The 72089-nt window shown below is 33.1% G+C and overlaps 1 protein-coding gene across 1 annotated transcript; it reads left to right on the top strand.

Moving 5' to 3' along the window:
• Window positions 1-33992: 33992 nt before the first annotated feature.
• Window positions 33993-70738, top strand: LOC121129093 (uncharacterized). The gene is made up of 3 exons (XM_040724766.2): window positions 33993-34386; window positions 51411-51816; window positions 69864-70738. Exons 1-3 carry the CDS (start codon window positions 34172-34174, stop codon window positions 70182-70184), a joined length of 942 nt encoding a protein of 313 aa, XP_040580700.1. The 5' UTR covers window positions 33993-34171; the 3' UTR covers window positions 70185-70738.
• Window positions 70739-72089: the final 1351 nt, after the last annotated feature.

The raw sequence follows: 72089 nt of genomic DNA, 5'->3' as shown, positions 1-72089 counted from the left end.
CTATAAACGAAATTCGAAAACAGATGAAAAACAATCCACCCTAATGTGCATCTATTATAAGCTGTACAAACATATTTTATGAAAAGGGTTTTGTGCAATTACAGATTTGCTATACAATGACATTATGATGGAGGTAATGGAAGGACTTAATAACAACTATTACAATTCCTTGCTGTATATGTTGTGACTAAAACAATCTTGAACAAAAATCAAAGAAGGAATACATATTTTTTTTATATCTTGCCAAGAATCATGGACGTAGCTAGTCCCTTACCCAAATTTGAATCTTCTGTACGTGTTGCAATATGTATTTACAAATTGTTTAAGCTGCGATTTCTTCGTTCAAAAATGCATTATTTATTTTTTTGTACCTCGGTAGAACTATAGTATTTCCCCGTATTACTTAAAACATTAGTTCTAATTTTTTCAGAACAATATTCTTCTATATTATCGTAAAATCCTTAGGCAATAGTGTTCTTGTGTATCTAAATTTATACAGAAGAACTTGATTCTTTTGTAGTTATGTAATTTTTTCCCGTTTGATATGGGTTGGTATAAAAATAAAAAAATCTTTATGCACAAGACTCAACTTAAAATGCCAAAAAAAAAAAAATAATAATAACTCAATCACTTTGTTCATTATTCTAATTATATGAGTATACTCATAAAAATAATGTTTGGATGTCCCCAGTGATTTTTACAAAAGAAACTTCCGATGTTTTACCATTTAAACTACCCAGAGTTAGTAAGTAAGTGACCACTCTGTACTTCATCAAAAATAATGAATAGTCAATCATCCTATTAAGCCCTCTGATTATCTCCCCGGCCGAGGCATTAAAGCCAAACCTATCTTTCTTCTTCTTTATTTGATTTAAAAATTGATTTCTTTTTGAGCCTATTTTTTCCAATTATTTTCATACAATTAAAAAAAAGAATTCCTTGGACCAATTTCTCTTCTTCTCTTAAAAACAACCCTCTTTAAAATTATTTATCTTTCAAAAATCTCATTTGCCGTAAATTCACCATTTTTATTAACAACCTCTCCTGAGAACCATATCTTTCTTTTGATTAAATGTATTAGATCAATGAATTCTACGAATTCATTGATCCGATCTGTATGCCGATCTGCTATTCTCTGTCATTCCATTCTTTCTAAAAACTTTTTTCCGCCAATTCACTTACAAAACATTAAGTAAATTTAATAGATCAAAATGAAAATTAGAATATTGTAATAGTTGTTAATACGGTATGAGCGTAGTTTACTTAAATTAGTTTGTAAAAAAATGGCTTATGGCAAAATAATATAACTTTCAGAATGACAAAATGATTTTATATAACATATAGGTGTATGTTATTCACATAGGGAGAGCTGTAAAAAATGTATGTTGACAACAAAGTATCAGACTGTTACATCACCTTTCGTTTGCTCATGTCCTCTAAGAATGGGCGTTTTTTAATTACATAATACATTTTTATAGTGAAGTACCTACTTCATTTTACAAATGTATTAATTAGTTTAATAATAATTTAAGTAGTATCTTTCATGAAGGAGAAGAGTTTGCCATTATTCTTAATTGAAATATTTACTATTCTTATAAAGATCGGTGAAGATGAATTGAGGATAACGTATTTGGCTGACATCTATGATGGCGTCATTAATGACAAATATTGGGAGTTTTTTTGCCTCCTATTCGTAGGGGATCGGTTGGGACCTAATTTTTTGGGACTAAGACAACTTATAGCTGGATTTTAGTAGTTTGTAATTAAAAAGCTACCTTTAAAAATAGAAAAAGAAAAAATGGTTGTTGCGTGTGCTCTTTCTTCTTTTTTGTTCACTGTTTAATAGGTCGTTGTGTTGTTAGCAACTCCCTCTGGAAGAAGAATTCTCACCTATCTATGGTGTAAATTGTTTTAAAAATGCATTATTCAAAATTTAAATATAATTACGGGGTTTGACTTATGGAGCAGGAATATGGGAACTGTGAATAATAAAATCAATAGTTCCAGATTGAGAGGTTGAAAAGAATAAATAGATCAGTATGTCTACTGTTTTGTAGTGTGAGGAGATCTACACCAACTAGAGCTTTGGAAATCTTGCTCAATGTAGAATCTTTTACATCTAAGCATAAAACGGCGAGTAATAACAGCCCGTAGGAGAATAGAAGAATACATTAGTATAATCTAGATCCCTGGAAATAAAAACAAAGGAGAGGTTTGTCTGATGCAACAAGAGTTGGAATCAATTTTAAATATCTTTGAAGCACGAATAGAGACTACTGAGGAAAAAGAACTTGGCATAATATTTCACTCGAAATAGAAAAGCAAGGAGGAATGATTTATTCGAAACTTTCCAACGTTTATAAAGATGGTTCAAAAATCAATGACAAAATTGGATATGGCTGGTGAACAACATATAAAGATACTTGTATCATGGAAGGCTGTGGTAACTTAAAATGGTACAACACGGTTTTTCAAACAGAACTGGAGGGTATTTTAAAGGCATTACGTGCTCTCAATCCATACAATTAAATTATTCAAATGTCAATCACTATTTCCCTGTATAGTTCAGCTGCTATAGTTATATGCCTAAAAATGAAGGCTTCTTCACGGATCAACAAGATAGGCAAATATAATAAATAAAGAGTTTGGAAAGGAATGTGACAATAACTTGGATAAAAGGTCATTGGGATTATACAGGAAATGAATATGCAAATGAGCTTGCCAAGAATGGCGGAACTATTCTTGAAGAATCTGAAGTGGATAAATAAGTACATAAGGAAAACATAGAAACGGGAATGGACAGAAGGCACAACGTGCCGATAAGCAAAATTCTTATGGAGAGGCCTAGTTCAGAACCGAAATCTATAAACATTATAATTGGCTTCATTACATGGCAAATTCCATTAAGGAAGCATCTAAAGGTCATGGGAATGGTGGAAGATGCATCATGCAGATTGTGTGGGAGACTCCAATTCATTTAGGGGTAGAGTGTGATGTCCTAGAGAGTATAAGGGGGAAAATATGGAAGAGACGGTCTATTAAGATAAATTTTGTACTCTACATTAACGCCGTTAAGACGACTGGGTATTTTATTGACGTTTTCTCTATCGGTGCTGTTATTTTTATAGACTGTTTTAGAGCCTTGTTTTGGGTTTATAAATTTTTGTTGTAAGAGGTGTGATTTTAGTTGATGAAAATATATCCCAGTCTTAGGGGTATATGTTACACGGATTTTTGCATTTCCGTGGGTTTAGAGGGAAGTGACTATCCCGTTAACGTAACCTTATAGTAAAAAAAAATATAGTTACAATATTTTCCCTGCATTAATGATATTTTAAATGTAAAAGGTTCTCCTTATTATAGAAGTAATTTATTTTCTCCCCCAAAATCATAAAACAGGCAGTTGATATTAACAAGAGTCTTGATTCAGGTGTCCCATATGTCTTGCTCTCACCTTCTCATCTCGCTCTTTTAAGAGGGCGTATTGTGATCAAATAATACAACTTCCGGAATGATAATTATCCTTATAACATGTACGAAATGTTTTGAGTGACGTAGCTCAGTGGAAATGTGCTCGGAGAAATCATTCTGTTCAACTCAATGTTCATAGGTTTTATTGACGGACACTCATAGAAAATAAATATTCATCAAGTATATTGACTTCAAAGACAATTCCTAGATCAGATCTTGAGTGGACACAAAGAAAAGCTAAAGCTATTTTCTCAGAAAGGGGACTGGATTACTTTTGTGTTCTTCAACTAATTATCGTCAGTTTCTATTATTAAGTTATGGTGGTATACCTTTTGAAGCTACCACAAATTGCACTTAAAGTAGCTAAAATTCCTTGTCACAACTAAAAAATTAGAAATTAATAGATTTAATTTCAAAGACGCCATCTGTAATCAAATTAAGCCTCATTTTGGGTATCTCATCTCATCCTAGAAATTTGAATACACAGCCTATGGAATATTTGGCTAGTTGTATTTATTATGTAAAAAATAAATTGGACATTTACTTTTTATTTTTGTTCAAGATTGTCTTTTTGCGTTTATAAAAAATGAAAGCTAGCAACCCCCCTGATCTTAGCTATCTCTATAATAATGTATTATAGTAACTTTTTTTGCTGTATTTAAGCCCATGTCTAGGTCTAAATTAAAACGCTTACAAATAATTAAACAGGATCCTATTTTTAAATTTACGTTTTAAAGTTTATATAAAGCTAACTCATGGGTTGCAAAGTCGGAGCTTAAGAAAGAAAACACGGGTTTCTTTCTTTCTATAAATTATTATTATTTGGTTTTTCTCCATGTGGAGCATGGATTATGGATTTTGTGAATTTTTTGATGTTGCTGTTGTTACGGCCTCATTTGGACGTACACTGCTTTTTCGCATCATTAGTGTTTCTATGAACACGTTGGAAGTCAGCCAAGCAACGTTTAGTTGTTCTTTCTGATGAAGTGAACTTATTAAGTCATTGCTTAGTTTAAACGGTATTATTTGCCATCAATACACTATGTAAAATTAAGATACTAAATTATTTTTGATCCATTGTTTTGGAAATAATAAAAGTGGCGTCACATTTAGGACAATCACTCACAAACTATAGAACAGATTGTCATAAAATTTTAAAGGTGGTTACTAACTAAAAAAGAGGTGAATTAAAAAAATAACCCCATCTATGCATGAAAACGGGGATTTTTCTTCCCGTGTACTACTTAATTAGAGTAAAATTTCAAAAGCATACGACGACCTTAATAGTATAAACACATAACTTTGAATAACTCTTACACTTAACTCTATTATCGGTCTTAACAATAAGTTAATTATAACCATTAAAATTGTAATGGTTGTGATCATTATTGTCCCCTATCTAACATCACCAATAATAAGTGAGCAGTAATTATATTAGTCATTAATCAATTCTAAGAATTACAAGACAAATTTACATGTTTAACTTTGTTCTTTCAAAGGATCTTCTCAGTTTGGTAGAATTCACCTTTATTCTACGTATTGTTTGTATTAAAAAAAAAAAAGCTCAGTAAATTTTGAGAAATTTAATAATTGTCTGGGCCGTCCGGAGGATTATAAATATTTTTAGAGAGGGGGGCTTTGTTTTGAGAATTTTTTTTTCCAAAAATCCATACCTATTAACAAAAAAATTGAATAATTAAAGTGAAAATATTCAATTTTTGAAAAAAAAATTGTAAAAATCAATAGCTATTCACAAAAAAATTTTAAGAATAAAATTTTTAATATTAATTTTTTGTAAAAATCCAAAAACCCATAGCTATTTACAAAAAAAAATAGACATTTTTTTGAAAGAAGTATCAAATATTAAATTTTTTGCTCTTCTGCATATTTTTCCCGAATGACAAAAAAATTTTTTTTATTAAAAAGCAAAAATTCCTTAATTTGGAGGGTGCTACATTCCCTCCAGTCCACCCCCTGTGGACACTCCTGATTGTAGTCATAAGTTTAAGAACTAATGACCACGTTATAATGTTCCTCAAATACAATTTGTTACAGGAGTTTATTGGATTGAGAGGGTGCGAGATTGAATATAAAAATATTGATTTTTAAAAGTACATCCACAAAACATAAGGCACACTCTATATTGCATACACGCGTCAAGGTTATGTACTTTGCTTTTGCAAGGTAAAACAAAATGTTGCTTAGTTATTCGAATCGATAAAAAGGTGATAATTAAAATTAATCTTATATGTATTTATATTTTTATCAACATCATTGTAATTTGATACCATCATTAACTAACATAGTAATTATGAAATTTGACTTTTATTACCATGTTGTATATTATATTTATTCTACCAATGCACTTTTTATGTCCTAAGTGTCTAAATAGTAGTTTAAAAGTAATTAGGGAATTTGATTAGAAAGTGATTCATGAAAATGTCATTTTTGGAGTTTATCTTTTCTAAAAAAAACCTCAGTAAATAAACATCAAATTTTAGCACACCTCCTCACTCCCAAGGCTTCAGGAATCCAGAGGGAGGAACTAACTGTGAATCAGATATTGGAGGGTCCCAAGACGGAGTTGGATGTACGGATAAGAATATATAGATTTGTGCTTCCAGTACCTAAACAACTCTCCCTGTCAAAAAAAAAAAAAAAGGTTCTATGATTTAAAATGTGTCTTGTTTGAAGGTGAAAAAATGATAAGTTCAGTAATTTTGGTGTTTCCTAAATTCAATTTATTATGATAATTTTACCCCTACAAACAAGATACATTTTAAATCACATAACCTCTTCATTTTGTGAGGAAGAGTTGCTGAGGCTTAAAGATTATAACATAAAAAGTTTTTTAAAATAAATTGTCTATACAGGGTGACCCATAAGTCTGAGGACAGCAACTTCAAGTTAATATTTCTCCTAGATGGATGTAATTTTTTTAATTCTATTTGTTGCAGCCTCCATATTTGTTTCCTGTTAAAAACTTTTTTCTAAAAGATTTTTTGGAACCTCCAACGATGATATCATGAACCGGAAGCACGCCATCACTTCGCTACAATTGTAAGGGAGGAGTTGTAGGTCCATTACCAAGGTCCTGAAATACCTCAATGTGTCCAAATCATCGGTCCACTACACGATCAAGTGGTACAAGGAGACCGGTAGTCCCGATGACAGGCCCAGGAGTGGTCGACTGAGGTCCATAAGGACACCCAGGTTGATGAAGGCAACGAGATCGAAGATCAACCCCAAAAAGAAGCGCTCCATTACAAAGATCACTCAAAAGGCTGGTGTGTCTCGTGAAACCATGCGTAGGATGGTCAAGGAGGACTAGAGGATGAACAGTAGCGTCTACAAAGCGGCAGCATCTCAGCGATGTCACAATGGTCAAGAGGCTAAGCCGGGAAAAGGTGTTTCTGAAATTCCTCAATTCTTGTTTGCTCGTTTCAATCATTTAGACTGACAAGAATATATATTCACCGTGGAGCTGGGTTACAACAGTCACAAAGACCGGGTGATCGGTCAAAGTATCCAGGACATCCACCATACAGGGTCCATCTGTATATGTTACAGTTCCAAGTACTTAATTCCATCCAGGAGCAGCACTGGTAAGGGTCTTACTGCTTCCAGTGGGACGGTGCACCTTTATATACTTCAAAGTATGTGCATGATTGGTATCAAAACACTTTCGATCACTTTTGGAGCAAGTAGATATGGTTCCCTTGTTGTAGGAGACCATCTGTACAGCGTGTAAAGCAGTTGCACAGCGTTTGACAGCTGTAATTGCCACAAATGGTGAATGAACTGGCTCTCATTTTGAAGGAAATTTCACACTAATTGTAATGGTGTAAAATGATGTTTCAAGAAATAATCATATGTATTTTCTTGCTTGTTGAAGTTGTCCTAAGATTTATGGGTTACCCTGTATACGTATTACATGAGTGATATTTTTCTTTCTAATTTCTTTAAGTGTTTTATAGTCAAATAAATAATTATTTAATATTGAATTCTACGACCTCTGACCCAACTTCTAAATAAAGAGACTTTTGTACGTAGTAATTCATTGTCTTCATTTGCACATAATAAATATCAATATAATATTATGTAAAACTTTTATTTTGTAACAGACTATCAATGAATAATGGGTCTAAAGAGAGAGACAAAGAATTAGGTTTATCTGCTAGCTTCCATAAAGTTCACACTATACAGGGCTCGAAGTTGAAATCCGATCTCTCTCGTATTTACAATAAAAATATAAATCTGTAATTTTTAATATTTTTATTTCAAATAAAAACAAAGTTATTGTAGATAATGTGTTTTGATGCTGACTCCATATAATTGCCATCAGCCTCGATACGGCCTCTGAAGCGGGAACATGCCTTGACAACGAGGCCCTGGGTATGGATGCGAAGTACTTCTTGATGGTAGCCACCAGACTTATCTTAGTTGTGTGGGGACGTCTATTAGAAATAATGTTCTCTATTTTGAGGTACTCCTCATATGAAGGAGACGTGACGGTAAGCCAATACATCTGGGGGAGTCTCACTCGGTAGTAGTGTCATACCATGTCTTTCACCACTCCCAGAATGGGTAAAACCATTCGGAAATAGTAAAAAATGTCACTGAAAGTTTTATTGATTATTTTATATAAAAAGTGTAAATTTAGGGAGGGGGGCGTAACAAAGAAAAATATGCTGCTACAAGGGTTAATAAAAAAACCATGTAAGTATACCTGGGGGGTAAAACTTATGTGGAAAAGAACAACGTGATTTATGAATAGCACGTTTAGTGTATAGTGTTTTGTCGTTCCTTAATGAGGACCGCAGTCCTGTCCAATCCACCTTGTCGGTTCTTTAAGATGGTAAAATCAATCCCTTGTGACGTCATTAATGGTGGTTTTCCTTTTTTTTTAAATTCCGTTATATAATAAATAAATTATATTACTAACTAAAAATATAATATGTTTTTAATCGAAATATTAATATTTTTTTTCCAAGATATGTGGAATAGGTTGGTTTGCTCTTCAACTTTTTTAGAATTTTGATTAGGGCTAGTTCAGAAAAGTTGCAATCTGGGAAGAAAATAACCTATGCAAAATATCCTTTTACTACGATGTCATCTTTACATAGCACATCTACTTGAAAGTTTGAAAGGAGACAACTGTTATCCATTTCGTCAATAAACATTAAAATACAATATTAATCATTACTTTTCAATTATTGATTATGATCTAGATATGCGACCTAAAAATGACCTTGTAGGACAATGTCATTTTGAATAGGTAATTTTCATATCATATGACAACTTTTCCGCACTAGATGTAATCGAAATTCGAAAAAAGTTTCATTATACATATATCATATATCTGATTAGGCTTAATATATCAATGACATTTTAAGGTCACACTTCAAGGACTGGTACCAAGGAACCACAGTCCTAAGGATCCACGTTCTTAGTAGTTAACGAGGACCAACGAAGGATCAATAGGTCCGGTCCGAAGGCTGGACTGGACTCGACCAAATAAATAAGGCCCGACATAGCACTACACTTATACAATTTTAGGATTGGCAATACAGATTTTCTTTGTTCATGCTCGTTGCATACATTCATAGGAGGAGGGCTCCTAATCTCCCTAATACATCCTCTTTTATAATGATTAAATGTTTTGTTTTTTTAATTTACAAAGGAATTAAAAGAGCTATGCACATTCAGTTCAAGATAATAATTTATCCCGAGTGCGTTGTCCATTGAGCTACGTCGTTATAATCATAGTAATAGATATATAATGAATTGAATCAAAATTTAATTTTAAAATGGAACAAATAAGTGCAATTGTCTTTACATAGAAATAGACACAGTAGAAAGAAGGAAAGAAACAAAATTTTCCATTCCATCATTAAAATGAAACATAAAATAGTCTATTTAAAAAACTTTTCTCTGTGATAAACTCTTTATTGATATACTATTTTAAGACAAAAACGTTGAGATTCTATTTTTATCTCTCAATTAAGACGCCGATGGCCTAGCCCTCCTTCGAAATAGTTAGATAAATTCCTTTACTTTTAAATAAGTTGACTATGAATGATTAATATGAGAGTGGTCTGAAAAGTTTCCGAACTCAGTGTGAAGTTACTCAGCAAAGAGTCAGCCATTTTTGACCTACAGTTGTTATCTCATAATAGTCCTTTGAGTGAGTTGATGCGAGGGTTTTTATGAAAATGGACAAAATCGAGGTTCGAGCTGCCATTAAATATCTGTTTTTGAAAGTGTGACATTTAAATAGATTCAAACAGTAGCATTATAAGTCATAATGCTTGTTATGTTAAAATTTTACGCGTCTAAGTCAATCCAACTCGGAGTAATTGAGCCTAAAACAAAAAGGGTTTCGTGAACAATTATTTTGCAGAGAAAAACACCGAATACTGTTTGGATGGGTTACAGCGATGGGAGCATTGCTGGTTAGAAGTTACAATGAGACTATGTTGAAAATGAAATACAAATGTGTTGTAACTTTGTTAGGCCGGAAACTTTCCCTCGTAATTCTAAATGAAACAATATTATTGACTATCCAAAATATATTTTTACTATGAACGAAAGTTACATGGTAGAAAAAATATTTTAAACGGTCTAGTGTAGGGTTTTGGTATTAAAATCCTAAAAGGGTCTGAGACCCTTATGATTTTTATTAACGGAAAAATTTATTCGATCTTGGACCGAGTTTAAACTCTAATATTTATACACGAGTATCTATGAAGTTATTTCACAACCAATAAAAAATTTAAAAAAATGATTGTCCGGAAAGGAGATTGAATTATAATTAATGACATGGAAATAAGTGGTCAAATAATATATTTATTATTCTATTGAATACTTGATTTTTGTGTAGGAGAGACCAAACGCCACTTATTCATTGATCGCAACCACAACAACAGAAAATTCCAAGATATAATGGATAATTTGCTACATATGTCACTCATAAGCTTAAAAAATGTAACTTGATAGTAAAATTAGGTTAAGTACAGCGTTCTGAGTGTTTTTTGCTAGATGTCTTTAGTGAGCTATATCTCACGATTAATACATTGCATTAAAAAAAGCTTTAAAGTATGCTTAAACGTTAAGTATACGCTTAAAAAAAGTTAATACACAGGTTTGAGTTTTGTGTAGCTAGTTGTGCGTTACAGCCTTCCAAAAGAGAAAAGTCGATACATTCTTCAGTATCACTACGACAAAGGTGAAAAGCTGATTATGGGCCCAATACAGTATCGAATGCCATATCAAAGGAGTGGTTCTGTTCAAGGAATATGGATGTCGAAAATGTTGATAAAATAATGGAAATGGTATCGAGTTGGACTGGTATGTGAGTACTTATTCAATTGTCCAGGAACTGAAGATTAGCCAAAAAAACATTTGGAAATATGTAACTTCTAAATATTTTAATTTTATTGTCAAAATAAAGCAAAAAACGCTCAGAACTTTTTACTTCACCTATTACTACAAATATACACATAAAGTTTTGATAATAGATTGACAAATACATCCTCTATGTACAAAGATAGTTATTTCTTTGGTTGTTTTATTAAGAAAAAGTAAAACTATATAAATTATTATGAAAAATAAAATGTTGAACTGTCAAACTTGTCGAAAATAAAAAAATTCTTCGTCATTTATTCTTGTAATCGTCACAATTAAGCAAAAATGTAAAATTATATACAGGGTCAGTAGAAAGTTCCATTAAATGTTTATTAAAGTACTAATGAAATAACTAATTACCGGACCGTGCAGAATTATTTACCGATTTTTGTTCAGAACATATTGCGAACAATAATGATATTTCGAATGACTTGAGAAACAATTTATTCATACATTTTTAGAATAATAAAATAGTTTGTGATCAAATTTAATCAATGTAGCCACCATTTGACTCAATGACACTGGTCAGGCGACGTCTGAAGCTGCCACAGACTTGCTGGATGTAATCGGCGTCGATGGACCTGTTGGGAGTCCTCTTGAACACTGCCTTTACTTGCCTTGTTGAGACAGTGGGCTTCCTGCCAGCCCCAGGGGAATGCTTGAGATCACCCCCAGCCTCCAAGCGCTTGGAAACGTTGCAAATTGTCTTCAACGAGGCACCAACCTGTTCCTTAATGTTGTTATGAGGCACTCCCGCTCGGAGGAGGGCTGCAATTTCGATCCTCTTTGTTTCCTGATTGGACATGGTATCACATGTGGAAGTTGTTACGCTCTCACAGGAAGGATTTTTGTTTATTTTAACAGTAAAAGTACGAAACAATCAGATTGGTTGCCACAAAACCTCTTAAAAAGTATATTTAAATCATCGGTAAATAATTTTGCACGGCCCGGTACATAGTTTACTCATAATTATTGACATAGGTGGACACAAGTTTCAAAAACATGTGACATAACTTTCATTCGGATTGTTCACCCTTAGCCTTTACCACAGACCAAAGTCTCTCTGTTTCCGGGGATGGAGTCCCAGGAAGCCACCAGTTTGATCTTCAGGTCGTCCAAATTCTTGCTGGTGGTCACACAGGCTCTGCTCTCAAGAATGGACGACATGGAGTAATCCATGACGTTTAGGTCCGGGATGGAAGGGGCCAGACTGTCTTTTCTTTTAAGCCACTCAAATTACCCTCACGCCACTGCTGCGTCTCTCTGGCTGTGTGGGAGGGGGCACCATCTTCTTGGAAGGTCTATGTCACATTCTGGAAATGCTGTTGGGCCCAAGGAACAAGACTTTCATCCAGGATGGTGCTGATGTACTCCTTGGTGTTGATCTTCACCCCAGCCGGCACCAACACAAAGAGGGACTTCCCTGTCTCAGTCACAGCCGCCGAAACCCTCACAGACTGTGGTTTTTGAACTCTATGGTCACCCGGCTTACCCTTTTGTTCAGAATCTGATCATTTTGGGGGTTAAAAGCCTGTTCCACAGTGAAAGTCTTCTCATCACTTAACAAAATGTTGGGAGCAGTGCCAGTCCTCATCTTCTGAAGAATGAGCATTGCTTCTCTCAAGTCTTTTAGCCTTGACCTTGCTTGACAAGTGCTGCTGTCTATTCAATATCTAGGGATACATAGATAAGGTTTATCATTGTTGTTGTACCCATGTTGAAATCTTTAGCCATCTAAGTGAGTTTCCTACTCGGATTTCTTGCAATCTTTGCCGTGACTGCTTTGACGATTTCGGGCGTCTTTTTTGACCATTTTGTGCCTAATCTGGGTATGTCCTTGATAGATTGAGTCTCCTTGTACCTCTCATTAGTTCTATTGATGTGCATGTGGTTGACCTCCATGCTCTTCTTGTTCCTCAAGATGGCTGGTCGAGATTTGCCTTTCAGGTACTCCTTGATTATAGCCTCTCTCTCTAGGCTTCCATTGTGATTATCAAAACTGTTATTTTATTCAAAACTGTTTGTTTTGATCTAGTCTCGACCTACTAGAACATTAAAAGTAAGGTCTGGTAACTTTACATGTAATTATATTATATAAAATTAATTTAACAGGACTTTCCGTGTACCCTGTAATATTTCATTCTATTCCTTTAAGATCTAATTTCAAAGCGCATATCTTCTTTATTAGTGGGTATGGAGGAATAAACTATTATTAATCATAATCCAAAGAAGGCATTTTTTGAGAGAGTATCCATGACATAGTTATTAGATTGTCATTTCTTTTGTAGTGCATCAGATTTCGAATCTTTTATTTCTATAGATTACTTTACATTAAATAATTCATGTTTCAGTTAAATTGTAGAATAAAATAATTCAAAAAATTATTACAGTAGTGGTTATAATAGAAAGATTGTTTGATTTTAAAAGTGAATAGCTTATCCAGTTTGATCGCCATCACATCCCTCAATACCCACATACGCTTGGTGTGAAATGAATTTGAATGTAATTCTAAATGCAAAATGCTGTCCTACCTCAAGCCTCTATATAAATCCCATGGAGTTTTCACTTTGGTCATTCTTGAACAAAAAGTTTGTCGCATGGACTAACCAAATATTAAGACAAGTGAGAACGCATTGTTGAAGAAATGGAATGATATTCCACTGAATACTGTTCTTGCAGTGTAAAAATAGTTATAAAAAGATTGAGGAAGATTATTGCTGCAAAAGGAATATTTTTTTTACATACCAAAAAATGCTAACTATTTATAACCCTAGGCATATTCTTCCCGTTCTCAGTCCCAACTATGATCTGATGAACTCGAGTTAAGCATATTTAGGTATAAATACATCAACAAAGGTGTGATAATGACGGCTGTTCTAGGACAATTGGTCGAAAATATTTTTGCCAAAGGACAATTAGTGAATGACATTTCACCAGAGGACAATTTGCCAAATGTATATTTTGCCGAAGGAAAGTTTGCTGGGGTTATTTCCCCGAATGCCCATTTGGCCGAAAAAGGATATTTAATATATTAATATATAAGATGGTATATTTATTTAATACATATAGCTACGATTGAAAAGGCTTCTCAGAAGGAGTGAAATATTTGTTTGTATACTGAAAAAAAAATTATTTTTTTCTTCTAAGTCTAACTAGAAAAACATTAAGTTGCCTTACTCCAAAATTAATCTTCAATTGCATGTTTTAATTCAATTTGAAATGTTAATATGATAAATAAGCATTGTTCATATACAGTTGAGCCCAAAACTTTTCGTACCCTCACAAAAATGCCAATAAAACATAATTAAATGTTTTTACAAACTCATTTAGAATATCCTTAGTCAATAAAAAATTAGTCTTAACTACAAAAATTATAATAACTTATTCATTTTTCGGAGTAAATTAACAAAATATCATTTTTGCCGTTTGATAAGTATTCATACCTAAAGAGCCAAATGACTGAATACTTTGTGACATGGCCTCTGGCTTTCTTCAAACATTGAATACGCTTGGGATAAGTCCTTGTTAAATTGAGGCAAACACTGGGATGGATTTTGGCCCCCCCTACTAGAAAGAATCTCCAAAGGTCTTCAAGATTTGTTTGATGTCATTTCCACACTGTTTTTTTCAATGTAGTCCATAGATTATCAATAGGGTTAATGTAAGGATTTTGCGCTGGCTAGTCTATGCCCCTAACCTTATGCCTATTGAACCATTTGTGAGCTTTTTTGGATTTTTTCTTAGGTTCATTGTCTTTCTGGAAACACCTATGTCTTCCAAGCTTAAGCATCTTTGATGATTGATGAAGATGCATTTCAAGAATCTCGATGTAGTCTTCCTTTTTTATGGTTCCATCAATTTTGTGAAGTTCTCCAGTTTCATTGGCAGCAATACAAAATCATGATACTTTCCACCACCGTGTTTCACTGTTAGATTAGTTTTTTTTTTCGAGGTTGAAGTCTTGGCCCTTCTGTCGCAAAATGTGCTGATGCTGCTTGTGGCCAAACAACTCCACCTTTGTCACATCTGACCACAGCGAAGTTGAGCTCATCATCTTTGTGGTCATTTACATACTTCAGCTGTGCCTTTATGTGCCTACTCTTGAGGAGTGGAGTCTTTCTTGGCACATAACCCCGGAACCCATTCTTATGCAAAACTCTTTTCACAGTTGATTGTCGAAGCAAAGTCCTTGATGCTTTTAACCCCTGCTGGATGGATTTGAAAGTTGTCTTTGGACTCTTGGCAACCTCTCGGACTACATATATATCAAGCTCAACTTGGACTTTTTAGCATGTCTAGGAAGACTCTTGACATGGGCAGTTATTTTGAATTTGGCAATGATGCTATGGACAGATGATTTTGGGTTGGAAAATTTGATAGAAATGTCTTTGTGGCTGTCTCCTTGATTATGGCAATTGACTACAAGCTGATGGATGTCCTCACAGTACGCCTTGCTCTCGGTCATGTTGAGTGTTGAATAAGACTGAAGCAAGAAATTGGCTCATCATACTTTTATATCCCAGAAGATAGTTCAAGGAAATTATTGATCTCTCAAGAACTTTATAGAAGTATCTTGATCTTTTCAGACTTCAATATGAAAAAAAACAGGAAATGTGTTGTTTTTTGTTACCTTTTGAAGGTATATGAATACTTTTGAAACAAGGAATTTTTTTTTTCGAGGCATAAAAAAATATTTTTATATAAGAAGTTGATATTTTTAGGCAATAAATAGTAAATATATTAATGATAGTATGATTAATAAGTATGATTCATACGCTATATATGTCATATAGGTAAATTAATTAGAGTTATTTTTTAGAAAAATATTTTTTTAATTAATTAATGATCATTATATAAAACAACACAGTCGTATGTGGGTCGAATTTATTTCATATATTTACCATTGTAGTACTTTAAATAACAAATAAACGCAACAACGAGTGTATTGTAAGAAGTGCTAATCACTTCTCCGTTATCACTTAATTAATTATCATACGAATTGATAGATTATTTATATTGGAAAATAATCATGGATAGGCGAACAAGCATTATATAATTATTGTACTATATAATGATAATTAATAAAAAAATATTTTTCTTGCAAATAAAACTAATTAATTGACCTTATATGACATATAATATAGCTTATTAACAATAATTATTTACCATACTATCATTTTAAATTAAAATAAAATATCAAATAAATTGTATATATCAATATATTAAATATCATTGTTCCAAATTGTTCTTCGGCAAAATGTCCATTCAAAAAATTTTCCTTCGCAAAATTTCCGTTCAGAAAGTTGTCTTTCTGGAAAAATGTTTTTGGGCCAATAGTCCGCTCACGGATAATGACTACCCCTTTTATTAGATATAACAATGATTCAACATTGGGCCTAATTGAATAACTGCCTTCTAATGTTGTGCCTTTTTTTTTCCTTTTTGGAGGAAAGGCTTCGGAAATCAATGAATATCTCCTTGTGATTAGCGTACAAAAATCCAAACCAAATCTTGATATACATAAAATATCTCTATTAACTTGTCAAATAAAATTAAAAGATAGCCCAACAGTTAGAAAAAATTAACACACTGCTCAGTGCTGGTTATAGAAGGGACATTTCAGGAATTTTTTTAAGGCCCATTAGTTTAATGTTATGCAATATGGACTCCGTATATTACACATGCAGACATTGCCAAATTTTAAAAAAGTAGTAAAATGTTTACCATAATAAAATGTCAAAAAGTGTAATTACTCTTGTCAAATTGTCATTTTTTTTTGGGGTCAAAATAAAAAAAATAAACATGATATTGAAAAAAAAGTCGCCAATAATTCTGCAAATCATTCTGTCAAACATGTTAAAGCTTGTATTAAAGAAACAAAAGTAATTTTTCAACTTCTCCTAAAAAAATTTAAAAAAATGTCATTTCAATAAATAAAAACTTCTAAACTAGTGTAAGAGGCCCATAGAAAAATTCAGGACACAACCCTTAAAGTGCATCTTTGGTGCGTCAACATAGAACCAATATTGAAAAATATCAAGTTAAGGAAGAAATATGAATATTTCATGGACATATTTGATTCAGTTGTAGGCTCTGTATTCAAATTTCTGGAAAGAGTTAAAATACAAAAAAATTAGCTACGGTTTAAAATCGTTTTATTTTTTAAGGAACTTGTATTGACCCCGATATGACCTTTCAAATGAAATCAATTAATTTCTCTTTTTTTTTTTTTGATGATCAGTTTTGTCTACTTAAAGAGTTGCAACAGACCCAAAATGTTTATTTAATCTACACTCAATTTAGACAAAAGCCATTTTAGCATTTTAGAAGAAAAGGCTGTGTGATACAATTAAAATCTTATGATAGATAGTACCTGTTGTGATCAAAACAACTTGTTTTGATCACTCTTAAGAAAAGAGACGTCATGATATCATTTTATGCCACTGTATGCATAATAGAGCGGTTTGATTTTTAACTTTTTTCGAATTTCGATTACGGGTATTGCAGAAAAGTTGTCAGAGTACGAAAATCACCAATGCAGAATTGCATTATTCTACGAGGTCAACTTTAAGTCGCACATCTCGATCAATTTAAAAAAAAAGGCAAAACCTCTGTCATCAAGTAGTTTTGATAGACCCTTTTCTTATCTATAAAAATTATTAAAACAGTTTTGTTTTTTTTAATTGTCTTTTTAATAAAAAAAAGAGTAAAAAGTAAAACAAATTTGATAATCCCCGTATAGGGCGCATCATTTTTTTACATTTTCACAAAGGAAAGATCCAAATTACCGATTGCTATTCTCTCTAGGTAGGTTTAGAAAAAAACTTTATCAATGTTTTTATAGATTAGAATTTTGTCTATCATAATTAATTATTACAAAATTGTGACCAATGCTGTATTTTAATCTTTATTATATAAATGACTTTTGTCTCATTTCAAACATTAAACTAGATGTGCTACCTAAAGATGACATCGAAGGAAAATGAAATTTGATATAGGTGAATTCATTACCAAGTCCAGACTTTTTCAAATCAGCCGTACTCGAAATTAGAAAAAAGTTAAAAAAACAAACCGCCCTAATGCATAAGTCAGATTCCACATTCAACAAACATGTGTTGTTGTGAACCTAGAAGGAAGCATATGTGCGACTCTACCACTGATTGAAATCTTTATCCGTTATGTTGAGTTATAATATACAATATAAACATGTCTTTAATCATAGGTGCATGATCCTTTACTGTGCCTATGTATGTAGATATACGCGCAGTTGAATGTACACACATACATATATAATGTAATAACCAATGTCTAACTGGATTTAAATCAATCAAAAATTATTTATTTAAGGTAGCAATGACTAATATGTATACATTGAATAGAAAATGTTAATTTGTTAGTAAGGAATTTTTTTCAAGAATACAGCTGTTCATATTATACTGGCAGTTTCTTATAAAGAAAGTGAAAATATAAGTTGTCAAACAAGTGAAATCCCATGTATAATTTTTACAAAAAATAACTGTTCTTTATAAGAGGAATGAATACAGGGTGTGCAAGCTATCTGTGCCGCCAAAAAGGATTTTTTTTCTTCAAATACAATTACCTCTCCAACCAGTTATCAGATTAAAAAAAACAAAAAAAAAAAAAACAGATTCTGAAAGCTTGATAGATTCTAATTGATTTCGTTCAATAAAATCATCTCCTGCATCAATTACAGTCTGTATACGAGGCTGAAAGCGCCAACAGGTCTTCGCCACTTGATCCTTTAGCAAATTCTGGAATTCCTTCGTGGTCTGACTGATATGTTCGTCTATTGGGGTGTAGTGGGGTTCGGTTGGTGGCGTTCGATTGCATCAAAAAAAAAATACCATCGGAGTCAGATACGCCGAGTTTGGAGGCCAAAAGTCCGGTGAGATAAAGTCGTCAAAATTGTCTTGGAGCCATTTGAGACATCTCTTTTTTTAATGTTCCTCTAATTGGTCAGAAAGAGTTACAATGTTTAAGAATTAGTAAATATCATAGTACTACAGTTACTCAATCTGACCAAGGAATCTTCTTTGAAGTCCATATACATTCACGTTATGTACATTTACTTCTCTAGGAACGACCAGCGTGTGAAACTACGCCCATTAAGTTCAAGAGAAAAAAATATCCTGAGCGTATTGTCTATTGAGCTGTCGTTCCATGACTTTTTTTCGGTGTGACAGGGAACAGGATCCTGCTGCCACATGTTAGGCCTCCCATTGCCAACCATGTCAATTTAGGGCTACATCTTAGTCTTTATCTCGTCTATGTAGGCATAATTGTTGACCATGAGGCCTAGGGGGACACGTGAGGAGGCATGACGTGGCCTTCCGAGCTAACCAACCAAAAGACCATGACGTGGGCAGGGAACTTCGTCTGCATGATGACACCTTCAAACTCCCTCCTAACCAGAGTTGGAGTAATTATTATGTTCTCGCTCCCAGGGCGGATTTCAAGGATGGCTCAGTGTCTTTTCCGAATAATTGGGATAATGAATTCGTCAATTAGTTCCATTTTTTTTTTGTCAACAAGTGCAAGTTTAAATAAGCTATCTAACAAAAAAAGGTCAGCTACCTAAGTCACCGTGTTTGCCCAAGATAACACGCCAAAGTGGCGGTATATATAGCTTGCACACCCTCTATATGTTATAAATATATAAGCAAATGACTCTTTGGAGAAACTAAAAATCTAATGAAGTAGGTATTAGGTACATTAAAATCCTTTTTTATAATTAAATTATATCGATCATGAAATTATAAACCTTAAGTTATGCATTTAAAAATAGTATTGGATTAGGAACAGGAGTTAATCAAAAATATAACCGTTAAAATATATTTTTACAGGAGGGAAATTTTATTCTTTTCTTCAAAAATGTAATAAAGTGATAAATCACATCTCATATAAATCATACCTACTATCTAAGGTAATTTATCACTTATATTTTCTACAGATAATCTTAGATCGACTGATGTTTTTCAAAATGATACTAGGAGTTTAACAAAATAAAAGGAATAAAAAAGTTTCCTGTATAAGATATCATGTAATATTAGTAAGTACGTAAACATGTTTGATGTTGTACAGCAAAATTATATATAATATAATTAATTCGAGTAATAGAAAAAAACTTGTTTTTAACATTTTTTAAAAATCATTAAATATATTTAAATATTCTCTCATACCTATTAAATAACAGGTTGAAGCGAATGAAAGAACTCAAGGGATTGATGTAAAAGATACTGACTCCGTTTATTTTACAAAAAGAGATAGCTGTTGTTGTCAAACTTTTTAAAAATTATACAAAATTTAAAATAAAAATGTGTAGCATAATAAAATATCAATAAGAAAGAAGAAATTTTTTTTTATAAAAATATGAAATTTTTTAATAGGAAAAAAGTTTTTTTTTTTGTACAGGTTCAAGAGCCAACATTAGTATCGGTGTTTCGATAATTTTTTGACTAAAAAGATAGAAACAAAAATGTCGTTAAGTGTAATTAAATAGACTATTTACCCCCAATAAGTCAGTAGGGTTTTGATTTGGGGCGTTTTGTGGGGAAAGGCTTTTTGATTAAGTTATCAAATACAATTTTGTATCTCTTTTTTTCTGTAGATTCTATATAAAAGACCATTTCTACCTTGATAGTTCAGAAATTTGAAAGGTTACGTTATCTGATTGATATTTTTTTATAACATAATGGGTCTCCAAGTATCGGTTCCAATATCAATTCATTGTTACTATTAGTAGCCTCGTACCTCACGTTGGTGTTAGGAGAGCCTTTACCCCGTGCCCACTATTCATTTGGACCCCACACTGGATCGTTTTTTTGTAAAAAAAATAATTATATACACTGAGAAGAAAATTGTTTACAAAAAGGTCATACATGGTTCTGAAAGTGAAGTTGTGTTCAAAGTGGATTCCGGGAGATCTCATAATCGATAAAAAGCATAAAGTCTTCTTGTTTTGAAGCAATTTTTTACGAAATTTAACCTTAATAAATATTAGTTCTTTAGACAATATACTACTATAGATAAAGCTACAAGAGGGTTCTAAGGGGGTGGGATGGAGGGGCTATAATCCCCTCCTCCCTCCAAATGCAGGAATTTTTGAAAAATTATGGCTCTATAATAAAAAAACTAATAACAAAACAAGGGATATAAATTTTCTCAGGATTCTTTCAAAAGAAAAAAAAAATGACATTCGAACAAACAATGTGAAGGAAAAAATAATTTTAATATTTGAAATTTTTTCAAAAATCATAAAAAAAACGCCAAAAAAACCCTGCACATAATAAAAATTTAATTCTGCAGACACCCGAACTACCCACTTCAATAATTATGTAACATTATTGGAACGTTTGAAGGATTTAATAAGGAAAAAACGCCCATTTAAAGAAGAAAAAAGTTCATCAAAACAATCCACTGCGTCACAAATTATTGAAAAAGATGTCAAATTTGAATAGATTAGCCCACAAATTGCTTCAATTGATGTACTGTATTCTTTAAATCTGGCCCAGATACATTTTTCTATTGCAAGACCCTTAAAAATGTTCACTGAAAAAATATTTAGAGGTTATCGCCGAAACTGGGGCCTATTTTCGAGGCTAAAGAGAAATCATTCCATTTTATGGTATTGAATTTTTTTAGTGCTATAATCATGGTATCGCCCTCGAAGATAATTGAATGAGTAAAATATGTCAAATTTTGCCAAAGAAATGTGTTTACTATGTTAGCCTATGCACTTTTCAGCCGACCTGTTATAAGTCGCACCTAAGTATAAGTCACATCAAACAAAGAATATACAGAGAGGCCTTATATTCCTCAACAAATATATGTTCATATAAAGAAAGAACATTAAATTATTCAAAATCATTGAATTCTTCATCTTCAAAGCCACTAATGAATAACTGCGCAGGCTTAGGAATGTGATTCTTCTCCAGTCTCTCACATGCTTTTTGCATATTGCAAATCTTCTTCCAGCTGGTCAATTACCATTTGATAAGGCACTTTATCCCATCAAGTTCTTTTATTTGAAGGCATGGTGGTGTCAAGATTATAATGCGCAATTACCTATTCAAAAATAGGAGACGCAACAATGTGTTTTCCATTGTGAGTTGATGATGTTTAATATGGGTTAAAGAGTTACCATAAATAATTAAACGGATATAAAACTTTCTGGGAATGATGTACAGTGTACATTGTACATACACGATAACTTTATACCAGGTAGAGACTTGAAACTTGCATCTTTGTATTATATTAATTTGAGAGGTTATGTGTGAGGAAATTAAACTGTCTGTTATTGCACAGGTAGCCATGAATCTCAAGCACCTGGTGCTTTTTTAATGGGATGCGAAATGTTATCGAAGCGAAATTCAAGGCTTAGGGCATTAACTCTTCTTCGTGCGTGTCAAACTCCAACAGAGGTGTCTAAGCTGAAAGGAATGGATTGTAATACCTTCTAAAATGTTAAGAAGAGGCTAGACTACAACAATACCATAGAGAGGAAGGAGGGCTCTGGAAAAAGAACCCATCATTGATGTGGATACCCTCGAAATCGCCTCTAATCTGGTTCCCAGATGGTTACAGGCTTACGGCAGCCATGCCCATCAACGTTTGTACATGGCCGATCTTACTCCCTGGTCCAGGTAAAATTCTACGACGGCAACATCGTCTTTCAGCAAGATGGGGTACCTGATCACAGCCTGAACATTACTCAGACCTTCTTAGTTAACAACATTCCTTTTTGGAACTAGAGAATGTGGCCACCATACAGTTCGGATATCAATCCCTTCGAATTTTCTTTTTGGTCATAGATAAAGAGGATAACTTGTATCATCCATCGTCAGATCGTCGAAGCTATGAAGGCCTCAGTCTATGAGGAGTGGATAATTTTCGCAAAACTTGCATCTGGCCATCTGTGAAGCCAATGGTGGCAGAATAGAATAAATCAATTTGGCATTGCCTAAGTATCAGAAAAAGATTAAAAAAGATTTTTGTTATATTTATAAATAAAGAATGGGAGGCATTTTTCTTTCCAAGTGTGTAAGTTTCGAGTTTCCACCTGGTATAAATTCAAATAAATGCGACTGATAGTTCGTAAATGTATGTATGTACATATGTAATACCAATCATCATAAATAAATATATATTGTATGCGTCAAGCATAATAGTCTCAATATCATGTGTAGTCTATACTATATATACTTTTGATTGATAAGAGAAAATCCAAAAAATATAAACATTTAAGTTGATCGTTTCGTAATATTGATAATTTAGTAGTAGTCTAATCTTCCATTATTTAATGTGTATTATATTCTAATGATCTTTGTCCGACGGAACATAAATATATGCGACTGGGTTCGTAAGCAAAGCTTTGGATAAATACAAACAAATTTTTTTTCAACAATAATTACTTTTTTCTAAATATGGCCACAATCAGCTCTAATCACAGACTCCACACGGTGCAAGAAAGCCTTGCATAAGTTCATTACAAAATCATTGGACATGTTGTCCCACGCAACCACGATGGAGGCCTTCAGTGAGTCCATACTTGAGTGGGGATTGTTGTTGGTCTTCCTCTCCAAGGTTCCCCACACAGCAAAGTCAAGTGGATTCAAATCTGAGGAGGATGAAGGCTACATGTCCTTCGACCAAAATCCAGCCATATTGGTGGCACATAACTTCTGAATTTGGCTGATGTGTGAACAGTGTGCCATCCTGTTTTCAAACATAATTTTTCTCCAGGCAGTTTGCCTCCAACCAGTACACCTTGTAGTAGGCGTCCCAGTGATTTTCTCCCCGGTCTTAAAGAAGAAAGGGGCCATCAGCTGCCACAACCCAAATGACAATTATATGGGCGGAATGTTAAGTTCAGTACACCAGCTGTACCACTCCTTTTGATTTTGCAAGCCAGTGGTCAATGTGCCGGTTGCTCATTTGATCCACTGTGAAAATCTTCTTTTCTCAGAAATTTTTCACCTTTGACCCATTTTTTCTTTATTCATTTGTGGACTTTCTTACACCTCTTAAGCCTTCTGGCCTACAAGATCCTTTTTTTGCCCTCTGGATGTACTTCTCAAGTACAGGTAACTCGTTGCAGAGGCTTGATCCTATTGCCCAGACAACCCACAAACTCAAAATATCTCCACTTCCTGCAGAGGGTTTTCCTTGATTTTGGGCATCTTGGAAACGAGGCACCTGGAGTAATCTTTTCCACAATAATTCCTGCTTCAATGAGATCAGTGATCCGCTATCTTTTTGCTTCTTTCTCACTCATGATGAAGAACTAGTGAAATATTTATTATTGTTTTTTTATGCACGAATGACCAACGACGAAATCTTAAATAAAATAATTGCAAAACCTCCTCAAAATAACGAAACATGATAGTTAATTTCCACTCCTATTTTTGCTTACAGGTCCTGTAAATTTTATATTTGATGACCGAATCCTTAGAAAATGCAAGTTAGAGGTTAAAAAACCACCACATTTCAAAAGTTTTGTTTATAAATGCTTTGATTTTCAATTGTTTTGATGCCAAATGAGTTCATTTGAAGCGTAAAACATTTTGGTTATATTTACAAAAGAGTATTTGTTTCTAGAAGATCTAGTTCAACTGCAATATTAATTTGAATTTAATTTTATTCACGAAAGAATTATGATAAGGTTGATACATATTACATTGGGAAAAGTAGAACTATACTGTTTGTATCCTTGTTCGGGATTTTAAGGAGTATGATTTCTTTTTTCTAGTTTGCCTCTTTGCCCGATACCCCACTAAAAATCTATCTAAAGACTTAACGACAAACGATACCTACAATTGAGAAGGTTCCATAGGCCAAAAAGGGATACATCTACATTGCCTGTTGCTCCACCAAAAATTGAATTAATATGTAAAAACTCCACTGTTTACCTAATTATGCTGTTTTGTCGGTAATTATTTATTCTGTCTAGCCAAGTCGAGTTCCAGGACAAGTCATATTAGTCCTTGGGGCCGTTCTTTAGGACTATCCGTACTAGAACCAATTAAAAAAAGAAGAAAGAAAATTAAGTGACGTCATCAAGGGCTGAACTAAACCTAATTATATTGGCATATATATATATATACTATCTTTTTATACAATATAATTCCTTATCACGGAATTTGATAAATTTCAACACTTTATCTCAATAAAGTTATGAGTTTAGAACCAAATACTTTTTTTTATAAATGAAGCCCTATTTTTTAAAACTTCAAATAAATTCTTGTAGCGTAAAAACAATTGAAAAATTGGGATGTTATCCCATTTCAAACACTGCACTTATTATATGGTGGTTTTTAAATTTTAAATGGGGTTTTCTGAGGATGGGGTGAATGTATGTTAAACATAAGGACATGCTTGAAATAAAAATAGAATTTTGCTAAGAGTAAACTAATTTGTATGTGAATAATTGATTTTTTTAATTGTCAAAAGTTGGCTCAAATCTGTAAAAAATTTGGGGCTATGAGATGAGAAAGACAACGTTCCATAAGTAGTGATAATTATTATTTTATTGTTTTAGTTCTGTCAAACAAAAAGCCCGACCCAAAGGACAAATACTATTTAAGACTAATTTTATATTTTAATAGACTAATTATTCACCCCTACCATGGTCTTGTGTGCTGTGGGTTGCACAAGCAAAGTCACCCCTCCCATTTTGGTGGTGAGGAAGAAGTGGCTCAATGACAGATGCTTACATCGAACATCTAGATAAGAAAGTGCTACCTAAGGCCAGAGAAAAGTTTGGGGACAACTTTGTTTTCACTCAAGACAGAGCTCCGTGTCATTACACCGGCATGACCCAGGCCTTCTTGAGAGACAAATTTTCAGACTTTTGGGAACTCAACATGTGACCACCTTCCTCTCCATACCCAAACCCCTTGGAACATTCTATCTAGGAGCGTATATAGGAGAGGAGGGTGTGTGCTACTCCTCAGAGTAGTGTCCAATCTCTTGAGGCTTCCATCAAAAAGGAGTGGACAAAGCTTGAATCTGACTACTTAGTAAAGTCCTACAAGGAATTTAGGCCTCGTATTGAGGCAACTATTTGAGCTAAGGCCTTATATATTGAATAAAAGTTGTACCAAGCACTATTTTCAGATGATTTTGTAAAAAAATGTCGTCACAAAACCTCTCATTTAAATTTTACTCTTGAAAATAATTCGTAGAAAAATACAAATGTACTCACCACTCAATTTTGGTAAAAATATTTCTAGCTTGCTGTTGATTTGGCGGCCTACATATATTATCGCATATACGAGTGAATATATAGATAAAGTCAAAGACAATAACTTTGCAACGCTAGGTATAATGTACATATTTTTGAAATCCATCAAATGAAGGAGAATATTGTTAATAAATAAAATCCTTCATATGGAAAAAAAAAAAATATGGACATTTTAAAAGTGTAGCTGTCAATCTATACTCGAAAAAATCATATTTGAATCAAGTGTAAAACAAATCAATATCATTTGATTTTTTTATCATTTTAGTTAAATGACAATTGATAAAGTCAAACCCTGATAAGTGTAGTGTTTGATGTGTTGGACTTTAGTAGAATCGATTATTTAGAAAAGGAAAATACAGCAATCTCACAGGAGATAAGATGGATCTTGGATCCGAATCCCAAGTAAACCAGGTACTATTCTAAAAGATCCAAACTCTAACCGGTTTCGGGTACCCGAACTTTACAGACCATCCAAAAGATCGAGGGTCTGATTAGGACTGATTAATGTTGTGTAGGTTCTTTGTAGACCTACACATCTCAGTTCTAAAACTTATAAAGTCCTTGATGACGTCACTCAACTGTATTTCTGTTTTCTTACATCAGTTCCAGTACTGAAAGTCCAAAGGACTGTCCCTAAGGCTAGACTGTACTGTAATATACCGAATAAATCGGGACTGAAACAACACTATGTCTGATCTTAATATTAATCGATCAGAGAAGAATATATTGATTGGATTTGCAAGGTAAAATTTTGGTATTAAAAACATAGAATGAGTCAGTTTAATCATTATTTGTTGAGATTGAGTGATTAAAAATCGAATCTACTCCATAAAATATTGAATCTACTTTGGGGTTCTTTAAGGGTTTAAAATTGACTCACTTTTGAGTGGAGTCAAAATTTGAAGAGTTAAGTCGAGCCGAGCCAGATCAATAGTTTCTCGAGTCGACATACCACTAGATGAAAACAATTCCTTGGGCTCAACGAAAATGTTGCCTGTATCCGAAGTGAATCTCAAACTCTACATTAAAAATATGTTTTATATATATATATAGGAAATTATTTAATAAATTTTAGGCATATTTAAAAATGTAATATCTAATATCTATTTAGTAATATTTGCACCTCCTGTTCCCTATTAGCTTTGCTACTGACTATTTTACCATTATTAGCAATACATGAAAGAAATTCATTCCAAAAATAAAATCTAAAAATTATCTTCAATATGTATTTGTCAATTTAATGAATTGTGAATGTTCTACGTAGATATTTTTGGAATTTATTTTTAGAAACATTAAAAGTTTATCAAGCTGTATAATTTAGTAATTCTCCCTCTGACCAAACCGGTGCAGTGGTAAGCATTTGAGTGATTTTGGTTATTTTAGTATGGCACCTGTGACTCCCCAACAACAATAAGGCTAAAACCTGCAGTCATCAAGGCTATACATGAGGATGGGAAAAGTTACCGCCAGACCACCAAGTCTATTGGGTAGCACGTGAAGAGCATTCAGAAGGTATTCAGGGTTCTCAAGTCAAATCGCAGCAAGACTGAATGCAAGATGGGTTGAGTATACCCTCAAGCAAGAAGGTACACCAACATTCGGGCTTTCTTGTTTATGGACTAACTTTTTTTTTTGTATTTTAATCTACCGAGTGGTGCATTGAAATCTGAACACTTTGAATTTTAAAATTTAACAAGATATAATTTATTAATTAACAATATAATTCTGCGGATGTATTCCTCTGTCATGGTGTCCCAGTCCTGGCTGACAGTGGGTTTGAGGGACTCAGTGTTTGGATGAAGAACACTTCAGGCCTTCCCCTCGACATTCACCTACAAGGTGTAGTCGACGGGGTTGCCATCAGGGCTTGGGGGAGGGGGGGACAAAAGTGTCAAAATGAGTTCAAAAGAACTCAAGAGACTAATTCAAAACTCATTCAAAAGAGCCTTCCAACAGAAGAGATTGGTTTCATTCATTGCTGGGGTCAAAATTGGCTTCGACACGCTCACAAAACTCTTTTCACCCACTTTTTTATAGCTCTCTCTATAGTCTGTTGTAGACCCCATAGATCTCTTGCATGGGCCCTCATGGACTTGAGAGGATTAGCCTAAGCTGTATTCTTTAACTCCTCCGGGTCCAGTTTGGCTTTTTTGACAGATCATTTCTTCCTCTCTAACGTTTTGGACTTGCTGACGGTGTAGAAGGTGGTCCTGGAGACGCTCAATTGCTTGAAGTGCCCGAATGGAAATTTGTCGATCATGTTCAAGTGTCATTTTCTCTACTTGTACGTAAGCTAGAGAGCTCAAATTTGTTTTGTATTGTAACTACTTGTTTATGCTTTAATATATCGAAATATGAATTAATTTTAATCACTCAAACTTCATTAATTATTGAATTAGTTAGTGTTCAGATTTCAATGTACCCCATTGTATGATCATATTATTGAACATATATTTCAAATGATGACCATTTTCTACAAGGGAATACTCAAAAAAGAATTTGGCAACTAAGGGAAGATGGGAGTTGAATCGGCAAGATAGAATTTTTTGACGATAACTGAGGTTGGAAGGATTATTTAATACCCACTTATTGTATAATACGTACAAAAATGGTATAAATTCCGTCTCGGTTTTTCAAATTTTGTTTTATTTTCGTCTTCGTCAGGTTTAATTTGATGTAGAAAGGAAAATATTTATTTTTGTTAGACGACAAATTAAAAAAAAAAGTGCCGTTTCGTCCTTATCTCCTCATCGTGATGCAAAAAAAGTTGGCAGGTAGTTTTGCCTTAAACTATTTTGCCTCAAGGATATTTTGCCTTAATATATAAATAAATGAAGTTTATACATCGTTATTACTTATTTTTCGATGAAATTGATGTTCCCTTTCAATTTTCTAACTCATACTTTGTAATATTTATTACCATAAAGTGTTTTAAATGTTTGTTCTCTGTTGAAAACTTCATAGCATTATGATCTTGCCTCATATTATGTTTGTTCGTCAATCCATGAGTATTTTCTAGTTTGAATAATCCATCATGTCTAATGGTAATTACTAAAGGAGAAGTGATTATAATTTCTATATTCCAATCGTTACCGTTTTTAATTTTTTCTTATTATATTAATTTTCTTACGTATTTTGTCTCTGGTTTGAATTCATTATATAGTAAGATTTTGTTGGATTATATATTGAAATTTTGGGGCATGATTCCATCCTTTTTACAGCAGAAAACAACCATTTAATGCGTTTTATAGTAATGCACAGAATATATTTTGACTAAAAAATTAGAAGAGGAACATGAATTTTAATTAAAAATAACAAAAATTACCTATACATCTCATTTATTTATACATTGATGGGAAATATTCTAGAGGCAAAATTACGTAGCGGCGCAAAGAACATTCGTTTGATCATAGCTGACGAAATTAGCACTGCATTCGTTTAAAATCAATGTAGCAAAATGGAGTTCATAGTAAGACAACGTTGCAGAGGGTCTCAAAAAGGTAGAAAATTATATTTCCTGGAATATGATAACCAAACAAAGCGTTTTGGATCAAAGAAATCATTTTGATGGTCACTTAAATTGGCTTTGACTACTTTAACTGGAACGGTAGTTGCTATCTTCTACGCATGATTAGGTAAAAACACTATACATTTGAACTAGGCAATCTAATTTTTTATGATATTTTGACAATACGCTACAGACCTTAGACAATTATTTTATAACTCTTCATCTCTTAATGACCACCCAAGACCAAATTACTGCACGTACAAAGTGACACAAAAAATTTCAAAAACAAACAAAGCTATAAATAGTACATAAAAAAGGACATAATAATACATCATAAAAAACGGTCCAATCCCTTCAAAATAATTTTTTTGTGTAACAGTAGAACCCCAGAACTCGAGACTAATTTGTTCCAGAAGAAGTGTTGATAAGTGATGCATTCGAGTTCCGAATCAACTTTCTCCATAACTGAAAATGGATGACTTTGCTCTTTCAACCATTAAGGGATTACCCTTTTAACTTTATTGGTACCCATGTTTTTTAATCTACAGCAAAAACAGCTGAGAGCTAAACCACCACCCCAAATAGTTGCATGTAATTAAATCACAAAAGCCAAGGGAGTTCCGAAGTTTTTTTCGAGTTAAGAGTGAAAGTTTTCTCGCCATTTTACGTACAACTCCGAACATATGGAGTAATGCCATTGGAAGTTACAGGTTTTTCTACTGTATCTATGATTGACAAGGGAAAAATTAAAACCATACAATAGGGTGTACTAACATATTGCGGTTTTTGGGAACACGAAAAAAGAACTTTTTTTAGTACTAAAATCCATATAATGGGGAAAATAAAACTTTCAACTATTTAATTTTCTTTATTGGTATACAAAAGTTGCATGATACAGATATTAATAAACTTTTAGTTTACAAATAACTTTCCTAGACAAAAAGAATAACAAAATACAAATAGTACAATGTATTCGAATATATTCGTATAAAATAATGACAAACCAATAAGCCAAGAGCAAGTGTCTGAATGTTCAAAAAGCAACGATAAAATTAACAAAAAATGACTAGAATAACAAAAAAAAAATAGGCAAAAAACCCCAAGTAATCTACTATTTCATGCTAAAAGATTTGAACTTTTAAAATTGCGGATAATCTTACACAAAACCATCAAGTATCTTGTTCAGAATGAAGGATGAAATTTAATCAGATCTCCAGCGAACTTCCAAGCTGAGATATTTGCAACTGGAATTTTAATGTAAAAGCAGTATTGCAAGCAGCTGCGGCAATGAAAATCCCTCTTAATTGTCCCACATTTATAGGTTTCAATTCTGTAAGTTTCTCCGCCATACGAACTTTCCAATTTAAAATGACATACTCAATTGCTTTGGTCTTTTCTGGAGCATGAACTTTTCTAGTCGATAATCCAAATAGTAGATTTGGAGAAACCCCTCTTTCTGTAAGTCCCTTCAAATTGAGCAAAACTAACTCTCTCAGTATCCGCAGAGCCTGACAATGACTAAAAGTATTAACCACAGAGTTAAATAGCTTACCATAGTCTTTACATGAAGAATTGAAATTAATACATCCCGAGGATATTTGAAATTGTGCTGTGAACGTTTTACCATCTGCTATACTAGTAAGATGAAGTGAAGAAATTATGTGACAGGCTTTTTTAGATGCCCTTCTACTATCGGAGTCTTGACAAAGTCGAATTTTTAAAACCTCTTTTTTTTAGTATAATTAAGACAATAAAAACACTTTACTCATTATTACTCAGGATAAATTATTGTATAGAGTAGTTAAACTCGGTTAATATGAAAATAGTCAATAGCTAAGTCTGATTTGATAAATTGATGAGAGTACTCTTGGGTACTGTTGGGTAGTAAATGTTTGGTTTTTAAAGGTTCGAGTAAGAATTTTGCTAGAAAACCAGGTAATAAAACCCCGGAAATTGTTTCCTACACAACATTTTGTTAAGTAATGCCCAAGTCAAGGATTATTTGCTCATTAGTGTTTTGATGAGCGGAAAGCCAGTGATTGATGCAAATCACGCAAGTATTTGAATATTTAATTTCAGCCAGCCAATAACAAATATCACTTCTATAAATGAAGATGTAGTTACCATAGAAATGTAAAATAGTTAAGGATAGCTACTATGAACCAAAAAGTCTGCATTAATGTGGTGTATACAAACAACTCCATCTTTCTTCAAGAGAATTGACGAAGTATAATGGATTAATCCATCATGTTGTGGTAAGGCAGAACTAAGTTATTAGAAGATAAGGGGTGAGCAGGAGAAGGGTGAGAGGATGAATAATGTGAAGTTAAATCACTGGTTGATGTATAGGGCTTCGACATTGTCTATAGTCCGGTCGATGTATCAGTTCCCTGCATAGGTGAGTTATAAACCTAAAGACCACGTCTTACACATTTGACTGAGCATTGAAATTGGGGTTGTTCCACTGTAAATAAGGGGGTGTTGTATTTTGCCAAAGTGGCCCGTGGGAATATCTCAGGTAGCAGAGAGTGATGAAGCTCCGTCATTAAAGTGATTATTTCTCATTACTAAATTACTTAAAGTTGGCTTCGACCTTGGAATCCCTGTAGTATTAGAAGACTTGGTGGTGAAGTCGTAAGTGTTCATGGGGTTTTTTCGAGATGGCACCTTCCTTCTAGAGCCAGTATTGAATAACAATTTCCTGTTTGCCTTCGATGTGGTTTTTGGTAGACTTTCTGGCAAAATCGAGGGTTGTGTAGATGGATGGCCATTGACACATGCTCCAGCTAATTGGCTCCAGTGACTGTCTCAGGTGAGCAAGCAAAATTCGGAATAGTCAGAATAATTCAAAAGACCACGTTATGCGTAATCCACGATGTTTGAAACCGCGTTATGCGAAATCCGCGTTATGCGAAATCCGCGATGTTTGAAACCGCGTTATGCAAAATCCACGATGTTTGAAACCGCGTTATGCGGAAAACTCCTGTTTATATATGTTGTATACAAGTTTCAACATGTATAAGAAAATTGTACAACTTGCAATTTCTTTGTCTTAAAATGTCTTATTTAATTACAATATTAGTCATTCCAGAGGGCGTTACCTCGCTAACACGAAAATACCCTATGATTTTGTTTTTTTAGCTTACGATTTCCTCATCTTACTTGATATATCCTGGATATTCCATCATTTGTTATTTTTGATAAATAAACGAAGTAATAAGTTATACTATACTTATGCTACGCTTCCAAAAAGAGAGGAATACAATTTCTTGATGATCCTTCCTTATATATATCGGTCTATTTCTTTCTGTTTCGGCATTATTTTGAATCAAGGAGGTGAAGTGATTTTCAAAAAATTGACAAAAATGAATTTTTGTGTGTTGATTAAACATTACTGGATGAAAGACAAAACACCTCAGGAGACTAAAAAGAAGCTTAATAAACTTTATGAGGACTCTGCACCTTAGGTTAGAACAGTTTATAAGTGATTTCAAAATTTCAGAGTAGCCATATGGATACTAGTGACGCTGAATCTTATGGACTACCTATTGAGGCTACTACTCCAGAAATCATGGATAAAATCCATGATATAGCGATGGATTGCTATTGCTGTATGTATCTCAATTTGGAACCATATTTCTATTAATTTTTGAACTACAACTGCTGAGGTATGTGCTGATGCATTGTCGTGATGGAAAATGACTTTTTTGTGGGCCAATTGGGGTGTGTTTTCCATCAGCTCGGTTTTCAAATGGTCCAATATCGATTAATAATGAGGCCCTTTAATAGGTTTGCCCTTTTCCAGATAGGTAGTAGATAAGGATTATTCCTCGCAAATCCAAAAGACAGTCACGATAATCTTTCCAGCCACTCCTCTATTAAAACGAATGTAAAACAGAAAGAAATAGACCGATCTGCCTGAAAGTTGGTGTGTGTTCTTCCAAGAGATGCTACTAACTAAAAATAACGTCGATACGCGCCAGTAATGCCAACTCTCGGACTTTGTACAGGCTTTTTAAACGGCCCTCGTATATTGGTCATTTTATTATTTCTATGAAACGAATACGTTCATGGGGAAAAGGAAGTAAAACCCTTACTGAAACTGGCAACGTTGTTTACGAATGTCCCCAGATTGTTGATGTATTTATAGTAAAATACTATTTGTCTCGAGTTTTTTTTAGATAGTTAAGTACAACATTCTTTTTTGACATTTCTCAAAATACTCTCCACATTCTTCATAAATCAGGGGTGTTGCTGTAAAATGATCCGATATTTCTTTTACATTTAGAGCAACAACCGGTTTTATTTTAGGATAAGTGAGAATGTGTCAAATAAACACACTCACTCCCTGCATCCTTGGAGAGGAGAAAAAACATGGAGATTTATACTATGTTCTTCTACTCATATTAACCCTCCTCCATTCTGTGATCTCTTCTTCAAAGACCAACAACAAATGAATGTAAAAATAGTGTTTATTTGTTAGTTTTTTACATAAGGGAGAAAGTTTGAGCAATTACATCATCATGATTCCAATCATTGATATTTCAGATATATCATTAAATTTAAAAGAGAAGAGTTGTAACTATGACGCTGTTGGAGTTCAAATCCGTGAGGCAATGACAGGGGTTGGCTGTATGTATCTCTCTAATCATGGACTGGATGAAAATGCACTGAGTGAGGCCTTTTCGTCAGCTGCCAATTTTTTTGATCTCCCATTCGAAAGGAAGAATCATTATTAGTGAGTTGTAATCATTGATTATTTATATATCTATCCATGTGTCCGTTTTTATATATTGCATAAGCTTTGTTGATTATGTAAGGGAGAGTTACTTATTTAATCATTTTTTTTAAATAATATGTTCTTACCATTCATTTCTACATTTGAGCAAAAAATGATGCTTAATATATTGGTGGAAATGAGTGTATATTTTAGTGCAATTTAAAATGATAGTATGATAAACAAGTATGGTTCATATGTCATTTAGATAAATTAATTAGAATTATTTTTCAGAAAAATATTTTTTTAATTAATTATATAATTTAATGATCATTATATAAAACCACACAGAAGTATGTGGTTCGAATGTAGTTCAAATATTTACCGCTGTAGTACTTTAGATAACAAATAAACGCGACAACGATTCTATTGCAAGAAGTGCTAATCACTTCTCCGTTATCATTCGACCTGATGGATTATTCAGATTGGAAAATACTCATGGATAGATGAAAGCTTTACATCATTATTATAATATATGAGGATAATTAATAAAAGAAATATTTTTCTGCAAAAGAAAACTAATTAATTTACATTATATGACATATATATAGAATATGAACAATACCAATTTATCATACTGTAATTTTAAATTGAATTAAAATATACAATCGTATATATAGGTATATTAAACATCATTTTTGGGCCAAATGTTCCTAATGGTCATTCGGTGAAATGTCCGTTTCACAAATTATATTATAAAAAAATATTTGGCCAATTTTCCTTTAACGGAGTCCTTGTCACCACGACGTTACCTTAAGGGTATTTCGCAACCTTTTATCCAACAGGAAGGAGAAAAATGCACACAATCATTGGGTAGTTAAACAATTCTTTCCAACAATGAAAAAGTTTAACAATTCAACAATTTAAAATTCCATATTCAATATCAGTAGTTCTTGACGCCCTCATAACTAGTATTGTGCCAGTCCCGTCTAGTTCAGTCTCGGCCAGGTATTGTTCATTCCTGTATATCAGTCCTAAAAATTGTAAAGTTCGGTCCTTGATGAAGTCACTCAACTTTTTTTTTTTTTTAATCCGTTCTAGTACTGACACTCCAACAGACCATTCTTAAGACTGAATTGGACCGGATCGAATGAATAAGGACTGACACATCACTAGGTCTAACCTTAATATTAAAGAATCAGAAAAGAAAGTATTAATAAGATTTGGAAGTAAAAATTTTAGTTTCAAAAACATAGAATGAGTCATTATTATCAGGATTTGTTGAGATTGAGTGAATAAAAATCGAGTCGGACACAAAAAAATATTGAATCGACTTAGGGTTCTTTAAAGGTTTAAAATCGACTCAATGACATCACTCAACTTTATTTCTTCTTTTTTTAATCAGTTCTAGTACTGAGAGTCCTAAGGACCGGTCCATTATAATGAACCGAACTGGATGGAATAAATAAAGACCGACACAATACTACGTCTAATGTTATATATCGATCACTATTGACGTGTATTTTCAAATCGTTCTATTTTTGTATGCGTTCTTATGTACTACTTCCAAGTACAAGTGAGTAAACAAAGTTGTTTAAAAGTTTTTTGTGACGTCAACATCTGTCTTCAACACTCAAAACAAGATATGGTTATGGTTACGTCAGATATACATTTTTGTGTAAGCAAAAATGCATCATGGCAGATGACATTAGAAAATCATTAAGAGCTCAAACGTGATGAAAGGTTAGCACGTCTAAATTTATTAACCAGTGGAAAAAAACAAATCTTAATTCCTTCAAATTCAAAATGTCCACATTTAGCCTCAATTGCAGCCTGTACACAAGGTCTGAAGGCCTTGTACACTCTGATGACATAAAATTCAGAAATAGCCATCAATTCCCGCTAATTGGAGACCAAATAGCTCAACAGTATTTCTTTGGGGACACCATAGACCTTGGCCTCAGCTCAATGGGGACTCAAATTCAATAGTCATGTGCGTGCAGATCTGGTGTGGAAGAAGGCTACAATTTCTCGGACCAGAAATTGGCTAAATTTTCCCTACACCATGTTTGGGGCTTCCTTTTGACTTGTGGCCCGTGGCAGAGTCCTGCTGACACATATATTCATTTTCGGAGGACGTAGCTCTTGAGACCCACGCCTTTAACGACTTTCCTGATCGTCCCTTCTCTATCGTTGTACTTTTTGTGAGCTTGCGCAACGAAGTTTGACGACGATATTCTTAAACTCCTCCGATACCTTCATTTTTTGGCCTCTACTCCCAGGCTTTCGTTCATCACTGCTGCTATTTGCCTTCCTGATCCTCGAAACAGTGGACCTGTTCACTTCCACAATCTTGACCCCCTCATAAATAGGAACTCCCATGAGGATGAAATCTTTGACGACTACATTACGAAACTGACTTTGACGCAAAAAGGAAGGTCTTTCAAACAATGTATCTTTCATTGTATTACGTTAACTTGATTGGAAGTAATTTAGTTTTCATGCATGATGCTTTTGTGCTTACGCACACTGTAGTTATAAATTGTCTGTTGTCCATGCTCTCTCTCCTCCAAAGGGCAACGGAATCAATTCAACAGTGAAGTGGGGGGATGAGTTTCATATAAACTACGTCATATATTGATGGGAACATTACTGCGTAACTTCTTACTGTTATTATAATTAAAAAAGTAAGGTGTCAATGCCCCTTCATCTGTAATGGCGTCGATGTGCACTATTTTTTCCTTCTGAAGATTATAATTATTCTGAAGGAGGTAAAATAATACTTAGGTAAATACTCGGTTCTACCAGATTCGGAAGCTCAATTACGTGTGTATTGTCGGTTCGATAACAATAGTATCTTAAAGATTTCTCTTATAGGATATGAGTACAGGGGTGTCCGCAGGAATTGGCTAGAAGTGCTGTAGCCCCCTCCCTACAAAAATATATATATATAACCCTGCGGACCCACCTATGGGCGTTGTGTATAAATACTGGCTCCTCCATCTAAAATGCAAACTTTTTTGACCATATAATCAAGGGACACCTTATCCACATTCCCAAACAAGACCGTCGCTTTTTGCCCTAACTACCAGTTCCAGCCTCCTAGCGCGGAACTTTACACGGCAGTTTTTACAAAGCTCGGCTCTAGGAATTGTCAAGCAGTGATGATGGGGGTATTCAGTTGGTCCGTTGTTGTGTATCGGACTCCGAAAGCTCCCCCTAGAGGTGCCCAAAAATACCAAAGTCTAGGGAGGGACAGTCAGAGCTATGGAAAGGCCAAGAGTCTTGCTCTTCAAGCTTGTTGAGTAGGATTTTGTACCGGTTCACACGCTTTACTAGATCCTAAGAGTTCAAATCCTGGTGAAGGGTTACTTTGTAGGCATTTAAGTTTAATTATTGCTTCTCCAAGCAGCACTCGGTGGTCTGACTGCTATCAAACTCACGAGCAAGGATGGTCACCTTGCCTTTTCTGCATTCAATGGTGCCTTTAACTGCCTGAACCAATACTTTTGACCTTGCTGTGGAGGTCACTCTCGTGGTCACCCAGTACATAGTAGAGTGGTTACAGCCATCACATTAGAGATCCTTGATGGTGATATTCCAGTCGCGGATAGCACCAGAATTGCAGCTCTGTGCTGTTCCATGTTTTTGGTTGTGACGCTCTTATTTCTCGGTTGACAATGTTTATTTTTTGTATATAATATAACAAAGAAGACAAAGGCAAACCATATAAAAAAGTGTTGCATTTTAAACAGTCTGTCTATCCGGTATCTATTCTACCAACTCCGGCTTAGGAAAGAATAAAGTGAATCCGGTGCCATGATAGTATACCAATTACTAAGATTTCTTCCAATCTCCCATCTAAAGGAGCATTTTACATATTAATCAGATAGGACATTTCATTAATGACCCTTTAAAATTTTATTGGGATTATATTTCTACATATACAACAATTATTTTTAAAAAAATCATATATTTCATTAAATAGTTAGATATAAAAAACCACCTATTCCGATCTTTATAAATAATGTATTTTTTTAGTCATTTTAAGGGTGGAACTATTTCACAAGTCACTTTGATTCACACTGCCTTACAAAATGAAAGAGTTTTTAAAAGTTATCGTCATATTATTTTGATATTCAATGAATGAATTTTAATTATTCACTAAAATAAAGGGTATAGATATAAACAGGGGGGTCTGCAAGATTATATAAATATATTTTTTTTTTTTTTTGGGGGGGAATTTTTGAAAAAAATCCAAACATTAATTTTTTTCCAAAGTTTCAAAAATCTATAGCTATTCACTAAAAAATTCAAAAATTACATTTTTGGAAAAAAAAAAAAATCAAAAATTAAGTTTTAAATTTTTGGAAAAAAATTTCTAAAATTCATTGATATTTACAAAAAAATTGACATATTAACTTTTTTAAAGGAATAATTTTAAAAATCTATAGCTATTCTGCAAAAAATAATATTAATTTTTGAAAAAAAAATTCAAAAATTAAATTTTTCGGAAACAAATTTCAGAAATCTGATTTTCACAGAAAATTTAATATTTTTTCGGAAAAAAATGCGAAAAATTACATTTTTTTGAGAAAAAAATTAAGATATTATTTTTTTTCTGAATTTTTTTTTTTGGGGGGGGGCGCTACATCCCCTCTAGCCCACCCCCTACGGACGCCTCTGATAAATGGTATCGAAGAAGAATTATTTTCACAAAAATATTATTTATTTATATGTATATTGTACGATTGATAAGGTAACCGGTAATAAGACGCATATTAGTGGAAACTTGTTTGTTCGAATGTTTCATCTATGTAATGGCCAATGACTAAGCAATAAGCATGTTATGATAAAGTATTTTTTAAATATGTAACTGACGAACTGAAAACATGTAAACAGTGAACACGCAATCTGTATTCGAAAGGGAAAGTATTTTGCTGAAAGGAAGAAATCAATATCCTTGTAGACTTCCTACATACAAATAACTTTGAGGTCTAAATAGAGCGTTTTCCCTGACGTCACAAATTACATCCTAAACCCATGCTACGATATGTTGGGAGCCTAGAATTAATATATTTGCTAAGTAAGATGCACTAGAATATTTCAGAAACTTCTTCCAATGGCATTAAAAATATATATACAGAAAAAAAAACCACATCTTTTAAAATTTATATCATTCAAATTGCTAGATTTTTACAATTAGTTTTGTTTTAGAGTGATTGGATACGGGGAAATAGAACCAGGGCTGGTTCTATGGGGTTTCTTTGCTTAATATTTTTATACCAAATTATTAAGTAACTTTTCTCTAAAAAATAAGATTGAGCCTTTTCAAAAAAAAGGGCCTTATGACTTTTTGACATTTCAACTCTCTTTCCCTTGACTTTTTTGATATTTAATTCAGTATATTTTATTTTTAAAGAAAAGTAATATTTCTAAAAAGTTCTTTTCAAAAAAAGAAAGTATATTTACATAAGGCCTTCATTTCAATTTCTTAAGTCAATAACTAAATAATTATCCCAGCTTTTTCATCTACTACAAAATACACCCTGGGAAGTGTCAAATAGACGTGTGCTGATATATTGGAAAACTGATATATAGAGGAAAATATCCAATATAGTATTATACCGGAGAAAATTCTTTGAAAATTTTGATATTTCCTCCATATTTTATGTGATACAATCAGAAAAAAAGCGCATGGAAAATAAATTGTAATTAAAATTTTGTAGGAAGGGAATATTTAATATATATAGAATACTCAAACTTAGATGCATGAATATATCCCTAAAAAAAGTCTTGACACTGATAAGCTACTAGTAAACATATATATATTTTTTTATTAGTTTTCAAATATTATTAAATATAAATTTTAATGTACATATATAAAATCTGTTGACAAAAAAAAAAGCAATTGTGATATAACAAAACACTTGTTTTCAGGCAAACGGGTACATCTAATCAAATCTAAAATATCGGATCGAAAAATATTTTAACCATGTTAGTATCAAGCCTTCTTCTTCGCAAAGGCCCTGAGTTGGATATTAACTAGAGAAAAATATGATCCTTGCAAGTGTAATAGTTATTTCATTTCCTACACCCGTGATTCTCAAACTTTTTACAGTGTGTATGATCTTAGAAAATATTAAAATATCCAAGAACACCCTTAATAATATACGATAAAAAAGACTTAACCTATTAATGACGTTCATCCACGTCCCACTAGAGGGAACTTGCGTACCACAGTTTGAGAACCACTCTTCTTCACTTTGAATAAAAAGTATGAATACTTAAAAGAATATATAATTATGACATTTTATATTTTTTTAATAAACATTCCTCTCTGATTTTGAATAATTTAGTAGGCAACTTTATCTTTGCCTTTCTATTGATAACTGATGTAGTATAAAATTGGAAACACAAGCCGGGACTTGGGGTTTTCTATGAGTATGTAGGTCAAATTTTTTACTTTATTGAGATAGGATTTTGTTGTTGGTTTTTTTTTGTTTTTTTTCGCGCCCATTCTATGTATTTTATAATGACAATATACTCATATATATTAATAAAACAATGTGTGTCTGTCTGAATGTATGAATATATGAAAAAAAGTCACCCGGGTGGACTGTATATACTGCTCCATTACGGATAGCATAAAAAAATATTGATTCATGTGTGCATAGGGCATTGAACGTGTATAAGTGGTACACTGTATATAGTACTCCTCGATATAAATCATATTAATATTTTTAGTATAAAAATGATAATGTAGTTGTATCAATAAAATGTTGTGGGCGTGTGCGTATAACAAGAGTGTTTTTTCTGTTTTTTTTTGTTATTGATATCTCATGAATATCAGAGTTCAAATGCGTATATGACAAGATTTGAATAAAATATAAACAATTAATTTTGTTAGTTTGTATTAGTGAGCGATCTAGAGATTTTTTTTCTCAAACTCTTATAGTTATCCTTGTATTCTGAAGGAAGGAACAAGTCATATGAATTGATATAACTATAAGTATTGAGTAGTTACGTGTGTGTGTACTAAAAAAAAACCCGATAGTAACATTGAGGATTTCTGGAGGGAGTAATCTTCTAATTTATTCAACCGAAATTTGTCTTTTAGCCGACGACTAATTACTCCAGGTGATGCAGGGTAGTATTTATTTCTTTTAGGTTGCCCATTTTTTTTTTTTTTTTTTTTTTTTTTTTTTTGGAATTGGTAATCTGAAGAATGGTTTTTATTTTACCTAGCAGTTGCCATTATAATTTAATTCCTGAGTAGTGATAATTGTACGCCCATATTTGACTCAGAATGAAATTGGGCAGCGATATCAAATTAATTATTATCAACGTCCTTAAATTTTTCATTTTTTCCCTCCTCCCTTGTCACAGCTCATTGAAAGTAGTGTTGTGTTTCGGTCTGGAAATCCTACACCGATCTGAGACCATTATATTTTTTGTTGGGCCGAATTAGTTCGGTCTTGACAGTTCTCATATAAAAATTCGGTCTAGATCGGTCCAAAAGAAAAGTTCGGTCTAGATAATTCCAAAGGAAAAATTAGGTCTACTTCAGTTCCAAAAAAAAACCCCGGTCTAGACTGATTTTACAGATAAATTATTTATAGCATGACATCATATGTTTTAAAAAGTTTAAACAGATATAGCTCGGATTAATTTTGATCCCGCCGTCTCTTATACAGTTGATCTTGAAAAAAAAAATGGTATCTCATAATATATGAGACCGAAAAATCGGCCCACGGTCTGAGACAGAGGTCTGAACCAAAAAATCGGTCCAAATCGGTCTAGAAAAAATCACTTAAGACCGAACCGAAAAAAAAATCGGTTCTGGACCGAGTCTCAACACTAATTGAAACGTATATCCTCCAAAACATTTTTCAAATTATTAGCGTTACCACGTTGATTTTTGGTTTATATTTTTTTTAAACAAGCCATTATACACACGATTTTCATCACTAACTATTAGTATATAAAGTGACGTCATTTATATCATGTTTTTATAAAATATTGTTTATCAATATATTGTAGACTAAATCTTGAATAAATCTATATTCATTCCAAATTGTAATTTTACCTTTATTATCTTTTCATATTTATTACTGATGAATGAATGAAATGTAATTTAAAGAATATACATCTTACGTCAATAACTTTTAACAATAGAACCAATAAAACTGAGTTTATTGAAAATTAGGGGGGAAATTTTACTGAAATATAATAATTTATAATTATATTAAAAGGATATTTTTATGAAAGTAGAATGGATATCAAATGAAAAAGTAGGGGCTTGAAATCTAATTTAAAGAATTCAAGGAAGGTTTTTTCAAATTCAAATATTGATGAACTAAAATAAAAAGATCAACCCAAAAGATATTATAATTCCTTTTCACACTCATTTCATAATTGTTTTTAATTCAATGCCCCATTTCATTTCATAATGATTCTTTTAAAAAAATGTATTTTAGTTGGTCCACACTAATCCTGTCTTTCATTAACAAATCTATGCCAAAAATCCGAGGGCGGAGGGTATTCAACCATATTTCAAGAGGCCCTAAGATATTTATTACCAATTCTTCCAAGGAATCCCTATAACACCAAAAGTTCCTCCGTTGTTCCGATCAATTTCTTATAAATTATAAATGACCCATTTCTATGGCGTAAAAACACAGAAAAAATGTGGTTTTCAATTTGAAACCCGAGGGGTTAAACTATTTCTTGTTATTATAGGGTTCTTTAGATGAATTGATAAATTGGCAGGGGTGGTTAGTAATCCCACACTAATCCTGGGCCAATCCGAGGGCGGAGCCCTAAGATATTTATTTCCCACCCCCTCCTTACCAATCCTCCCGATCAATTTCTCTTCAATTATTAATGACCCATTTCTATCAACATATTTATAGGTTACACAAATTGCATTTAAATTAATAAAAAAATCATCTACATATTGAAAGAATTATACTATGCAACAAAATTCAGGAACTCCCGCCTGCTAAAACCCAATTTATCATCGTTATTTAAGCCGTAGAAGACAAAAATGACTATTAAAACCTTCAACCGCAATAGGTTTGTCCTAAAGAGATTTTCCTATATTTATCTCCCAAACTCACAGATCTACCATTTTAATTGATTTTTTCAAAAGTGAGATATTGATTAGATCTTGTTCTGATATGATGCTTGAGATATTTAAGATAGAGAAAATATGGTCAAGATCAACCATACTTTTTTATAACAGAATAATAAATAAAAAGGTTTCATGGTATTGCTCAATAGCCATCATCTGATGGTTCCATCAGACATAGACATATTATTATTAACATTGATCTCAGACATTGTCTATAAGCCCAGATACGAATAAAAAATGCCTAGACGTTTGCCTTGATGCCTTACAAAAGACGAAAATTCTCTCTTCATTATTCTACCTTTACAGACTACCAAGAGATAATGAATTGCGTTTATTTTTGAGGACATAAATTTCAATTTTTTTAACAGTTACTACATAAATAGTCCAAATTCAACGACTTACGTTCCGTTTTCTCCTACCCATATAAGCCATAAGTGATGCCATTAATAAGCCATTAATAATCGGGACTATCTACTCCATGTTTATTACAGTAATAAATAATTTAATTTTGTTCCAATTAAGAATAAAGACAAAATATTGAACAAAAATCTGAACACATTCTTATTCAATTTTCATTTGCACACTCCTTGACACTCGAAAAATTCCGATCGAAGACTCCAATCGGTTGAGCGTCTACACCAGTCAACAAGTCCAAACGTTGGAAAGGAAGAAGGGCTATGTCAAGAAGGGAAAACGGGATCCGGAGGAGTGAATGAAAACATCCCAGGCCAATCTACTCAAATCCATGAGGGCCCATACAAGAGATCTCGGGGTTCCAAAGTGCTATCAAAAAGGGGGGAAGGTAGTGCCTTGTGAGGGTAAAGGCCATTTTTGACAGGAACAATGATAAAACCCCATCCCTCCATTGCAAGACTCTTTTGAATGAGTCTTTTGAACTCTTTTTTTGACACTTTTGATCCCCCTAAAGCCCTCATACCTCGACTACACTTTTTGGGTTCATGTTGATGGGAAGACCTTCAATGTCCGTCATTCAAACACTAAGGCCATCAAAGCCACTGTCAGCTAGCACTGGGACGACATAACAAAGGAATACATCCACAATGGTTGTAAGGCCTTCTGCCACCGCCTGGAAGCCCTCATTGGCTCCATTAATGATTATGAGAGGTCATACACACATTTATTGATTATACTAATTTTGTTGAAATTATATTATTAATTAATAAATTATATCATGATGAATTTTAAAATTCAAAGTGTTCAGATTTTAATGGACCACTCGGTACTGAAATAATTCAAACTGAAGTACTTTACTATAATATTTCGTAGAGTACTAATTGGGAAGGCTCTGAAGGAACAATAAGAAGGACAAGAAATTAGATCAAAATGGGCTCCTCAAGATTATACTGGGTGCCTAGTTGAAATCTGTGCACTTATAAAAGAGAGGAATAAAAAACACATGAGAGGGGGTCATGTCTGGTTGAAACAGGAACTCGATACCATTGGCCTCAGCTTTCATCAGAGTTAAACGTTTTCCTTCATGATGTATTTAAAGATGGTCCGGATTTACCTGAACGGCCCTCTAATTTCCAAAATTAAGCGTGTTAAAATTTCAGATTCAAAATGTCTAATTTTCAATTACGCAACCGGGAGACCTGGTATGCAAATAAATGAAGATGCCTGCTCCTCCATAGCGCACATTCTCTATTATAAATTTCAAAGTCTCCCATTGGACAGGACCGATACAACATTTCTAGACTATCAAGAGATGTTTTTATACTCATGTGATTACTATTTAAATAATAAAAGCAAAAACCAACAGCCCGATAAAAAAAGTTATAGGAACTCTAATTAGGATGATTTCCTTGTTCGATTCATTTACATTAGAGGCATTTGTTCTTATTTTTAAGTATGGTATTAAGTATATACATAAGTAATTTACAGCAATCAATCATAAAAGTATACATTGTACATACATACGTGAAAATGTTGGCTCTTGATACATAATATAAGAACTGAACTTTACAGGACAATATTTGTAGAAGCAATACAATTAATATATTTCCTTTTTCGTCAAAGTTTAATCATATTAATTTTTTTAATGATGTTCATTTATATACACGGTGTATGTATTTTGTTGTCAGCTGTCGATTCCCTTATCTCACTTAATACGCCATGGCAATTTTACATTTTTTTATTTTCGATATATAAACGATGTAATAAATAATAAGTAGAGATCAAATTTGTGTAAGAGCGCGAGGAGAATGCGGGAGCAAGACATTTAAGTTCATTGTTAGTATCAGCTGCCTGTTATATGATCGCCTTCTACATCTAAAATAGCCTAAATGCAGGAAAATATAATAACTATATTCAAATTCATATATATATATTTTATTATGCATTTCGAAATCAATTAATACGAAAGATAGCCGAGGATTCCTCTTTTAGAGGAAGATGTTCACACGCCCAAAACTTATTAAATAATAATATAAAAAAAAGAATGAAAAGGACACACATAAACCATTTTTTCTTTTCTTATCGGTAAACTTAGTATATCTTGTTGATCCCTTGTCGAATATATGTAGGGATGCATAATGTGTGAATTTTTTAGCTATTAGTATTGATTTAGCAACGGGGCTCTTTGAAGCTGACCAGTATTTGTGCTGGGTTTCGGTATGAGAACGGTCCTTCAAAGAAGTTCGATCTGAGCCAGTTTCAAAGAAAAATTATGTGTAGATAAAGGAACAATTTGTCTGGATTGGTCTTATTTAAAATTTGATCTAGATTAGTGTTGGATCAGTCCTAGGACTATTTGCCTCTTCATTTCTTTCCGCCCTCCTTTCGGTCTATTTTTTTTTACAGGTTCGATCTTTCTTATCATTCAATGGTCTTAAGGACCGATACATCGGTCCTTCAATCCTAAGGTACTAGCTGTTTTTATAGCTTTTCTTCACTCATATCTAGATTGAAGAATATAAAAATGAAGAATTTAAATAACAATTGCTCGAACGTATAATAATAAGTTCTAGCCAAAGCACCTCCTCCTTCAAACTTCAGCTATCTTGTCTCTTATAAGAGGTTATGTTGAATAGTTGAAAGGACATAGTCAAAGGTACATTGAATTTAGTTAATAACTACGTCATTCCAGCTGTTTTGGTCACCATAAAAGACCAATAAGGACCGGCCCGAGGACTGACAAATTTTATTGGGATCGGGCTGCAGTCTTTTTAGTTTTTTTTTAGATAGATCCAACTCATCTCTAGATCCATTCTATAGATGAATTGTGGATGACGTCATGTATAAATATTGAGCTACAATAACGTGATATCCAGTTAAATGTTTTGCATAAATTATATTTGTAAAACTTATAAGTCAGAATAGAGGGGGAAATCGGTCCATAGATTCAGACTCAAAAATATTGACCCATATATTAAAACCTCAAAAATTGGTTAAATATTAAGTTTTATTCTAAGATCTGAGATCTGTCTGGGTGAATGAAATGTACAAACAAAATCTTCAAGGCAAAAAAATTAATCGATTTGGCACTGATTCTCATCACTAGTGAGTTCACCCAATCCTGAGATGTGACGTATCATCTAAATTTACAAAATCAGATAAGGTTTTTTATGTTCATTGATTTTCTTCTGAACTCCAAGTATCAGCTTTCATTCATAAACCTTTCTTTTTACTGAAAAAAATAACTTTATTTATTGAGTATAATGTATTATTTTAATGAATGAAATAAAATAATTGACTCTAGGGTCATTCCAAGATAAAGTTTTTTAAGATAATTCGATTAATTAATTTTCAAATTTTGGACTTTAAATCTTCGCTATAACACTATTTACTTGCTGCCTAGCATTTGCACTCTTTTTTAAATAAATATAATAATCAAGATTATATTTGATTGAGATTATTGAATGCAAACCAACAATTTAGCTTAAAAAATTTAATTTTCGATAAAAAAGTGGGAAAAAGACCAAATCGTACAATCATGGCTAGCAGATATTAAAAAAAAGAATACTCTATAGCAGGGGTTACCAACCTGTGGGCCTCGATCCCAAATGGGGCCATGACTCCAACGCCATGGAGTTGTTAATTGAATGTGAGACAAATGTTTATATTATTATATTAAACACTTTGAAAAACATATTAATTCAATTATATAAATTCATACTATGAAAATAAATGTAACTGTTCCTTAAGTCCAAAGTCTAAGTTCCAAAAGCATCTTCAATTCCATATGAAGCGTTGTAGGAGTCTTCTAAATCAGTGGTTCCCAAAGTTGGGGCTGTGACCCGTATTTGGATCGTGGGATACAACGGAGGGGTCCGAGATGTTTTTAATATATATACATAGTCACATGTTTTAAGGGTCGAACTCAAAAAAATGGGGGTCCACTATTCTAAAGGACTTAAAACATAATGGCGACCAAATTATTTTCATCTTCGATGAAGAATTTACAGAGTGTTCACGAATAAATAATCAATAATCGTAATAAATGGGATTTCCTTGTATATAAGATATTTTAAGAACTATTGCTTGCTATAAAATGGGTCGTTAATATTTAAAAGTTTTGGAAAATATTCTGTTCAGTCACACAAGTAATTTTTTTAATGGTTCCTTATGATTATTAATTAGTATTAAGAGTCAGTTAGTTAGGAAGCAAATAACTAATGAAGAGTATGAAAAGTTTGACATTAGATGATTGCAAGACTTCTTGTAGTGTTTTTCTATAAAAAAAAAAATGGTATTATTATTCTCTAATTTTTAAGAAAGAAACCTCTTAGAATAAAGTAATCACTATGGCGTGAAACATAAAAAGTAACACTGAGGATTTGTTGCAGGATTATAAATTGTTGGACTAGGGTAACGGATCAACAAGGAATTTAAAAACAAAAAATATGTATTTTCTATACCTTCAACCATTTTTTTTTAAATAGAAATTCCTTTTAAGGACCAGTTTCTCAAAAAATAAATCCCAATACCCCATCAATCTATAACCGTATTGCTTACTACAGACTATAAAAAGATTTTATAGACACTTTATCACGCCTTTACAGACACACGCCGTTTATTATAAAACATGTTCTTGACCTACATATTCTTGATTTACATTTCATGAACAACTAAATGTACATTTATTCACAGATGACCGTATGATCCTCTTGGGCTGTAAAGGGTTAAATGGGCTTAAATTTGGTTATTTGAATCCTACCCATATTAAAGATATAAGCTATAAAACATTTAGAGTGGTGTTCAGTCTGAACATTCTAGAGCTGTCTGAGACCATTATGATTTTTAGTGGACATAACTATTTTGACACTTTAAAAAAATTTGGTATTGATCTGTCTGACAAAAAACTCCGCCTGGTTTTGGTCTCATTTAAAATAATGTTGAGACAAATTCTGTAGATGAATTGTTACATAGATCCAATTTGTAAAGCTCATAAATCAGGAGTGGGAGAAAATTGGTACATGTATTGAGACCTAAAAAATATGTCCCCCCATTAAAAAAGATTAAAGTTCGGTCTACGGTCTGAGATTGCGGACCGAAATATTGGAGATGGAAATTAAAATTGAGACAAATATAATTTGATAAAAAATTAACATGAGAAAAAAAAAGATAATGAATTAAAAGTTTAGATTTTCTTTTTATAAATATTGAAATAAACAACCGCACAGGACATAATTTAAATGAGATGATATTACAGTTTTTTTATAATTATGTAATTTGCCAAAATTATACAATTGTTTAAAATTACAAAAGATAAATTAATAAAAAATGGAGTTTTCTCCAGTATTTTAAAAATCCATGACAGATTTAAAATGTGGGGAAAAGTCCCGTTTTTACAATAAAAAAATAAAATGTGTTATAGTTTAAAAGTTTAAGTACATATATCTCACGATTGTTGTGTTTAGACCTTCAGGAAGATGAGTCATTTTTGATTTACATGCACTTTAAAGTCATTTTCTCCTCTCATTGTAAGAGTAATGAGCTAATCTTACGCCTTGAGACTTATGACAATCCTATCGGTAATGACACTCTCCACTATAGATAAAAGAGGTCTATTTCTATCACAAAAATAAAATAAATGGAAAGAAGATTCCACAGCTTCTTTGCAGAACAAATATCCACGGTCCGCAGTGATTTGCTGGTGAATATCGAGGATATCGCCAACCTATATCTAAATCAATTTTGATATCATGTAGTGCAGGGGTTTGAGTGTATTATTCTTGGATTGATTGCTTCTTCTTCCATACCATTAATGTTCTTTATTGGGGTTTGCCACGAACAAACTAGGTATAGGAAATTAGGAGGACGAGTCAAGGAAGTTACCTCTGCATGAAGAATCTTATCGGCAATGTTTCCTGTGAAATATTTCAGCTCCCTGCAATATTACAAAACATTAAATCCGCAACGAAGTTCAACGGATGTTATGTTTTTAAATTTAACTTTTGTTACGGCAAAAGTTATAGATCGTTTTTCATCAAACTTGGTACAAAGATTATATATGACCAAAGTAAGAGGCCTTTAATTTCTGATAGGTCAAGGCAACATACAACTAGAATAAGCACTCGCTAGAGCCCAAAAGCTCTCCCTAAAATCAAATTGAGTTTTGTATCTCAATTTGATCCAAAGTTATAGTCGATTATGCATTTTTTATGTTTTGGGTTATCTTGACATTTGAGAATCAATCAGTATCCTTGCCGTAATCCTGGTGACTAACACACACACTTTATTGGAGGAGGAAACAATGCATAATCGACATATAATTGGGGAAAAATAACTTAATTTGATTTAAGGTGGAGGTTTACCGCTTTACCAAGCGCCCATTCTAGTTTAATTAATTTTTGTCAAAATGTATTCTTACTAATTTAAGAGAAAGTTAAGTTATATAATACATATTTTACAATAGTTGTCGCACCATTATCTCACGATGATTCGACTATTGTGTAGGGAAGGGGAACCAAATCTATGAAACAAAGTCGTCAAACGCCCTTGTTAGCTCGAGTAAATTTCTTGTCTTATTGGTATCATTTTCCCTCATGATGTTGATTAATTACAACAACGTCAACTTTACAGAATAAGTATTTCTATATAGGTAATTTTTTTTACATTTGGATGATAATTGTAAAAGATCAACTGAAATACATATATACCAGGTGGAAACTTGAAACAGACACACCTAGAAAAAAAAATAGCCTGTCATTCTTTAATTATATATATAACAAAATACTTATTAATTTTTTTCTGATAAATAGCCAATATCAAATTGATTTATTCTACTTGGTCGCCATTGCCTGTACCCAGCGAAACAGGTTGGCCTTGAAAACGTCTATGTACATTGCTGCCGTGAGATTGTAATCTTACGGAAACCAGATCAGGGGTACCACAATGTAGTTAGAGGTAAAAAATGACTGATTCTGTGTGTTTGGTGGTGATCACCGTTCAAAGGTCTTCATTGATTTCCCTGAAGCTGACATAACGGTCATTATGACAATTGTAGACCTCTGTTGGGTGTGACCCGCACAAAGAAGAATTGATGTCCTATACCTTGAATCTCGCTTGGTGACATTTCTCGTGTGATTTAAAAATTCAAAAAGAAGCAGGTGATACGTATACAATTACAGATAGTTCTAATTTTCTCACACAAAACCTCTCAAATCAATATAGAACAAGTATGTAAGTGTGAAGTTTCCACCTAGTATGTATTTTATTTCCTTTAGAATTAGTAATGTAAACATTCATTATTAGTAAATGTCTATTTTTTTGTAGAGGTTCTCAAACCAACTACTCTGAGATTGGACACTCAGACAATCCATTCTCTTTTTTTTTTAAACTTAAATATGTATATGTATATATACAACTCTTAAATTATACCTTGTTTCTTATTTCAATTATTCTTAATTATATATAGTCAAATTACTAATAAATTATTTAATTTTAGTCGTTTAAGCACCAAATCTCAGGGTTATTCCGAGTTGGGAAGGGAGAAACTGGAGGAAGCGGATATAACTGAAATAAAGGAGTCCTTTGACGTTCAACGCCTTCCCGAGAATTACTTTGAGAAAAAGGACTTAGAAATCATTCCAAACTTCCAAAAAGATATTTCTAATTTAAGTCAAGCCACAAAAGAGCTTGCTCTGAGGATTTTGGTATGCATGGCAAAAGTACTCAATATAAATGATTCACAGGAGTTCTTGGACTTACATTCGAATATATTTGTGAAAGAAAATGGCTCTACCATACGGTTCCTTCATTATCCAGCAAAGGAAGGGATAAGTGATGAGACGGAGAGAGTGGTTCGATGTGCAACTCATACAGACTATGGAGGGATGACTCTACTGTTTCAGGTAAGAAATAGTTTTGGCTGGGACAGAGATTATGAGAGTTGAAATTTTTTAAGGAAAAACTAAGTTTAGAAATTAAAAAAAAAAATGGTTGGTGCGTGTGCTTTTTCTTCTGTTTTTCTGATTATTTAATATATAAAAAGTCGTCGTTGTGGTAAATTTTCCCTCTGAAGTAAGCATTCTTGCTTATATGTGATGTAATTTTGTAATCCTTTGTTATGAAACTGGGATTTTATTTACCCCAGAATTTATAAGCTTATTTTTTATTCCTTTTTAATATCATTCATTAGTATATTCTTGAAACGTTTGGTCACTAACAAGAAAGATTCAATCTTGTTATTGGTGTGATAATGGCATTTCTTATAACTATTTAAAATGACGCAACCTCATCCAAATTGATAATTTATTATTTTGTCATCAAAATTCGTTAAAAATAATGAATATTTCATACCTTTTTTATCGAACATGAAATTTCAATATTTTGACTATTATAATAACAAATTACTGTTGATATTAACTTTCTAAGCAAAGGGTATATTGATAGCAATGTCTTGGACTCAAACAATTATTTTTACCATTTTCATTGATTTTATGAAAATTTTAAAAAATGTTACAAACTTACATGGTACAACTTGGAGTCTATGCCGACTGTGTATAGTGCAATAAAATCTGCTTTATTTTTGGGTTAAACTTTTACCCCAGTTCATAAACTGTGTTATAAAAATAATGTCCAAAACGAAGGGTTTTTTGCAAAATAAACTAAATATAAATATGATATATTTACTACACTTATGCTATTCTAGATCTAGCTAGAAAGTTCTCCTCTTTAGAGGAGAAATCCACTTTCTCCCCCAAAATCATATAAAAGAACAAAGTTCTCAATTCAGTAATACCATATGTCTCACTCCCGCCTTTCCTCGCGATCTTACACAAAAATGTCTACTCCAGCTATTATTTAAACAAATGGCAAAACTATAACCACGTGATCAACTAATGTCCAATTTTTTTGGAAAAATGGTTGTTACGTGTGCTTTTTTTCATTTTGCGGATTATTTAATCATTAATAGGTCGTCGTGGTTCTAACTTTTCTCCCTGAAGTAAGCATTCTCGGCTATCAGTTGTCTAAATTTTATGTACGTGCAATATAAAGTAAGTATCAATGAATTTAAATGTAATTAAAATATTTTCCCTGTACTTTAGAGTAGACATTTATTTTCTCCAGCAAAAAAAAAAAAATCATATGTTTTAATTCAGGTGTACCATATGTCTCGCCCCTACCTTCTCCTCGCACTCATTTTTTTTTACAATAATGTCCACTCTAGTTATTATTTAACCAAATGGTGAAACGATAATCTCATAACAATTAACTATTGTTAAAATTTCTTAGGCTTAAAGAATCCTTTTTTGTCCACTGGAGGCAATAAGGTGCTCTGATAACTAACTGTTCAACATCCATGATATCAATCTTTTTATTGAATTAACAGGATGAACTCTGCATTTGTCATAAATACAAATAGTTTTATCATAGCCAAAAACAAACTTTATAGCGTAGAGGAGCTTTATAGCTTTGGACCGGGAAAGTGATATAAGGGAGTGTCAGCAAGGGATACTAAAGTACAGAGTGTCCCGAACTATAATAGTTTTAATTGACAGTTTTTTTCTGTGGGTCCATTGTTGATATTATGTACTAAAATCGGAGTTTTAGTATGGTCACTTTTTAGAAAATTTAGGAAGTAAGAGTTTAATGGGAGAGGGGGGACTTTGAACTTACACATATGGAAAGAAAAAAACAAAAAAGGTTGTCTTTCTTTAATTATACATTTAACCTAAATATTTATTTAATTTTTTTCCAATACAAAACCAAAGTCAAATTGATTTATTCTAATGGTGACAAGCCTCTTGCGAAAAGTGTTGCAAGTATTGCAGATGAAATTCGGGTCAATAGCAGCCCACTCCTCGTCGACAGAGGTCTTCATGGTTTCAAGGTTCGGGTGACGTATACAGCAGGCTCTCCTATCGATGAGCAGCTAGAAATAAAAGTAGAGAGCATTGACATCAGGAATGTATGGTGGCCACACTCTCTTGTCCTAGAAAGCGATAACGATACCTAAGAAGGTTCGAGTAATTTTCATAGTGTGACCAGGATCTCATTTAATTGAAAGAAGCCGTTGCAGTTGGGTATATTGGTTAGAACCCAGGGGAGCAGCTTGGCCTAGAAAACGACGACGTACATGGGTACACTTAGCCTCTAACCCTCCAGGAACCAATTCATTGTGTCCTTGAGAGTATCTGGATAAATGAATGTGCTTTTTTTCCAGAGCCCTCTTTCATGTCTATAGTCTCGTTGTGCCCTAGTCTCTTCTTTACAATCTAGATTGTCTTATGATTCATTCCGTAAGCCTGGTCACCTCTGTTGAACTGTAACCCACGCGAAGAAGAGTTGACGCTATAATACTTGAATCTCGCTGCGATGACATTTCTCGTCCAATTAAAACAATTCAAAAAGCAGCAGTAGCAATTATAGACAGTTCTAATTTCCTCTCACAGAACCTCTCAAATTAATATAATACAAGTGTGTAAGTTTCAAGTTTCCACCTGGTAATATAGAAGGGAATATTTGCTTCATAAAAGGATCCCTTCATTATCTGGAGAAGTGTTAATGAGGGTTCATTTACAAGATGAGTTTCCGATAATAAAAAGATCACAAAATCAAGTTCATAATATGAATGAGTACTTATGATTTTTTCTACCATATAATTATCATTATAATTAGTTTCTGTAGATTTAAATTAGTATACAGGTTCATTAAATGGTAATGAGACAAAGCCAATATAAGGCAGACATATATTCAATAACCGTTGGTTTGTCATTGGTTAAAAGTTAAATAATATGCTTCGTGAATATATTACCATAATATGAAGCATTGTTACAAACACTCAAAGCTTATATATAAATGTATCTTATACGTGGAGTAACATACCTTATTATACAGCAAGGCTCTTCAAATTGTTGAAGAATATTTGGTTCTAGTCGGGTTCGTTTCATCTCTAATAGAAGAATGTTAATTTACAGGGTAGCTCAGTTAAATCCGGACCATCATTAATTATATCTTGTACAATAAGAAAAGCATTTAACTCAATTATTTTATTTTAAAGTGAGAAATTGAGCCTCAGCTTTAAGTTAGTAGTGCATCTTTTAATTCACAATAAGTATTTACAATGGAGTAGACCCCGATGAACACCATCGTCGAATTGGCTTGCGTGGGACACAGCCACGCATACATCAAGAAGATGCATGGGTACAAACTGCTAAGAGGAGGGTGCATATAAGAGAAAAGCCAACAAGTCCCTGATTGATAAAATTCGTACTCCAAGATTCCTCGTAGGCCTGAAACGGTCCGTGAAAGCATCTCCTTGGATTCCAATTAACGTTCTTCCTTAAAAGAGCCATGTAAGCCGTGTAACAATGTCCAGGGTGATAAACACTGACGTTTGAATGAAGTCATACCCCTCTACAAAATACATATCCTTACAAAAGAAATGAAGGCCAACCGGGCTTCCCACAGAAGAAAATTTTGAAGTCCCATGGTAACAGAATCATCTTTTATTCGTATGAGACACATTGGACTATTGACAGATCCCATAACATCCATAACAACAGATAGCTGGCCTCAGAAAGGGATAATATCCCCAACATCTTTAAAATCAAGTTTCCGGCCAGCATCATGCCCTCATCTTCTTTGAGCTAAAAGAGAGTGTGGTGCCGTAAGGTACTGTGAACTCCGATCTGACTAAGTGATACCTTGGATGAAAGCTTAAGCCAATGTTGTGGAGTCCTCTTTCAACAATACTCGGCACACTCTCAAAAGGGCTCAATACTTGTTGAAATAAGAGAAAGTTTCGTTACTGGCATACCTGGTCCTATAACTCCTCTAATATGAATTCCATAGTTATTTTAGGGTCAATTAGAGAGGATGTTCCCGCCAATTGACACAACAACATCGACTCCAAGAAGGCCTCAATAATCAACTACAAGAACAAAGTATCTCCTGCAGACGTGGTCAAAGCCTGGAAGTCCTTTAGGAAGCTTATCGAGCGAATGATTGGCTAAAATATCTGACACATTGAATGATTTTTGTATTATTAGAACTTGTACCGGGCCGTGCAAAATTATTTGCCGATGATGTAAATATGTTTTTTAAGAGATTTTGTGGCAACCAATATGACTGTTTCATATTTTTACTGTTAAAATAAACAAAAATCCTTCCTGTGAGAGCGTAACAACTTCCACAACTGAGACCATGTCCAATCAGGACACAAAGAGGATCGAAATTGCAGCCCTCCTCCGAGCGGGAGTGCCTCATAACAACATTAAGGAACAGGTTGGGGCCTCGTTGAAGACACTTTACAACGTTTCCAAGCGCTTGGAGGCTGGAGGTGATCTCAAGCATCCCCTTGGGGCTGGCAGGAAGCCCACTGTCTCAACAAGGCAAGTAACAGCAGTGTTCAAGAGGACTCCCAACAGGTCCATTGCCGAAATGGACAGAAAGATGGGAACGTCGAGATCAACTGTTTCAAGGGCATTGAAAAGGGCTGGAGGAAAGTCCCTGAGGCGTACTGAACGCCCTCTGCTAACTGAACGTCAGCGAGAAGTCAGACTTGAGCGTGCCAAGAAAATCTTGAATGATATCAAGACCTCATCTGGACGCATCATCATTTTTTCAGATGAGAAAACTTTTTACGGTCGATCCTGTTTTCAACAGGCAAAATGACCGTGTTGTGAGCTTTGGAGATGTACAAGATGGACACTGATTACATCCAGCAAGTCTGTGGCAGCTTCAGACGTCGCCTGACCAGTGTCATTGAGTCAAATGGTGGGCTACATTGATTAAATTTGATCACAAACTATTTTATTATTCTAAAAATGTATGAATAAATTATTTCTCAAGTCATTCGAAATGCCATTATTGTCCGCGATATGTTCTGAACAAAAATCAGAAAATAATTCTGCACGGCCCGGTAAATAATAATTAAAAACTTTATTTGCTTCTCTTATTGATCAGGATGCAGTTAAAGGTGGTCCGGATTTATCTGGACGGCCCTGAAATTAGCTCAAATGAAGAAAAAAAGTCCTTCTTCTTTGACATCCCTCGGGAAAACCATTGATTTTCTTATATACGCAAAAAGATCATTTGTCATGCGTGTTAACATTGTGTGGTTATTGATTATTTTGTAGTGATGTCAAAGGCGATTATTCGAAAATGTTCATCCAAGGCTATGTCTATGCATATCGTTATCTATTAGTGTATGTATAAATATATATCAAATGTGTTTATGGATAGTTTTGTCCTTGATATTTCCTCCTTAATTATCCGATCGGATGGATTTTATGCCCCTACAAAAGAATCATCGTCTTCAGTGAATTAAAAACAAATTTTTACCTTGTAAAATAATCGATGCATGCTCGTACATATGAAACTAAAATCTTAAAAAGATATTGACAAATAATAATTCCTATTAACGAATAGATTTAAATTATCCCAATTTCCAGTCTAATTTGGGGAATATTCCTAATATGTAATTGCATATATTTACAACATAGTGTGTAGGTATGTTGTTGTATCTTGTATCACAATATGGCACGGGAAACGTTATCCAAAAGTAGGAACAAAGAGAAATTAACAGCCTAAATTGGTGATGATTTATGTATCATTGAAAGTTCATACAAGGAGTATGAAAAGCTTTCATTTGTTCCAGCATAAAAATTATCCATTTTGATTGGATGCTATATCATATATTAATCAAGGCGTTACCTCATTTACACACGAATTTACCCTGTATTTTGTTGCCAGCTGTCATTTTTTCAGCTGCTTATCTCTGAATCAATGTACTGAACATTTCATTGCTTGAATTAGCTCTTGCTCAGCTGTGGACAATTATTAAAACGCTCTACCTTATTGTAAACCTTTCCATCAAAAATAAACAGAAAATAAGTTATGAAAAGGATGGTGTAACGATCCCCTTTATAAACTAAAATTTAAAATTTTTTCCGATTTAAAAGTCCATTGTGTCAATATACCTTGTGATTGTTTTGTTTAAACCTGCAGGAAGAGGAGCCTTTTTTGTTCTACAGGCGTAGTTAATCCTGAGTGTCTTTGTAACTATTGCTTCGACTTTAATTTCATTCTCTCCTCTCAATTTAAGAGCAATGATCCCGTCGGACGCCCTTAGAGTTATGTTAAACCTGTCGGTAATTATATTCTCGACCATCAACAATAGAGGTCTCACTCGATCACAGAAGGCTTGGCTTTTGGAATAAAAAAAATGAAACCTATAGCTATTCACAAAATATTATATTTTTGAAAAAAGAAATTCAAAAATCCATATCTATTCACAAAAAATTAATTTTATTAGAAATCGTGCGTATAATTGGCATGTAAAAAAAGCGAAAATCAACATATTAGCTCTGGCAATTTGAGGAATATTTTGGAGGAGATCAGCTACAATCAGCTGTGGTAAGAGAGGAGGGGGAGAAGAAAATAAATAAAGCCATTCGCATGAATTCTCCGATGTCAATCCCCAATTCCACTCTGAGTACAACAAGGACTTAGAATTATAACTCTGCAACAAATCTTCAGGGTTAATATCCGTCTCTTATGAGCACACGCGAATGTTCAATCAGGTTTTGAATATATTTAGGGAAGTAAGTTCACTACTCAGAAATTAAATAATAATGACAACTGCTAAGGAAAAGAAAATTCATTCTCTAGATTACAATTCAAAAAAAAACGGACAAGCTAAAAAATTCACAGGATTTACGTCACTATTTATTGCTTCGTTTATTTATCTAAAAGAACAAATTATGAAAGGGCCATGATGTATCAAGTGATACGAGGTAATCGACAGCTGACAACTAAATGCTATGGGTGTTTTTGTGTTAACAAGATAAAGATCTGGCTGGCTTTATTGTATATAATATAATATCAATGAGTTCTAATACTATCTGGAGGAGCACAGCTGCAAACAGATTCCAATCTGTTGTGGTGAAAAACGTCACTTTTTTTTTTGAATAATTGGACTGGGTAAACTCATATGAACTTTGTACAATTGTAAGACTATAATATTTGTCGTAGTTGTAACTTTATATTAACATCACGTTGTATTTTAAGTAACTCTTCCATTTTGGAGTTATATTTGAAATCCTTAAAAAGATTATATTTTATCAAAAAATGATGAATTCACTTAATTTATACAATTCAAAATATATACATATATATATTGTTAAAGGTTTTATAAGGTAAACTTTAAAAAAAACATTATTAAACTAATCATTTAAACTGATGAATTTGCCTTTCAAAAAGTGTCAACTTCAGATCCGGTTTGTTCAATATTATATGGTTTGTTTCGTTCAAATACTATTAAATATTATATCCTCCATTGATATTTGAATAATATTGTAAATAATTAATAAAGATGATAGTGTATTTATATGTTAGTTGCTACAAGGAAAGGGATTGAAAACTTCGTACATGAAGTATTGATTATTCAAATTAATTATATAAACTAAATATCACGCAAAATATTGATGAAAGCACTCACTCAACCTTGTATGGAGAATTCACATTCATTCCTTTTTTGAAATATTTATTGAGGATTGCGTATGTCTACGACTACAACGATAACAGTATGTATTCATACCCACTCTCATATTATTTTCCTTTTCGTCTTCTTTTTCCTCAACATATCTTGTTAAACTGGTTTGGTAGGGTTTTCTTTTTATAGCGAACATTATATAATTTTAATATTATATTTTAAATATGGATATAAAACTTTTTTTGAGTAGAGAAAATATGTTCAATGTATGCCTCATGGTAATAATTGGAATAGATCCAAATCATTTTGACCCTAGAAAAGTTGAAAAAGAACACTCTTGATTATTATATCTGTCCAGGGGCGTCCATAGGGATTCTACTGGAGGGGCTGTAGCTTTTTACTAAAAAATTTAGTATTTGAAATTTGATTTAATTTTTGAATTTTTTTATTCCAAATAAGTGATTTTCTGTGAATAGTTGTGGGGTTTTGAAATTTTTGTCTAAATAATTTAAATTTTGAATTTTTTTATTTAAACTTTATTTATATATTTTTTTTGTGAACAATAGTGGATTTTTGAAAGTTTTTTGTGAGAAATAGTGGTTTTTTGAAATTTTTTCAAAAAATTTTAATATCTAAAATTTAATTTTAAAAATAATATCTTTTGTGAACAACTGTGGATTTTTGACATTTTTTCATAAAAATTTAATTTTTTGAGAATAGCTATAGAGTTTATAAATTTTTTCCATTTTTTTTATTTTTTGTGAACAATTATGGATTTTAGAAAAATTTTGAGAATACCTATGGATTTTTTGTGAATATCTATTTAATATTTGAAATTTAATTTTTGATTTTTTTTTTCCAAAAATTTAATTTTTCAAATTTTTTTTCGAAAAAAAAAAATATATATATTCCTGCAGACGCCCATATTATCTCCATCAATGATATAAATACATATGCACCCTCTTAAATAAGTATGTTCCTTCTTAAGTCATCATAAATAATGAAATAATGATCACGAATTTTTCCATAAGATACCTATTATCATTTGAAATGCAATCACAAATTTCTATTGGAGAAACAAACAAAATATATATATAATGTCATTGATAATACGAGTATTTATACAGGGTGCGTAGGCTCTTTGTGCCGCGAAAAGAATTTTTTTTTCAATCGCCATTTTCTCTCCAACCATTTATCAAGTTAAAAAAATCAAACCAGATTCTAAGATTATGATTGATTTTAGTTTATTTATTCAATCAAATCCCCTCCAGACATAATTACAGTCTTTATACGAGGCTGAAAACGTGAGCAGGCCTTCCCCACATGGTCCTCTGGTAAATCCTGGAATTCTACATTGATCCAACTGATAAGTTTGTCTTTGGTATTGCAAGGGGTTTCCGTTGGTTATCGTTCGATCGCACCTCACACACACAAAAAAAGAAATCCATCTGATTTAGATTTTGCTAGATTGTAGAACAAAAGTTCGGGAAGATAAAGTCATAGCAATTGTCTTGGAAGCATTTGAGACTTTTTTTTCCGGGGGTGGCAGGAAGCCGAGTCCGGCTACCACCTATAATGGTTTCTTTGGGCAACCATGTCGATCCAGGGCTTCATTTTGGTCTTCAGCGCGTCCAGGTAGGCATCAGTGTTGATCTTATGGTTTTAAGGAAACACAATTTCGAGATTCCAGCGTCCAGAACAGTCACTTCGACCTTTTACCTCAGTCTGCATTGTTGTTGCCGCAAAATCACCTTTAAATGCCTCAAATATCCTCCCAACTTTGCAAAAGAACGTTTCACTCTATCCCGGAGTTCGAGTAATTATTCTGCTCTCACCCCCATAGCGGATTCCATGGAGGGCTCAGTGCCTTTTCCAAATATTTGGGGGAACAAATTCCTCAATTAATTCCATTTTTTTCCAACTGATTTGAACAACCCATATAACAAAAAAAACTGCCTAAATGCTTACGTTTGCCCAGGAGAGTGCGCCAAAGTGGCTGTATAGATTGCTGGTGCACCATTTACATTATACACTCAGGGTTGGGATATCTAACTTTTGCATTATAGAACTACATATTATTTTCCGTCTAAGGTAATTACATTCCTAGTAAATTTGTTCCTTGCAAAATACATTTCTTTCCCACTTTGAAGAGGGATATTTATGGACGTTATTCGGTTTATGTTCGAGTTCCAGCATGATCTTATATAAGAATTATGTTTCTTGTCCTCATTATTGTGGCATTTAATCCAGGTCTAAACTTGAAGCAGGTGAGAGTAAGTGATCCTGTGGAAGGGAATGAAGAACTTGCTTATAAGTTATTTCTAAGGTTAAACCAATAAATAAAAAAAAGACTAATGGGACCTATAGGTCTGATCCTAATAAAATTTGTCAAAACAATGACCGGTCCTTATCAGTCTTTTATCGTAACTAGAACAGCTGAAATGACGACTAACTACGTCCTTTCAGATGTTCAACATAATATCTTTCAAGACACAAGATACTTTAAATTTAAAGTTGGAAGTGTGTGGTTAGAAATTATTATTATACGTTCTAGCTATCATTTGTTATTTTCTTTGTTTTTATTTTATTCATTCTTAGCTATGATTGGAGAATAGCTATAAACATGACTAGGACTGTAAGACTGAAGGACCGAGGTATCGATCTTTCGGATCGTTAATTGGTAAAAAGATCAGACGGATAAAAAAAAAGACTGAAAGAGGAGAAAAAAGACTGATTAACAATCAGTCCGAGGACTGATCCAACACCAGTTATTACCAAGGTTGTCCAAGTAACCGGTCTTGAAGTTCTAGCGGTTCCAGTTTTTCCACCGCTAGAACTGGAAGCGGCAAATTCGAACCGAGACTGTAATATATTTCTTATCGGTCTTGGTTCTTGTGCTTTAGTTCCTATTTAGAAAGTATAAATAAAATACTTAATATATTATAAAAATTAAATTAGCTTTCATCAATAAGTCAATTTTCTATTGTTTTTTTTGTAAAACTGCACAGTTTTCCATTGATTTTTTTTTTTACGTCGCCAGGGTGATACAGTCTTATCTGAGTTCCAAATAAATAAGGGCTTCTTATGGATCTGGAAAAGTGATTTTAAGCACCAGGCGGTGAAAATAAAAGACGGATGGGGTGTGGTAGATGATGGATCCATGTCCACTACTAAGTTTGTTGGAGCCCTTTAATATGATAATTCACAATTTTTCTGAAGTCAGGGTTTCCCAAACTTTACTATGCCAAGGTCCCCTCCACTAGTCCATTTTTAGCTAAGGTCCCCTTTATACGAAACATGTGTACTATGTATGAATAGACTAAAAGCTATCTCTAATTCTTCATCTTCCTGCGCCCCCACGTACCCACATTGAAAACCATTGTCTTAAGCAACTTTCGTTTTTGGGACCCTTGAAGGACATTGGTGCACCACACACTCTCTCTACGTATAAGGTACCTGAGGTTCTATTTGTATATAATATCATTTCTTGAGCCCAAATTCAAAGGTGACGCCCCTTGTTTTAAGTGCTTGTTGAAAACTGAGCCTTTATAAAAAGAGCCGAGACCGAAAAAGATGAATAGAGACCGAGAGGGTTGAAATGAAAGAACTGGGACCAATAAAACCCCTGAAACTAAACCAGGCACAACCTTGGTTATTACTGATGTAGATTTGAATTGTCAAGTGAGGAAATTAAGATAAGCCATAGTGGATATCAGGGAAAGAGAGATTTACTTCCATCTCTTAAAGTATGAATAATATCCGTGGATGGGGATTCCATTCTTACTCACTATTATTTTAGATTTATGATGACGACAATTATAATCCAACAACACCATGAATCGTATCTGTTTCCCATCCACTTGTCATCCACTCATCGCCACGGCCGACTGCTTAGTCCTCTCGGTATGACACTACACAAAAAATACTAATAGGGGCATCTGCAGGATTATATATATACTTTTTTTTGGAATTTAAAAAAAAATCAAAAAATTAAATGTTTGGGAAAAAATTTGATAATATAATTTTTCTGGAAAAAAGTTAGAAAAATTAAATTTTTTGAAAAAAAAATTGCAATATTAAACTCTTTCGGACAAAATTTCTAAAATCACAAAAAAAATTTGAAAATCCAGAACAGTTCAAAAATAAAATTCAAATATTGAATTTCTGGGGGGAAAAAAATTCGAACATTAAATTTTCTAATAAACAACAAAAATTTCCTTAATTTGAGGGAGATACGTCCCTGACTAACTAGTTTAGAAATATAAAGCGTATTACGTCAATAAATATCCTCCTTCAAATGGTAAATAAATGTCCGGGATGCGTTTTGCAGGGAATGAAAAGAGAATGAACCAATTTACTGGGAATTGGCTGCAGCATACTCAAAATAAAAAACATGACAAAATAACGGGTTTTTTTGTTTCATCCTCTCCATTAATAAAAAATACATATAAGGGAGTGGTCTGAAAAGTTTCCGACCTCAAAATGAAGATGATAGCACTCACAAATAAAAGATTGTCACATTTAAAGAGAATATAAGGGAAAGAGGTGTCTTGTATAGCAGTCAAGAATGGTTTTTCTTATCTCTAATTCTGATTCGTGTAAAATTCGGTATATGCGCTTCTTCATCTCTTGCGCATTTCATTTTTATCACGTCTTTTGACACAGATTCATCAAATGTAATTTAATACAAGTCAACATTTCAGACAGGGCTATGTATTTTTCTTTATAATAAACCAAAAACATGAACTAATAATTAAAACCGTAGTCCCTATTAGTTTAATCCTTAGTATGGTCTGAAAAATTATAAAAGTTATTTTAAAACAAAAATACATAACCCTAATCACTCTATATTTTTTTATCGAGGTTACGTGAATGCGGAACATAATTCATTTAAATAGTTTTTGTTTAATTTTTATTTAAGTCTACTCTTTCCTTGTTTAGTCATTTTAGTCATATATCTATCTAGTATCTGTTGACATTTACTCAACAAAGCTTTAGCCACTTGAATATGCATTCGTTATGGAACAGTCGTTTGAGTGACTTCATGAGAGTGTTTTTGTGAAAATGAACAATATCAAGCTCTTATATGGGGGAGTTTTGGTGCCGACTAATTACTGTACATGAAACTAGGATACACCATTATACGCCCCAAACAAAAATACAGTCCAAACAGTGGACTCAAAGACTTTTGTCAAATGAAGAGGCAATAACCTTGTGAACAATTATTTTGCAGAGACAAACGCCGTGTACTCTATGGACATTGAATATTTTGAAGAGATGAGGGCATCGCTTGCAAAAGTGTGTAGATGTTAATAGGAGAATATGGTGTGAAAATTCAATAAAAAATGTCTCAAATCTTTGTTAGATAGGAAATTTTTCAGACCACACTCTTTATGTATGTACATATTTATGAAGTCGAGTAATAAATCAGGTATTACTAGTTTTCTTCATTTTGTTTGAAGATTGCTTTTGTGTTGACAAACCCCTTATTATGTGCGATTTAAAAAGTAGAGATTGCGTGAGGATTTTTTGAATAATATAATGCCCGCTTCGGGCGTCATAGTTCGTTAGGTATCATTTTATACTTAATATCTTAGTCATAGAAAGAAAATGCCGTTTTAAGGTATGTAGTACATATATATCCATGTTGTATACTATGTACATATTATGTATATGTGTCTGTATTGTTATATTAGGCACCCATATGTAAGTATATATATATATATATATCCATACTGTTATATAATGGGTCATCGCATGTTTTTAAGAAAGTGATTCAAATTTTGTCTATGTGCTTCTAACAGTACATTGATATATCAGGTAGGAACGTAGGTTACTATTTATATCTTTGGCCTCATAATGAAAAAAACAAATAGTTAGAAGCGAAATTGGCTTTATTGCTTTCGAAATATTCTCCTTGATGATCAATAAATACACTTTTGCATACGTTTGAACCAATTTTTCAGAGCATCTTTTCCATTCTGATTGACGTAACTCCAAAACATGGATTTTGCATACATCTGTGGCTTCTTCTAGTAATGAGAACCGCTTACCACGTTATTTATTTTTGATACATCGGAATAGAAAAAAGTTATTGGGGGCTAAATGAGAGCTGTACGGCGGATGACCCATCATTACGAGGTTATGACCTGGCAAAAAGCTTTTTGTTTTATCCGAAGTGTGACAACTTGCCCTGTTATGATGAAGAATGATTCACCTCTTCAACTTTTTTATCGGATTGCTTGGAAAACTTCCAGCAGACCAATAGTCGTATATCATTCAGAATTAATTATTATACTCTGATCAAATGACCTGTCAAACCGAAAGAACATGCAACCCTTTGCTTTGATGTGCTTCGCCCCTGAACAACTATTGTTGGATTTGGCTCATCTTGAAAGACCCATTATTATGTTATTGTGTTTTAGGCACATATACATAGATCCATGTTAGAGCCTTGATAACCTACGTGGAAAGTTATGAAAAATGTTTGCATGAACGTGTTCAATTCTACATTTTTACTCGAAATAATATTTCAAATCACTATAAAATATTCAAATCAACGTTTAAACACCAAAACATTATTATAAAGTTATATTATAGCTTGAATAAGTAAATTTTACAAGATCCAACTCATAATTAAGTGAAGAATATGGCATGAGAAAACTGTAAGAAACATACTGGCCGCTAGGTGGTGTGACAGTCCGTAGCTTGGGCATGTAAAATATATTTTTCACGCGTCCTTTATGTGAGTAATATAACGATTTTTTGTCTTAAATACTATTATTATTCAGGGAGTTGCATTATTTTGCTGCAAGATGGCGTACATCTGATTTGTTTATAAACTAATATAAGTAAAAAACGCTCACGCGTTTCGCCTCACACTATTTTGCCTCAGGACGTTTTCCGTAAAACCATTTTGCCTCAAGGATATTTCCTTTAATATTTAAATAAATGATGTTTATAGGTCATTATTCCATGGATGGTATATATATGAATTACATATATAATTTTTGACTTTTTAATAAAAATTACTGTTTGATAAGTATTCTGTGGCACATATATTGTTCAAATGCCCACAGTTATACTACTCATGATATATAAGTAATTTTAATAGATCAAAATGAAATAATATTATCAATTATAAGTTGGTAATTAAAGTGACTAATGTTATGATAATTGAATAAGCGTTATTAGACGGATAAAACGTAACTTGTATAGTATATTTACAACTTGTAAGTAAAATAATTATAAATCACTTCAGTATGTACTAGCTATGCGGATTGGGCAGATGTTATTATTCAACAACAAAGAGAGATTAAACCAAATGGAAGAATTTATGTAATATCTTCTTATATATTCGTACATTTCTAAGGCGCGCTTTGCCGAATTCAATTTCTTTGTTAAGGGTTCCATATAGTTTTCTAAATGCGTATAGTTGTCCCAAATATTGATTTGAAATGTAATGTATGAATATTTATCTAATCTTCTCTGTTCTATTAACAATGATGAAAATCCTGTGTACAGTGGGTATTTTTAAAAAGGAAACCAAAATCAACATGGTAACTCTGACAACTTGAAGATTGTTTTGGAGGAGAGAAAGAATAATGCTCATGACTTTAAAATCAGATGAGACGTGAGATGAGGGAGAAATGGGAATAAACATGGACAATGGCGAAAACTCTCCAATTTCGATACCCATTTGTATTCTGAGTCCAACAAGGACTTACAATTATAACTTTGCAACAAATCCTCAGGGTTAAAATCCGTCTATTATGAGCACGTATGAATGTTCAATCCAGTTTTGAAAATAATTGTACCTATATAAGGAAGAATGTTCACAAGTCGGGAATTAAAATATAATAACAACTGTTAAGGGAAAGAAAATTCATTCGTCAGATTACCAAAAATCACTGGATTTACACCACATGGATTTACATCACATACTATAAATATCTAGCAAATAAATAATATTTTATGTATCTCTGAAAATACCTCACCGGGTCCACAGTATATAGTGCTCCCTAATGTATATAATATACCAATACAGTATGAGAAAGAAAGGGGGAGTATAAGAAAATGGAAGCATTGCTTAGAATAAATGAAATCTCCACGGCGTTTAGTTCATCTCATTTTACAAAAAGAAAAAAAAGCTGGAAGTACTTTATATAAAGTTAAAAATAGAATGAATTTGACTTTAGATAAGGTTCAGCAACGAGCTAAAGTACTCCCTGGCTCATTAAATCTTTTTTTTCTTTTTCAATCTGTTATAATAATTCATTTATTCTTGAGGAGAGAATATCCAATTATTGAGTTAGTAGCTACGTGTGAGTGTGCTCATGAAAAACAAAGAATACCACCAAAGATTTGTTGCTGTATTATATTCTACATTATTAAAGCAAAATGTGTATGTTCATCAACGCCTAATAACTCTGGACAATCTGAGTACCACTGTTAGTATAATATACTATTTACAAAAGTAATATCATATGAACAGGGCAAAGTATTTGGATAATACGCTGAGGGTTGAGGGATGAATTGTAGTAACTCAAAAATTGTAAATATCAGTGTTATTGGATATTGCCTATGTATCATCCTAAATATCAAGTATTTAATGTCAATACTTAAAAACCCTAAAAATTCAGACTGTTGAACTGAATTTGCTGGATCCATTTTAATGCAAAAATTTGAAAAATACCATGATTCATAATGAAAGAATGAAGTTTCCAAGGTTTATTCTGTAAAGTAAATATTTGAGTAAGGAAAATTGGGCTCTCTACTCACCACTTATCCTTGTTTCTAAAGCATTTTTTAAAATACCTTTGATATAATAACCAAATTACTGCTTGACGAAGGCGTGTATTTCATTAGCATTGTCGTCAATTATTTTAAAATCACAGTTATCTAATAGAATTAGAAAGTATTTATTTAATTGCTTTGTTGGTATTCATTTCCAAAAAACACACTCTAAAACTCTTACACCCCCCCCCCACCCTAGTATAAATTTCAAACTCTGCCTATGCATATAATTAGTGATGTGAATCATGTGAATTTATTATCTGGTCCGGTTTTTTGGAATTGGTAATCTGATAAATTAATTTTATTTTCCTTAGCCTCTGTCATTATTATTTATTTAATTCCTGAGTAGTGAACATCTTTTCCTAAATAGATTCAACCATATTCAAAACCTGATTGAACTTTCGTGTGAGCTCATAAAAGACGGAGTTATAATTGTAAATCCGTTTTTGGACTCAAAGTAGAATTGGGGATCGATATCGGAGTAATTATAGGAAATATTCTTGTTTATATCCTTTTCTCCATCCTCCCTTGTCACATATGATTGAAGCTGCTCTAATGAAACGTCATGAGCATTATTCTTTCTCTTCTTCAAAACATTCTTTAAATTGTCAGGTTTACCAAATTGATATTCGTTTTTTGTTTTTTTTTAACATGCCCATTCTACACGGGATTTTCATCATTAATTATATGCTTGAAGGATCGATAAGTGGAACTGAAATTACTACAATTACAGTACATAAGTTCATCAGGCCACTTGCCATATATATATATATATGAAGAAAAAGAACAACACCTTATTATTATATTCAAAAAGTTGAATGTATACTTATCCTAAAAAAGAGGCCTCTGATAGGCTTGACATTGAAATTAAATAATTTCATAACAACTGTGATTTATGAACTTCAAATGCCTGATATTTGTATATAGATATATCTCAGGCTATTTAAATATAATATATACTTGCATAAAAATAAACAAATGGTTCACCAATGGCCTTTTGGATTTGGATGTTATGTCAATGTTGTAATTCTACCCTATTTGCAGAGGGTGCGCTCAAGCCTTTGCTCACTTGTTTCTAGTATTAATAGAGGGGATATGTGTAAAGAAAAAGCTAGTATAGCGACTAATAAAGGAAAAAAAGGTTGATGCGTGTGCTTTTTTTTGTAATTATTATAACTATTATTTAATAAGGCGTGCGTGTGTGTTAACATCTCCTTCTAAAAGAAGAATGGAGCAAAGAGTGCGAGGAAAAGGTGGGAGTGAGACATAGGGTATTACTGAATTAAGACCTTTGCTAATATTAGCAGCATGTTATGTGATTTTGGAGGGAGAAAATGAATTATTGCTATAAAGAGAGAACCTTCTACATTTAAAATAAAATTAGTGAAGGGAAAATGTTATAATTATATTTAAATTCATATATATTTATTTTTAGTATGCATCTTAAAATCAATTTTTATCAAAACGTCGTTCGAGGAAATATGGATACTGGACTGTTTCAGACAAAAACCGCCCAATATTTTTTTATTTTCTAAAAAAAAATATTATTATTAAAAATACTATATTGATGAAAAAATTTGCTCTTTTCTGCCCTGTGTAAATGGCCCCAATCCTGCACCATAAAACGAGCTCTGTAATTAAAATTCATAATTTATTTCCCAGGATGAGGTTGGAGGACTACAAGTTCAAAATTTAAAACAGGAATGGATGGATGTACCACCTCTTCCAGGAATGATTTTCGTCAACATAGGGGATTTAATGGAATTTTGGAGTGGTGGAAAGTTTCGTGCAACACCACATAGAGTCCTTGGAAATAAATTTGAGACTGCAAGATACTCCATGGCCATATTTATTCATCCAAATGATCAAACTCAAATTGATCCTATCGATGGCGTTGATGAAAAATCATCTCTATGTGGAATCACTGCAGGGGAGTATCTTATAAGACGACTCAGGGAAACCTATGAAAGAACTTCTTCTTGAGGAAATATTACATTACATAAATTATTAACAGTATAAACAGTTTTAAAATAATGGTATGATGTAAAATGATTTTTGTAAAAGTTTAGTAAAATGTTGATACTTAATTGAAACTTTGTTTCTATCGATTTTGTATGCAGTATGTACATAAATATACATGTTTATTTTAGTGCTGTGTTGACTCAAACAATCCTCCTTCAACCATACGAAGATACATACTAAGACTAACTTGCTCATCCTCCTCTTCTTTTGTTGTAGTCATTTACCTAATTCCCCTCTTTAATCTGTATTCAGTATACGTTCTCCCTTTTTCCGTTGTACATTTTTTTTTTTTGGTGCATTTTCGAATCGACAACATATACCTATAAAAACTCTGAGAAACGGAACCCGATCTTCTTTATGAAATAATCCACTTATTGGCGAAAAGACAAAATCCCTCCAGAGCACAGGAATTTGGTTTGATCAGAATAAATGTAACTCAGAATTCTAAACAACTTTTGTTTTATGTCTAAAGTATGTATCTGTCTTTGAAATAAATATACAATGTGTTTTTACTAGTTGACGCTTCCTATATGCATCGTTCAAGTATAATATTTTGTCCCTATTGGTATAAAACTCTGACAAACAATTTGAACAGGGCTCTATTGAGGCCAAATTTGTACTCCCAAGCGCATTGTCCATAAACAGGAACAAGTGGTCGTCACTTGGTGCCAGTTCCACAATTTAGGGTGAATGCATAAGAACTTCCCATCCGAGCTCTTGGAGCTTCTGGCGCGTCATCAAAGATGTGTGCGGCCAGGCGTTGTATTGATGAAAAAACACGATACCTCTCTTATTCGAGTTTTTGCTTCCAGCCTTTCCGGAAGGCCTTACCATGATTTCATTGACATTTTCGTGGACAGGCATGCCAGTGCGTGGAGCATCATTCACCTCCACTACAGCAGAACAAAATCAATCGAACGATTCTTCTGTAACACGAACCGAAAGAGTATTGGTTCTTTATACAACGCAACTTTTCTTGCTCGCTTTGGACGCGTTTTTCCCTTTCAGGTAAAGGGTGATTCAAAACGAGCGTTTTTTTCCAGTAGGGATTTTTTGACAGGCGCGCGCGAGTTCTGTCAAATTCATACGTCATTTTTACTCAGTATTGTTTTACAATTCTTCATGGAAAGATATACGCCACGTGTACAAATTGTTCAATTGAACTATGAAAATAAGCGTTCTGTGAAAGAAGTTTTTCGCAAATTACGCCCAACTTATGGTCCACATAATCGACCATCAGAATCCCCAATTCGCAGAATAATCGAAAAATTTGTAGGGACCGCATCTTGCTCGGATGTCCCGTCGTCTGGTAAGCCACGTACAGCTCGTAGCGTAGAAAATATTGCGGCCGTAACCGAGAGTGTAGGTTACATGTTACCGTCAACGGCGAACGTTATCGCGCCATGGTAACAGACTTTTTGGTACCTCAAATTGAAGCACATGGTCTCCACGATATTTGGTTCCAGTGGCACCACTTTCTACACAGCGCATGTAACAATGGACTTATTGGGACATCATTTTGGTGAGCAATTAATTTCACGTTTTGGCCCGGTGAATCACACCTTTGGACTTTTTTCTTTGGGGCTACGTAAAAATAAAAGTCTATGTGGATAAACCAGCAAATATTGAGCGAGTTATTCGTGAGATTCCGGTCACAATGCTCAAACGCGTCATCAAAAATTGGCGCGAAAGAATGGACCATTTAAAGGCTAGTTGCGGCCAACATATGAAGTGGATTATCTTCTATAAATAATTGTAAAGGATTGTTTTTTCGGTTCATAATAAAGTTTTGACCATAATATAATATTTTATGTGTTTTATTTCTACAATCCAAAAACCGCTCGTTTTGAATCACCCGAGTAGAAA

This window comes from Lepeophtheirus salmonis, chromosome 14 (genome assembly GCF_016086655.4).
Source record: "Lepeophtheirus salmonis chromosome 14, UVic_Lsal_1.4, whole genome shotgun sequence".
NCBI lineage: Eukaryota > Metazoa > Arthropoda > Copepoda > Siphonostomatoida > Caligidae > Lepeophtheirus > Lepeophtheirus salmonis.
This window is presented reverse-complemented; position numbering and strand designations above follow the sequence as displayed.

What these genes read in the sequence shown, in the direction of transcription:
- LOC121129093 (XM_040724766.2), top strand. Translation starts at nt 34,172, where the DNA reads ATGATTCCAATCATTGATATTTCAGATATATCATTAAATTTAAAAGAG. An exon ending in GAAAGGAAGAATCATTATTA is followed by an intron (nt 34,387 to 51,410) that starts GTGAGTTGTAAT and finishes ATTTAATTTTAG; the next exon opens with TCGTTTAAGCACCAAATCTC. An exon ending in GGATGACTCTACTGTTTCAG is followed by an intron (nt 51,817 to 69,863) that starts GTAAGAAATAGT and finishes TTTATTTCCCAG; the next exon opens with GATGAGGTTGGAGGACTACA.